A 72,089-nucleotide genomic window follows, 5' to 3' on the forward strand; every position below is an offset into this window, starting at 1 on the left:
GCTGACTCGAACTTCTAAGCAGTAGTGAGCTAGTCCGTTGCAGTAGTAGCCAGCCACAAAGGCAGTGAATGAGTGGCCAAGCCCTATCCTCGTCCCCTCCGGATTCCAGCACAGAACGTCCCTCCCTCCCTTCGTGCAGTTCATGCACTGCACCAAGGCGGAATGAAAGCTTTTGGACAAGCGAACTGTTCCAACTGGTGCAGAACAGTTCGGTCCCGGAAAGTGCCGACGGAACTGTCACCCTTCGCGGAGATATATGCTTTTTCCAGATCGAAATATCCCAGCTCTCCCCCCCCACCCTTGACCGTGAGCCTTTTTCGGAGTTAGAATCGGCACCTCAAGCCACTCGATATTGACGATCAAGACCAGTTCCACACGTCGCCTTTTACGTTTTTCAAGTTTTTTGTTTTCCAGTGGGCTTCATTCTTCGAAACCCGAGGACCTTCCACCGTGGAATAGCCTTCACAGAATGTCGCCGCTGTGAAAAGTACAAGGCACGGTAAGGTAGTGCACGGTAATAGGCCGAGCACGGTCCCAGAGGGAATGGGCCTGGCGGATGATCCAATGGTGTACATCGCCTAATGAGGTCTCGGGTATAGATTCCTGTGAATCCATTGCGTGATGAGATGAAGCTCAAAGCTCAAAAAGGAAAAGGTTGGTCAGAAGGGCAAATTGAGAGTGGTTATTTCCTTTTGCTTTTTGAATGGGCTGAGATGGGTGGTGTGCACCAGAGGCTTCGAGAGGGGAGGGGTCTCTCCCCCAGCTAACAATTTATCATTTTTGTTTCTATTTACAAGTGAGTGTATATATTTTTAATAATTCTATTATTCTGAACAATACAGCTCTTGTAAAGTAAAAAAGAGGGTGTGTGTGTGTGTTCTACTCTCTTATTTTTGCAACTCTGGAATTATGAAATGATAAAGTTTGTAAACAAGAATATATATATATGTGTATGTGTGTGTGTGTATGTGTGTGTGTGTATGTATATATCAAATAATCATATTATAGTGTTTCCTATTAAAATTTTAAAATTCTTTGAATGAGAATGTGTGTGTGTAAGCACATATACATACATGAATCAATTGTTTTGGATAAACAAATCTTACACGATATGAAGTAAATTAATAAAATTATACAAATTGTGCATTGAAAGCATACATATTCACTTGTATACCAAAATCATCGTCTATGTTTAAAAAAATACAAAAATACAAATAATCTTAAAGTTGTATTCTTTGATAACATCTTCGTGATGTAATGCTAACGATTTAAACAAAGTTCTGCAGCAGGTATTTATTTGTTCCAAAATAGTCACCATCAGCCTATTTAATACTCAAGTTGAGAAACTAGACAACTTTGACAATAAAGAATCCATTTTAAATAATATCTTGCATGATTAATAATTGTGCTTCATGAAGTTTTGAGCTTTTGGTTATTCCTGTAAGTTATAAATCTATCTATGTTTTGACTTTTGTTTTTTGATTACACATTAGATGATCCAAAACATTTTCATAAAGACAAAAACATAATTACTCAATCCCATTCACACACACACAATGTGAAAAAATTGGATTAAAAGAATCTTTAAGACAATTTATTTGTTTGAGTTTAATGTTCTAGAACAACACAAAAAGAATGTTAACAAGGAAAAGGCATAGCATACATCTATTATAAATTGATGACATAACTTCAAAAAATTAATTACACTTTTTATTCTAAAATATATCAAATGTAAAGTTTTTTTTGTAAGAAATTAATTATTAAATTCATATTATGATATTGAAATGAATTTAATTAAAATATATCCATGTTGGCGTACTGTATGTTTCAACACAAGTTGAATACAAGCTAGATTTTTGCCTTAAACGCCTTTTTCGAAATTTCACAATTTTATGATTTATGATTTTTGGGTTACGAGTATAAACTTTATTTCTATATTCTGAAATATATAAGAGTTGAATTTTTAAAATTAAATGATCATGGTATATACATAATCAATATTTGAGATTTCATTTTAAAATAATACTTGTATTTAAGTAATTTTGTGAATATTATAATATGACATTTCTAAGGATAAATATGTATATAATAAAACTGTTGGTTTATGATCAAGATGTAATGGTTAAACTTAAAGTTTCACACATACAGGAAAACAAGGCATATTTATTTACATATAAAAGTTGAGGTTTTGTTAAAGCACACATGTGTAAATATGTTGAATTGATTTATATGATCAGTAACTTGGTAAATTTTGTATCTCTAGTCATTGTAATATTATTATAAATTGGAAAACTAAAATCCAGAAATTTTTTTTAATATTTTCTAGTTTTGAACAGAGGCAATGAATAAACATCTGCTATTAAACTAAAATCAAGATGATATAAATTTGTAGTATTTGAAGGTGATATATATTGTTGATAAATTTTTTCATTTAAAGTAAAAGATTTGGATTTTTAGAAATACAATATGATAATAATATAATAAAATGACACATAAGTTAACATGAAATGAAAGTTTTAAAATAATAAAATCTCAAAAAATAAGTGCACTTTTAATATGTTGGAATTGTGTAGCAAAGATTTCTTTGGAATTCTATAAAAATCAAATGTTTTACTCACCAAGTAAAATAATATTTTAAAAATAAACTATTATGAGTCATATATATAGGAGAATGTTAAACAGACCCAAGTTATTACTAAATTGACTCATCCATCTCAACTATCATAAAAAATAAAAGAATAATCTCTAAATTTATTTTTTCACTATTGCAATCAATAAAAACCAACCACATTCATCATGATTACTATATTCTTTATCGAAGGTGGACCTATTTATAAAAACATGGATCTATTATATATATATATATATATATATATATTATGAATATAAATGTTAAATGTCCCCTCATTCCCTGCCCTTGTCTACTATTCCTAGCCCTTATTCCATGTCCCAATGTCTCCATCTCTGTTCTCTATACCAAGTCCCCCATTCTCAATCTTTGTCCCATGTCCTGACTTCCCCATCCCTATTCCATATATCAAGTCCCTTATTCCCAACCCTTGCCTTTTATTCCCATTCTTGTCTTTGTTTTTATTTCTTATTATTGTAAATGGAAATAATAATATTTAACCTAGCTATTTTTTTTATATATTTTGTTTTGTAACTAAAATGTTGTTGTTGTTGCATTAAAATCTTTTAATTGCAATTAAAAGATAACATATCTTTTTTTAAATTTTAACATTGTTGGATTATTTGATTGTGTTTGTGTTATGTGTAAGAGTAGAATCTAAAAACATTAAACTAAAATTTAAAATGTGCAAGTTTTTTGAAATAGACATCATTTGTAAAATCCATAGCCAAATCAAGATTTAATGTTGATTTCCCAAGTAAGAAATATGAATTGCTTTAGAAGTTATATGTCATTTTTTGTAAAATTGGAATGGGAACAAGGAACGAGAGCTGAGAAGAGGAGATTAGGATATAGAACAAATATGGGAAATTGGAGACTGGAGACAGAGATTGGAAATGGAGACTTCTTATCTATCTATCTATCTATCTATCTATATGACATCAAAGATAACTCTAATATATTGTAGTATACTTTTAAAACATGAAGCAACTCATATTGCAGTTCAAAGTTTAAATTGTGAACTTTTAAATGAAATCAATGATAAAATTCAGTGTGAGTAAATGTGCTCGATTACAAATATTTTAGATGGGTGCAATTTCCATGCTACAATTTATGCTTTTACAATTTTAATTTTATAATAAAAATTATACATGACATAAATGTTTGTTTATGTACTTTGTGAACCTCAAATATTGTTATAAAACCTTTACATGCCTATGAACACTACTCAAACATCCAAACAAAAATTCACATAAAAAAGAAGAGGAAAAAAATTACTCCAAATTACAAAAATGAATATGATTCTAAAAACAAAATAAAAAACCATGCCAATTTTTTAAAATTTAACTCTCATACCTGATATATCATTGAAATTGAAGATCAATACATGATTTGAGATAAGCACTCAAAAAGCTTATAGCTCTGTCAAAACTAGTCATCCATGTAGTTATTTACAAAATTTAAAATAAAATAAAATTTAAAACCACATCATTATTGATTGTGAAGTGTTGAAAGGGTTTGCAACAACACAACATGATATCATTAACAAATACATCAAAGTAAAAATAAAATTATTAAAAAACCATCAATGTGATACAAATTTTCTTTATTCTATTTCTTTTTTATTATTGTTTAAGGGGAACAAATATACTTTATTCACACAAATTTACATTTTCAAGGGTTAAGAAAGTGGTAAAACATTCGGTCCATGCCTTCTGGTCTGCAAAGTGGCAATGTTTATTTGGTATTTATGGTAGAAAGGAGTTGCCCACAACACATGGAGAAGACATTTGTTTATTTATTTAGTCCACACTTCGACCTTAATTGTGTCATATGCCCTCTTCAAATACCCAAAATTATCATATGCTCATTTTTGAGAATGCAACCACATTTCAAAAAAGTTGAGATTGGACCATCTCTATTTCATAAAATTAACATTCAATCCTTGGAAATGGAGCCTTAGAAAGCTTTTTCATGAAGCTTTCACAAGCTGCCTTTGCAATATATATATATATATATATATATATATCTTTCTTTGGTTTAACTACTTCTAAAAGATATGGTCATTGTTAAGAGGACTTTGCTTGTGGACTATCTCAATTCAAAGTAAATAAATAAATAAACTTACCTTTGAATAAGAGGTGTGGAGTAACATCCATACTAGAGGTATGATAGGGAAGATTTAATAGAATGCAAACAAATTAGTTGGGTAGACTTGAAGAGGAAACTTGAATAAACATCATGAACATGAGACAAGTCTCTTCATCAAATGAGACAAAACTTGGATAGCCAAACATTATATTGGCCATAGACTACAAAAGGTAACTAATTAGAACTTTAGAATACTACAATGTGGTCTAATAATACATGAAAGTGTAGTTTAAGTAGTTTTATCACACAATAGTAGAATTCTAGAATGGTCTGAAAGCTAGCAATTTAAGTACAAATGGTGAAGGTATTATCATAATTTGCATATTCAAATACCCATTCTACTTAATAACTGAACATGTTTGTGAAATAAGCCCAAGAAGCCAACTGAACACTCCAAATTGACATAAGATTGAATGTGGTGTGAACAGAAGTAGTGCATCACCACGTAGTCTTCCACGTGGACATGCATGTTAATAATAAATTGTAATAAAATTAGTTAATGCCATGCGGAGGAGTCCACGTGGAACCCATTGGATGACGTCCAAGTCCTGATCGAGATGCGAAGAAGGGATGGGTTGGAGGGTTGCAAAATATCGGGAGGGGCATGCCCAGCCCGTTGGACGTGAGGAACGTGTGCCCAATGAGGGGACTTGCTAAGGGAACAAATATCTGGCACCTGGGAACATATAGATCTTTGTATCTGCAGAAATGCTACATTTTGAACCGCGAGATGTCTCGAATCGCAATTGGCAAGGTGATATGCAATTGAGTTTTCTTTTTGACCCAATTTCAAACTGTATAAATACAAATATATATATATATATATATATATAAGGCTGAATATATGAGGCTGTATGTGTGTGTGTGTATATATATATATATATATATTTATTCAGCATGAGAAGAATTTGATTTAATTTTAAACAAGGAGATTTTTTGAGCAATATTTCTACAAATATTCACTTTTTCCTACAATAAAATTAAAACTCAAAAACCCATGTATTTTAAAATATTTCTTATAAACCATTTATGTTTTAAAATTTGATTTATTCTATTACAACAACCTTAATTTTATGTATGGAGTATGTGGCATACAACAATCTTTGTATTCTAAAATATTAAGTTGGTTAATTTATATATATATATATATATATATATATATATACACACTAGTAGAAACTTGTGGCATTGGCCAAAAAGAAACATTGTAAACAAACACAAGTGGTTTCTGTATCCTTTGGTTTATCCCTTGAGCTATTTTATATAAGACATCTATATATATATATATATGAAGGTGGAGGTGTGAGTCAAATGTATTCCTTCATCTATCTAAAGGACCATGGATCTATTTCCATGTGTAGTTATATATCCATACTTTTATCCATTTGGCAATTGTTTCTATAAATAACAAGTATTTAAGGATAGTAATTGTTTAAATTCCTACTTATAATATATATTATCTATAAATTTAAACATACCATCATAATTACACATTAATTTATGTAATGTGTATAATATGACATCCTTAAAATTCTATGTTATACAACAAGGTACAATATCTACAACTATAGTGTCTACATATAGTTATAATATGTGCTTTAATGTGAATGAACAATGTGTACTGCTAAAATTTTATTATCATAATTTCTCGGTGGTAAATTCATTTGTACAATTTAAAATTTAAAGTCCCTGTTTGTGTGTTATATGTGTGTGTTTGTGTATATATATATATATATATATATATATGCATATAAAGATATATGCACGTAATGGTAATTAAAAAAAAATAAAAAATATGTTTAAACCATTACTAGATGAATCATGCTAATTTTCACACAAATTAATTTAAGTATCAGTGTAATCTTTATTTCATTTATTACCATTCATAAGTGTTCAGTTGTCTCTTTCTGAAATCTGAATGGAAAAGATCACACACACACACATATGTATATATATATATATATATATATATTCATTTAAAAAAATATGGAATCTGTGAGTGTAACAATATTTACATTTTCTTAATAATATTTTCAAAATAAAAAAATCACCAAATATTTAATCACTATATTTTTACTTCACACAGGTCTACTGCCGCGGGCCATTTTTTTCCCAAATGAAGATAAATATAAAAAGGAAAAGTAAATCAAAATTCTAAAAGAAAAAACTTACATCATTTGAAACAGACAAAAAGTAGAGCAATCTTCTTAAATGCAATCTGAAGAGCATGGCAGTTAATGTCGACACGTGGCCTTATCCCTGACAATAGACCTAAATTCCAGGTTCAATTTGGTAAATAAATGAGCAAGGTATCAATGCTAGTTTCATACTTTACATTCAATACAAGTCCCACATCAAGTTTTTTTTTTTGAAAAAGTAAAAGCTTGGAAGGGTTCTTCCAAATACAAAGTGGTCATTATATAAATGCCGCGGGTCTAGCCGCCACCGCCGACGCGCGGCGGACGCTGGCTGCTGCCTGGAAGTAGCGTCTCCACGGGTTTGTGGTCGTAGCGCCGGAGCACCACAAAACCAAAACGGCACGGTAGCCGCACGCGACGCGCGATGACGAAAACGGACGAGGAATAGGACCGAGGCATTCAAAGGGCATGGCTTCATGGAGGCAAGAGGAGGCAGGAGGGCGAGGGAGTGGTGTTGCAGCACGGCGCTGTCGAGCCCTGGCGAGGTGGCACAACAGCGGTGATGGTGCATTGTCAGTTAGAAGGTGATGGATTCAAGCCCCGCGAGGAGCAGCAAGGCCCATGCTGCGAATGCTGGATGCATGGGGCTGCATTGGAGGAGGAGCAATTGGCCCACGCCCTGATCATTCACCACCCATGTGGGCCTGCTGCTGCTCCCGATCCACGGTGCCTTTCTCATGATTAAATACTGCCTCGAAATGCGAGTCGCTTGAGTGAGCCGCGCTCCGTGAATTCAACCTCGCTGCAATCATTATCGTCATCAAAGACATTTCATTCTTATTTTCGTGTTTTTCAAAATTGGGTCATCGCCGTAGATCTTGCGACGATGCAGCGACTTCGACTTCCGCCCGCAACTGTGAGTTCGTCGGCTTTGTTTCTTTCCTCCATGCTGCCCCTCCTTTTTAAGACTTGTCTGTCTTTCAGTGCTCGTCAAGGTGTTGCGAACTAGACCCCAGCTTCGGTGGAGCGCAACTTTCAATTTCACATTCCAGTCTACTTTACTTGCGAATGCATCTAACTTTTACACCACGCCGTAAAACTTTGCATATCTAAAACTAATCCTTGTCAAGTTTAATGATTTACGAAAACAGTTTTACAATATTACATAGATGTTTTTACAGACATGGGTATTTTTTGGCAAGTGCTAAAATTTTACGTGAGGACATATAATCGATTTGTTTAAATGCACAAACAACAAACGGTTGGATGAACCTTGACTTGAATTCATGTCTTGATTCATGAATGGAGAAGGGAATCAACTGTTCCTGGCCTAAAGAGACAAAAAAAGGAAGCTTAAAAAACAGCCGCTGGATTTCAATCACTGACCTCTACTTGTCCAACTGGAGTTTTTTTATTTATTATTATTATTATTATTATTATTATTTCATCGAGGCTTCCTTCACATTATGTGGAATTCACCCTTCCGAGCTATTTCAGAGCAGGTCGCGGCAAAAATTCGCAGTAGTAACTTGGGGGACCCATCCCTGCGCAGGAGGGCAAATCTTTCGCCCTCCTGGGTGTCGTTCACGGTCAGAGCACGACCACTCCGTAATCTAGTACCAGATTGGATGGATGTAATCCATCCAATCACATTCAGGACAGTGCCCGTGTCCTTCCTTGGCCGCTTGTCTTTCGATGCAGTTAAGACTCTGGCGGTGGCTGCTGGCTAAAATTAGATTTTTTGGATTGTAAAATTTTATAAAACAACTTATTTTTGCTTGTGATTTTTTTTAAAATTTATAATACTAGAGAAAAACCCTTAGTGCTGAGAAGAAAGTCACCTTTAAATTTTTCACACAAGATAAAATACAACACCGAATGATAATACATTTCTAAGTAATATTATAAAGTACTTATCTAACGACTCACATGAATAACATATTTAGAAGAAATTTTTACAAAAATGCACTCAGTAATTATTTTCTCCAATTAATTGGTTTATATTCTTTCTATAGCATTGCCTTATGCATCACAAATTTCAGCTAGAATCAAAGAATTTTGATATGGTGTGCTGGGCAAGGATCAATTTTTTGACAGTCGACAAACATAGCAATGTAGGCTTCACACATACATTTGCATGGAAATAAAGTTGTATTGAACAGAAATGAAGTTTCTCAGGGTAGATTTTTTATTTTATTTTGGCTGAAGCAAAATATCAAGTCGTACTTGATTGGGACTATTATTATTATTATTATTACCAGTTTGAATATTATCTCGCCATTTCGATTTGGGAATGAATGAAAAAAATGGATAAAATGACTAAAATCAATCAACTACCAAAATGCCAAAAACTCCACTTTATGTTCCAAAAATCAGCTAATAGAGCACAGTTCGTTGAGGGACAGAACTAGGGCAGAACAGTATAGTGGATGAACGTGAAAAGAATGTACATTCATCCAATATGGGGGGTTCCCTCTGCTGCCCGTGTGTGACACACAACAGCAGCAACACACAAGCGTCGGCAGAATGGGACTGACTGACTGACTGGCTTCGTTACAAACTACTCCCCTACCAAACAAATCAAAGCAAAGCAAAGCGCTACACACGACACAGGTCGATTTATAATAAAAATTGGGGTGGGGGATTTGTGATGATGCAACTGAGCTTGTTGTTTACTTGGCAGGGTGGTAGGACCAGGTGCAGGCTCCACCTGCCCATCTACCTACCAAGTGGACACTACTACTTCTACTACTGTGGTATCGACCGGACTAACTAGCGCTGGCGGAGGAGAAGGAGGAGGAAGCAGCGTATCGCTCGCGAGATTACTTAGATACTGCTCGTGTATTCCCCGAATGACACTTACGCCTCCCCCTTTCTCAGCGTTTGGGCTTGCAACTCTCGTCCTCAAGGGGACTTGTTCAATCGAGTATATTGGGGGCGATTTTCGGAGCCTCGGACGTGGCTTGCCTCGCACGCATACATGCCCTGGCGCAAGTTGGCCGCGTTGCGTTGTCGCCAGCGTTAGAACGTATTTGGATTCAGTCTGATCGACGAATTGGTGATTTGGGGTGGTGCGCTGTGGGGGTAGTGGATGTAGTTGGAGCCGGTTAGTTGAGGAGAAGTAGTGAGGGTGCGTGTGTGTGTGCGCGGGAGGAGGAGGTTTGTGTGCTGTGTTGGGTGTTGTGGGGGTGTGTGTTGAAGTTGAGAATGTTTCTGGAAGTGCACAAAAAGGTTGGTATGGTAGGAGGGGTGGAGAATCACAAACGTGCTGCACTCGACTTTGTTGCTGAGCTCACAGGTTCACCGCGTGCCGTGAATGACAAGCGTGCTTCGGAACACAATGAAGGCCTTCTGCACGCTGACGAGCTTCCTGTGCCCATGTTCGGTGTTGACATGAACATGCGCTGTACCGTCTGGAATAGGTGAGTAGTCTTGTTATAGTGCGTCCGTTTTTGTGGTTTGAGAGGGACCTGAGTCCTGCTTGAGCGCGTCACATCATGCCTAGATCATGACTCGTCCTGGATACAGCAAACTGAAGTGATGGTCACCGAGGATCCGAATATTGCTCAAGCTTATTTATCGACGAGTTTGCCTCATTTGTTTTAAACGTCCGCTACTCCTAGATAGTGTTGAATTTGAGGATCTCTGCGTTTCGCTTCCTGCTGAGTGGCTTCTCGTCCTTGCACATCGGCAACATTCTAAGGAGGGTCGTGTTTATTGTGATGCCACAGACGTGCAACTGACGCCACCGGCTGGAGTGAAACCGAAGTATTTGCTATGCCCAAGTTTACGGCCTCCTTGTTCAGCAACCCGTCGGCTTCTGATAAGTAAGTGCAGTGTGCCCAGACCTTTTCGCTCCTCCTGCTTCCTACTCTTTCAATCTTTTGACATCATTGACCTGTAGCACGCAATAACTGTGTTCGGGCCCTTGCATTTGAATCATTGCTAAATAGTCCAGTTTCATCATTCAAATTTCTAACCTTTCTGGAGTCTTCCGCTCGGCAGGGATTGCGAAGATATTCTGAGGGCTGCTCTTGAGGGCCAGGACACCGTTCAGGAGGTTTGGAATCTAAAGACCAAGTGGGGCAAGAATCTCAACGCAGTCCTCTTTGCAAATGCGCGCGAAGACGGTATGGGAGTTATTTGCGTAATCATGCCGCTGAGTCCACAAAGCATCGAACAACCAGCCATGAAATTGGACTGCACAGTGGACGCGATGTGTAATCTCAGCATTCTGGACTTAGAGGAGGAGCCGCAGAACAACTGCGAAAGTCCTCGGGGTAGCGAGGATCTTTTCTTGGCTGCGCTGGAGCAACCGCTCTCTCCATACTACGGTGAGGTGAGGGACACCATTTACATGTACGGTGACCCAGCGAATACCGTCTATGAGGCTGAAGGCTCTTCAATCTGCTCTCAAGATTGGTGCAAAAGCGAGCAGAGCTCCGAGACCTTACGTGGCGCAGGCAACAGCTTGGGACGCAGCAGCTTGACCCAAGCAAGAGCAATGGTTGTGGACTCTAACGTCCGGGGCCGCAAGTCACTCAGTCTCATGCTTGAGCGCTGCGGCTTCGAAGTCTCGTGCGCAGTGAACGGGGATGAGGGCTTGTACATCTTCGAGCAGAGCATGCAAGATCCCGAGGGCTTCTCGATTGTGTTCGTCAACCTTGACGGTGCTCGGGCCGACAGTTATGCTCTGATCCGGAAGCTTCGGAGCATGGAATCTAGTTGCTGCAGCGCAAACATCACGACCCGAGTTGTTCTGGTGGCAGTCACAGATCTCGACAGGTAGTCATTTGTTCTTTCACAAGTCCTGTGAATCGATCCTACATTGCTATTCTGCGCATGTTACCGTGCCACAGCTATACGGATCTGTTTGCTTTGTAATCCACTGTACTGGGGCTATTTTAAATTGATCATTCTGAGTGGTTGTCCCAGATGGCAAAGCTCGAACCAGAAGGACGACATTTCTGCGGGACTGGACGCAATCATAAACTACCCTTTGCGAGTGCAACAGTTGCGCGGCGCTCTGAAATCGTTGGGTGTTCAGATTGACCACCTCGATCTCGCCAACAAGTCCCCGCGTGCGTCATTCAATTCCTGGAACGACCCCCTCATCCTCGCTAGATAGCATGGCCGACTTATGTTCCTCTCATCCTGTAGTTGTATTCTTTGATTATTTCCTAATCAAAAACTTAAACAAAAACGAATCGTTTTTAGTTCTTAGACTAGAATAGCACACATTTAAAAATTTCCATCTGGTTTCTTCCATCTTTTAAGCGAAGTAAACCAGCTCGGAGAGTCCTCACTCTTTTGCAGTGTGACGTTTAGTGGATGCTCGTTCGCAGAACTCAGAGTCAAATTTTTAGGGGAAGGCTACCTGGGAATAGAGTCCAATGCTTCGGTTTGTTGTCACGAGCTGGCTTTATCGGCACATATTTAGCTAGAAATTCCAGTTGTATTTCATAGTCGTGATTTCAAGATTGATGATCTGCCCATCGCCGAGGGTACTCATCATTTGTGTCAGTACAAGAAAATCTACCACATCCGGATGGCTGAGAAGAGTAGCTATTCAGAGACTAGCCATCTGTGATGCTTAATGTATGTAAGACTACATATTCCACCTTAAAAAGAAGATATGAATAACACGGCCATCTTTGAGGTCCCAATTTACGCCTGTACCAAATATGGTCCTGCACCCAACGATGTGGCATGATGCTCTTATCAGCTGTTCGTAGGCGACATGTAAAACTGAAATTGAGACCTGGTCTCCAATGCAATCGCTCTAGTTGAGTAGTCGAGACTGCAAATCTTTGACTTTACAGCGATTGTATCTAAGCACCTACAGATCACCCATCTTTGAAAGAGATGGGCTGCCGCTGATAGCGAATGGTGCCCAGCTCGTCAAGAACTGCTCGAAACACGAGAAGTTATGGCCGCTTTCTTCACAACAGAGGAGCAAACACTTATTTTGTGTGTGTGAACTTTTTTCGATTCTTCCAGCGTACAGTTCTGCACTTCGAAAATGAGTCACCACTGTTGATCATCCCCTTGCATTGTAAAATGTGCCAACTGTGTAATGGTTAGCAGGACCCACTTCCAACATGGTACCTGCCTCTTGTCCTGAAGAGAATCCTTTCCTAATAACCCGTTGACAAGATAATGCTCTTTTCGTCTTTGGTAGCTTGCAGGAATCCTACAAGATGATCTGTGGACCACATATGGAACTTGCTGTGTACGGGTTCTGCTGTGTCCAACTGCCGGTCTCAGGTTGCCTCTCCGAACTAGCCATAGTCGGCCGTGTCGGAATCACATGAAACGCCGAATTGTGATGTTGGCTATGGATCAAAAAAGAGGTTCAACAAGGGCTGCTGTCTTAACATCACGGTTGGTGAGGTAGCTCAACATCGTACTGTTCTCAAAATCACTGAGATGATGCTGATTATACCAATCTGCATACACATGCTTGAAGTTTCATAAAATCTTCTTAATAACACGGCGACAGGGAGTTCATTTGTTGTTTGTTTGGTAAACTTCAAAACTTGAGTGACTTTGCGATTTAGTTTCTTTAGTAGATGTCACTCTAAATGTAGCTGCAACTTTCGTGCAGGAAAGTTTTGAGGAAATGACAATGATAATGTATAAAAAACATCAATTAGAAATAAAGAAAATGGTGCACACTTGCACACCTGCGACTGTAGCAGTCACAGGTATAAATGCCTAACCTGTCGACCTAAGCACCGAGTGATCCAATGTGATTTCCGGATCTAGGTTTATTCTACGACATTCGTCATAGGCAGATGCGAGGAGGATGAATATTCTAACATCCCTCCTTGCTACAAAGTCATCTGCTGAATTGTGACGATGGAATCTATTGCAACCCCTAATTTTATACTGGCATGTTTGATTGTTTCCAGAGGAGTGAAAGTGAAGAGAAAAGGAAGATCCACAGGGTTTTGGATAGATGGAGGTCATGGAGTTCACCATAGTTTGTTCCCATTTGTGTTTATGAGCGTTTTCCCGCAATGCTTCAATTATACCTCCTCCAACATAATTTTCTGGCTAGTCCTATTTGTTTTGTTTTCGGTGACCCTAGGTCAGTTTTCTGCACCTTGTGGAGATGATACGTTTGAGGAGGAGAAACGAGGAGATGTTGGCCTTGGCGATGGAATCGAGGAGAATTCGGATTCTTGTTCTCAAGAATCATTTTGTGTCGGGGAATTTCAGAATTTTGATGTTTCCTTTATGTCTTCCGAGGATGATGTTGCAATTCTGAGAGTGAATGTCCCTGGGGACAATTCTACTTCAGTTACTCTTGTACAAGAACATAATCACCATAAATTCAGTTGTGGCAGAACTTATCCATTTCGGAACTTGCAGCTATCAAAGGATCTTCCTTCATCGGAGCAACTGAATTGTGAGATCATTCAGTCCCCTTGTACTCTTGTATCAGTGGCCGTTGATCCTGTGCAGGGTGACTGGAGATCTATGGCAATTCCAATGTCAAGATTGAGATTCAAGAAGTCGTGAAGAGTTTTGTGCCGGAGAGAGCTATCATCCAGGAGATGGTCGAGGAGCTTCAAATTTCGGCGACTTGGTTTTGTGGTATTTTGATGGACATTCTTCATGAGGTGATTGTTCCAAATCTTCTACTTAATCCTAATGTTGGTGATGATCTTTTTTGTGTCTTGCAAGCCTTGAGATTGTTGTTGATAGATTGGGGTAAATGGCTAAAGGAGACTGAAATGTTTCCTGGAATAGGGAATAGACAGCAGGAGGTTGATACTAGTGAAACTACAGAGTGGAAATTATTGATAGAGGCTTACCTGTATGAGATGAGAAGGCAGAACTAGGTGAATTTCAGCTAGCTGAATTAACAACTAAGATTGGGCATCTTTGATCGACTTTGATGGACATGATATTTAGATTAGTTCTGATTTTTTTGAACAGTCCTCACCCTAGAGGCTTGGTAAAAATGTCTGCAACTTGGTCTAGTGAGGGCACATAAATTAATCTTACTTCCCCATTTCAATTCTTTCTCTAGTAAAATGATGATGAGTTGCAATATGCTTTGTCCTTGAATTGATACTTTCCTTGCTATTAGAGTAGATGTGCACAGGTTTTGGAATTTTGAGGCCAAAATCTTTTATGAGTTTGTGCAACCAAGTTGATTCTCTAGTTGTTGATGACAAACCCATGTATTCAGCTTGAGAGGAGGATAGAGTTATTGTAAGTTGTTTTTTTTTTAAAAGACATGTGTCAGAGTTTGCTCCTAGCATGAACACAAAGCCAGTGGTTGACCTCCCTCCTACCCAATCCCTTTCAACATATCCTAAATTTTTTGAAGTTAAATGAGTAGGATAGAGGATGCCATAATTTAGAGTGAGTGCAATATATCTTAATATTCGTTTGTAGGTAAAAGGTGTGAAGTTTGAAACTTCATCGTGAAGTGGCTAACAATGCCAATGGAGTATGATGGATCTAGTTGAGAGTGGGCAAGTTGTATGAGTTTTCCTACTATGGATCTATAGTGAATAGGATCCACTATGTCTTCATGCATGTCAAGGCTAAGTTTGAGGCATTCTACCATGGGAGTGGAGACTGATTGACGACCTTTAACACCAAAATGTGGAATTACTTGGAGAGCATAGCTTCTTTATGTCATAAGACTGAAATTATCATAGTGGAACTGTGATGATTTCAGCCTTAAGATAGAGTGTAAGATCACTTTCTTTTAACTTAGACATTTCAAACTTTGATTCAAGTTGTTGTTTGAACCAGCTTATCCATTTGATGCAGTTTCCTATGAAGAAAAGATCATCCACATATGAGATTTTTTTTCTCATGATCAATGACATAAAGATTGTAATCTCCTCCTTTTGTGAATCCTTGGCTATGTAGAAATGAGTCAATCTTGTCATATCAGACTTTAGGTGCTTGGGATAATCTATAGAAAGCCTTGTGTAGATGACATACTAAATGCTCTTGTCTAGGATTTACAAAACCTTGAGGTCTCCATGAAGAAAAACAGTCTTCATGTCTATGTGCTAGAGTTGCCATTTATGTTGTGCTGAGAGTGCTAGCAACATGCGTATGGTTCCCCACTTAACTACTGGAGCAAAAGTTTCCTCATAATCCAAGCCTTCTTTTTGTTCAAAACCTTGAACTATCAGTCTTGATTTTTTCTTCTGGGAAGTGCCATTTGCCTTGATCTTGACTTTGTATACCCATTTGATGGAGATTTCATGGTGTCCTGGAGGTAATGGAGTGAAGGACCAAGTTTTGTTGTCATTAATTGATTTGATTTCTTTTCTCATGGAGTCGTGCCAACCTGTATCCTGAGCTGCTTCCTGAAAAGATGTGGGTTTGATCGGGAGGTCCAGGAGCTTGCAAAAGTAGTCTTGAAGCCATGTGGGTCGCTTCGAGGTGCGCTTGGTCTGTAATGCAGAGTCTGCACTGTGGCTGCTGGAACCGCGGTGCTCAGAGGGCCTTGTTGATTCATCAACGTGAAAGGATAAATCGTTGATGGCGTTTGGAGTAGGCCATTTGTCCAATACATCAAATTCAGTATGATATGGTGAGAAGTTACTTGTCAATGGTCGACTAGAGGATGCTCCTGACTACTCAATTTAATGCAGAGTAGTTGGTTGTAATTCTTTTGTTGTTGCCACTCTGGATTGTAGGCTCGAGTTAATATTATCCATGTAAAACTGTGTTTTTGATCAGTTGCCGCGGTGTTTGGTGTCGGTGAGGCAATACATGGCGATTGTGCATGTGTTCGAAGTTGCACAGCGTCTTAATCGTCTGATAGTGATAGAGCAGCATAAGATATAAACTATTATAAATTAGAAAAATTAAAAAATCGGACATGATGTCTAATATTTTTTAAAATACTTAAAATATTTTTAATATAATTATTAGTAATTTATTATAATTTTTATTCCATTGATACAATAAAATTATAAATATAAATTAGAGTGAATTCAAGACTTAAAATTAGCATTCTCAGATTAAAAATCAACTTTCACTTTAATTTTTATTTTATATTATTTATAGTTTTTTAAGCCATTTTTTTATAAAAGTTTATATATTAAATTTTTCATTAGGTACAATTTTATCATAAATAGATGCAAATAATAGACTTCATCTTATTGTCTTTCATTCAAATAATTTTCAACATTTGAGATTAAGTATAAGATCTATAACAAAGAATTTCTTATTATTATGAATGCATATTAAAGATATCATTATTTTTTAGAAAAAACTCCTAATCTAATTAAAACTTATAACTATTACTAAAATCTTGGGTATTTCATACGAAAATTTATTTTAAATTATTAAAAAGTCTATTAGAGCATATTTTTTTATAATTTGTATTTAATATTATATATTTTTCTAAAAAACAAGAAGACTTATGAAATTTAATGTCTAAAAATTATTAACTAAAATCAATAGAAGAAAATACTACATATTTTCAAAAACACATTATATATTTAAAATCATATTTCTTGCATCTTTAAAATATTAGATCAATAGCTATATTTGGTACTATTATTTTTAATAAAGTTTGTTTGATTATGTTATCATACTTTCTTATATTTTACATAAAAAGAATCTTGATAGTGAATTTTCTAAAATTTATTTTTTGTAAAAATTATCTTATAAATAATATTTATATATTTTATAAGATTGAAATTGAATACATAAAATTCAAGCACATCATGACGTCCCACTAGTAGAAGTTTTTGGATATAAAAAACTTAATGTTTTTTTTAAGAGATATTTTTTAGACTCGAATTTGATTTTTTTAAAAAAACATTTGTTTAATCTTCTAACACCTTTTTTTAAGAAGATTTCATGTCATCAAAAATATAGTTTTTTTTTTTTTTTTTAATATTAACCATCATTTGAAAAATATGATACTTATTGAATAGAGGGTTGTATTATACTATTTTATGAAAATTTTGCTAAATATATATATATATATATATATATATATATCCAATTTAATTTATAATTTTTGGTAGAGGTTAAAGAAGTCTATACGATTGGTGACATGGACTCTTTGGTAACATGGAGGTTAAAGAAGTCTTAAATTCAAGGTAATTCCAAATAAATTAGAATATCTTATACATTGGCATATATATAAACTTTATAAACAAACATAGAAGTTATATGATAATCTTAAAAATAAGTTAAAAATATTTTTATTTTATTTTATTGATGATATCTATCAAAAATTTACATAAAATATTAAAAATAAATGATATAAATCTAGAAAAAATAAGCTAAAAGTTCAAATTATGGAATTTTTTTGCAATATAAAAAATTAATAGTTAGAAATTTTATCTTCAAAATTGTCATTTGTAAATTATCAAAGGAAGACTTAGATAGTCTTATTTTTCACAACATTAGAATCAAGATCAATATCCTCAATAAAGATATATTTTTCATTCAATAAATGATAAGACATAATATGTTTAATACCACAATCTTAAAAAAAAATCTTTTTGTTTAATGATACTATCAAAAGTAGGTGCTGTATTTAATAGCATTTAAAATATTTTTTTTAAACGTAGTTTGAAGCCTTGAATTAAAAAAAATAATAATTATATGGTATTTTTTTTCCTTTCATATAAAAAAATTAATGGTTTAAAAGGCCATTAACTATCTTTCTATGGAATATAGATTACATTTCATTACTAATATTTTTTGATGAATCTTAAACTTCATTAATCTATAAAGCAACTTTAGTGTTGTTTATAGAACTTATCTTCAAAAATGGTCGTTATATAATAGATTTCTATATTATTTAGATAAATATAAATAAACAGAAATAGATAGCAACATATTAGATAGATGATATCTTTTTAAAAAAAATTTAAAGAAGTTTTTCAAAGAAAAGTGAGATATTTAGTTTTTTGTCAATAATTCATGTATTTATTAAAATTCCATATATAAGTTTTTTTCTTTTTTGAAAAGTTCTAATAGAAGCAACTTACAATTTGATACTTGAATCATAAACTTTGTGGTGATAAAGAAGCTTTCTTAAAGCATTTTAAGTAGCTAGTATATATGGACATAAGAATGATATCATCATCAATCTTGTCAATACTTTTTTTTTATATAGTAGTCTTTATTCAAGACTTTCTAGTCTTTTGGAAATAGCTATTTTAATTATTTTCTATCTTTATCTCTTTTTTCTTTATTTTCTTTATTTCTTATTTAATAATATGTGAATGTAGTATATTTTAAATTTTATTTAGATTTATATCTTTGATAGTTACTTTGATTTGAAAAGAATCAAATAGTATCTTAAAATTATATTTTATCTTAAATAAAATAGAATTTATATATCTATAACTAAATATGAAAATATGTTTTACTTAATTTTTAATATATTATTGTATATGCATGTATTAAGCCAAGATTTTATTTTTAAAAGTCCAAAGAATCTATGAATTTGTTATATCAAAATTTACACATTAATAAAAAAATTCTCACATCATAGAAGAAAGCACAAGAAAAATAAGAAGTAGAAGAAAAAATTTTCTTTACTTAAAAAACACCAAAATATTTTAAACAAAAATAAAATAAAATAACATTCTAAAGTTGATAGAATCATCTATTTTTTTAAAGACTTATTAGAAATTATGAGTATTAGATCGAAACCAAATATTTTATTAAAAAAAGATGCTTCTTAAAAAATATTGAAATAGAAGAGAAAAAATAAAAATAAAAATCTTTTATATTAAGACTTTGAAAAATTGATACATTTAGATCATAATGTTATCTACTTCTTTAATGTATAGAAAACATATTAGCATAAATAATCTAATAGAATAATATTGAATGGAACCATAATTTTTATGCCTCTAACTAGAAGATCTTAAAATTAATAATATTGAGATAAGAAAAAAAATTATACATAAAAAAGAAATATTTTGAATTAAATATCAAAATAAAAATTTAAAAATTGAGTAGTTCAAGTTGGTATATAATCCAAAAATTTATAATAATAACAAAAAAAAAGAGATTGTAAAGATAAAATATATGAGCATTCTAATTGATCATTTTTTAAAAGTTATTATTTTATATAGTCTTATTATTTTATAATCTTAATATTATAATTTAGGTATAAATATATATACATACATATATATGTATATACACATACATACATATATATTAATGTGAATTTAAAGGATTTAATAATATTATAAAGAAGCTATTTGATGCTATTTTAAAAATGAACAATTGATTGTAGTAAATGAAGGATAATATTTGAAATTTATTTTTAAAAGAAGTTCATGAAATTAAATCCTATAAATAGTAGATTTTGAAATAAATAGTCAATATTCAAGTCAAATAGAACATAATCTATATATATATATATATATATATATATTATATGAATATTATAATTATAAGGTGTCTATCAAGTCTTCTTTAATTTACAACTTTTATTTGTATAAGTAATTTTTTTCTCTCCAATCTAGTATAATAATCCATCTATAACTTAAATTGATTAGTTGAGAAAAATAATATCAACTAATAAAAGATATAAAATTACTAATATAAAAAAATAAATTTCATTTAAGGTAAAATTATCCAATAAACCAAATGAACTTCTCTACAAATGAATTTTTCTATAGGTGAACTTCTTGTAGGCAACGTTTCTTTTACAATATTAATAGCATTCATTCATATTAAAAAAAATATCCTTTCGGAATTCATCCACTACTTATGTCTTATTAAAACTTTATAATTTTTTTTGGAGAAATTAATGGGACAAAAAAAAAGAGAAGTTTTTTGCCATCTATGCTATGATTAAGCTCCTTTATATTACAAAGTCTACACATTTCTAAATGTACATGGTATTGAAAGGCTTGCAACTTAAGCTATGTTGCTAAGAATCAAGGACACTTAGCAAAGAATATTAGATGTTTGGCTATAATAAACTTCTATAACTTGATTAATTTTAAATAACAAATAAGAGAAATATTGAGTTATCATTATAGAACAAAATTAGTGGAGACATGAATATCAAACAACTTAGGTTATTAAATTATTAAATATTAAGTAATAGATAGATTATTATATGTTAATATATGTTTTTTAGTCTTTGGTATTTTTTTTTTATGTTTTATAAAGAACTGATTTCATCATAGAATAATCAAGTATTAAGTTATTTTATTTAGTTATTTATTTATTTATGTTATGATATGTTTTTATTAACTAAATAATCTTAAATTATAAGATTCTAAATTTTTAAACAATAAGATCCTATCTTAAATTTTAATTATATTAAAATTTATTTTAGATAATATTAATTAGAGCCAATAAATCAATCATTCAAATATTAATTTTTTAAAAAAATACTGATAACTTTTTATTTAAAGTTGAATAATTTAATTTATCTAAATTAGATTAATAAAATTTATCATTTTAAATTATATGTACATAATCAAAATAATATGTGTAAAAAGTTGATAAAGCCACATCTCTTCTTACCATTTTATGATTGATTTTGTCCATCCCAATCTTTGTCTCCCATTCCCCTTCCTTATTCCATATCTTTCTGCAATCTGTTGAAGCATTTATTATTCCTTGTTTTATGGCTTGCCCTTTATGAAATCCCCTTCACCACTCAATCTCTAAACCTGAATTACTTATCCTAATAATAATAATAAGAACTTATTATTGTATTAAAGGAAAAAGGAAGAAAAAATTAAAAAAATCCTTACAATACCTCCACATCTACCACCTCCCTTTAAAAGGAGTTCTACAAAAAGCATGTTCCCATTGGGAGGGGGGAGGGGAAGGTGGGATGGAAGACAACGAATAAGTGAGGAGAAGAAAGTCATAGGACTAAAAATGGAAGACAAAGAGAAGGATAGACAAATTCAATCATGACATGGCAAGATGGGAAGTAGCTTTAATAGCATTAGAATGTAACTTTATCAACTCCCTATATATATATATATATATATATGTATATTATTCCTTCTTTTGTTGCTTTAATTTTTATTTATTTTTTAAAAAACAATTATGTAAAAAGAAGAATTATGTTATCTTACCACTTAGAAGAGTCTATTTATGTAGAAGCCCTCTTTAAAAGGCGTAGTTTAAAATCTTATCAAGGTTTTCTACTTGATAAAGATTTTTTTTTTTTTTTTTTTTTTCAAAGTTCTAACTTTTAGAAATAATATAATATAGAAAAATCCATGAAATAGTTGAAATCATTCTACTATTACAAGTCTAAACATCTCAATTTATATCTTAATTTTGATTACTAAAAAAAATAAAAAGATATTTTTTATTTTTAGTTTTATTTTTAGCAATTTTTGACACAACTTTGTATGATTTTTAAGAGCAACCTCTTGAAATGGACCTAATAAATCATCCATGAGACAACACTATTCATGCCATGTAGGAAAGATATGTATACTACCTTATTTTTTCTTCTTAGGGTCTTTAAAAATAAAGCCAATCAATTAATTTTTTTTTTTTAGTTTCAACTAATCAAAAGATTTAAAAGTTGTGGCCTCTCACTTCATCACCTATATTGATTGGTGTACAAAACTCTTACTTTTAGAAACCAATGTCTATACTTTAACATTCACAATAATATAATTCAACTATAATTTAATTGCATACAATACAATTGAGGTACCAAGGAAATCTCACACCATCATGAATCTACTCCCAGATTGGACACTTGAAGAATGAAAACTTGACGGTAATGTTTATCTACATGCATATTCACAAATGTCAATTACTACTTCAGCAATGGTCGATGAGGGATTCCATTCATTGAGCGTAATTGCCCTCCCACTGCATCATAGTGCAACAGCATTCTATTTCTGCCCAGTTGTGTCGCAACTCGAAATGTTACTGTGAGAGTGGCATACATGAGTTCTTTTTGGCGTGGTCCCTTTTGGAAAGGAATAGATATTAATTTGACAGTTTCAACTCATAGGATCACTCTATGCGCTACTATGGGCTTAAGTTCGAAGTCGTCTTCAGAAGATCCTTGGCTTATCACCCAAAAACCCAGCTATTACATCTACCCAAGATGCATAAGATCAAGATATGGACGCAGTGATCCATACTTCGGATTACAGCAGTGAGCTCCAATCGTTTCTAAGATGCATTTGACAATACCTCCGTTTCCACGGAGTGCGACAGTCCGACTTCAAAATTTAGAATATTAAACAGGTGCTTTCCAATCGCAAGATCAGCTCTATGAAAACTGGAAAGCTGGACATACCAGATGCCTAAACCTTTTAAAGACTGAGTGATAATGCGCAACACAATGGCCAACAAGAACTACTCATTAAACACCACTTTCAATGAGGTCCTATGGTCAATTACAACACAGAAGCGTTGCAAGATTCTAAAAAGGATGCAACATGAACACGTCCTCAGAAGTTCAAATACGAAAGCGAAGATAAATCTGTAGGCATTCTACACTTGTTGTCAACATCTTATCAAACATTTTCGTTAAACAGTTGCGAGGAGACATTCAGCCTCGACCCATGTTTCACACGTGCAATATGGCTACTGAAATCGAAATTTACCACGACTGCAATGGATACCGAAGTCAAGGTTCACAATTTTGGTGCCAAAACCTGAAAGTTGATGGAAATTGACGCATGAAATATGCAAAAAAGAGAGTAGTGGGGAATCTGCGAGAGAAGAAATAGAACTACACCCTGACAAACACTCAGATGCCGCGAGGTGGTGCAGGAAGGGACTGGAGAACGGGGTCAGTGATTAAAGCTGACAATCTCATCGCGGCATCGATAGTTGCAGGTTCCGCCATGGCACCGTTCCCCGTGTCCCCACATGCCAGCTTCTTAGAAATTGGTGGAATAACCACTACGCCCAGATCCTCGAGTGCTGTTAAGTGACGCACAGTAAAAGGACTCGTCCACATGAATGTGTTCATTGCAGGAGCAACGAACATAGGCTTCGAGAAATCCCAAGCACGCACAATGCATGTCAGGAGATTGTCACATAAGCCCCCTGCAACCTTTGCAAGAGTGTTTGCAGAGAGAGGGGCAATGAGCATGGCATCAGCCCACTTCCGTAACTCTATGTGAAGCACGTTGTCCCCAATACGGCTCCAGCTAGACCACTCGTCTTCGTCTGTATACAACTTCACGGTTGCTGGCAAGCCTTTCTTGTCAACGAAATGCAAAGAAGGTTTCGTTGCTACTGCTCTTACTTCGGCCCAATCTGATAAGCTGTCTGCAAGGATGCCAAATTTGATTGCAGCTACACTCCCACTAGCTGCCAGAATAATGCGAGGTTTCCTATTATTAATCCGTGCTTCCCAACCAGTTGCGGAAGGGGTCTCCAGCACTGCAGCTTCGGTCTCGGGAATATCAGGCAGTTTCTCCCAGTTCGTGACATCATTTGCATCTGATGGCACAGACTCCATCTATAACAATCTTGTTGTGGTATGACAACTCTGATAACACGATATCTGATAACCAAGTAGCTGCACTCGACCCCACGATTATGCAGAGGCAGGCGTGGTGGACTCGGAGGCGACCTTTGCGGCTTTGCTAGCTTTAAGCTTCTCCTTGAACTGCTTGCTTGCCTCGAAATTCGCCTTCCGTTTCATTTGCTTCTGCAGATAAATAGGCCCAACGACAGGATACAGACCATTAAATCTGAAATCCTCGGTACAAAATCCACCATTGCTCCCAAATACTCATTCACTCATCGAAACTTACAAGGCTCTGTTCAATAATCGATTCTGACTTCTTCAATATTGTCAAACTAAGATCACAAATAGCATAAGGTGTGGGATCACACCTCTTCTCGAAAGCACTTGTCCAATTGAATTTTCAGGTCGTTGCACGCTCCAAAGAACTTCAGGAAAGGGTGGTCCTCATGACATTTCTTGAAATTCACAATCAGCTGTCATATCCGACCAACATCCACTCGTCAGCAGACACACCACAGAGTGTCATCCAGCACCCACGGCTGAAAAGAGGACAAATCTTCCAATAACATCAAAATAAAGACACGAACATGTTGCAGCTACTTGCAGAGGTAACCAGAAAACGTTAAAGAACGATCAAAGAGAATCGCGACCTGGAAGAAGCAGGCAGACTAAAGAAGTAGAAAGGGAAAAAATAAGAAAGAATGGAAACTGGGGCTTTCTGTACTTAAAACATGCTCTCCAACCTCAACTCCCGGTCACATCGCATCACAATACATAACACATTCCGTCGCAGAAAAACACTACAAACGTAAACATAACAGTCTAGCACACGCGCGCGCGCGAGAGAGAAAGAGCGCGAGAGAGAGCTAGAAGTCAGATGTTAAAATGTACCTCAGCACACGCTGGGTGCTTGTGCAAAGTAAGAGGAGGATGCATTGGGTACACTCAAAAGAAAGCTATGCAACCCTCCGGACAAGCTAACTTCCCCAGCTCCTATGCGCATGCACTGGCCGTGGAAGGCGGAATCGCCAGAAGAAGCGACGAGCAAAGCAACTCTGCGGCAGGCAAACTCCTTAAAACCTACTCCACGAGAATGAAAAAACATAAACTCTTCAATACGATCGCCGGACCCTCGACCTAAGTGAAGGACGGTGGGGGGAGGGGCATTGGCGACGCCTTCCTTCGGCGCAGGCTGGATGCCCTCTTCGCTTGATGTGGGCGGCTAAGGGGGAAGCAATGGCCACGGGCACCAGAGTTCCCCGTTGAGTTCGATGACCGAAGACCGTGTGTTCCCCTTGTCCCAGAGGATCAGTAAAAGTCGTGTTCACATTCGACGTGAAGCATCTCCTCGAACACCCATTCAACCAAAGATTTTGAATATGATAGAAATATAATCATTTTTAGTCATGTATTTTTTATTTTTTAAACAATTATAGATTTTTTAATTGGGCAATGCACAATGATATGATTCTCATCTACAATCTAAAGTGATTTGAGTGTCAATTTAAACTCTTTTTACAATTAATTCTAAATATCATAATAGATATTACCTGAACACAAAGTGTCAAGGACAAGAACATGATAAAAAAAAATAAACAAGTAAGACTTCTCTCAAAGAAACATGACAAAATAGAAATAACTTGATATGTATATTAAGAAAGAAACTGGAATGGCTATTATCAAAAGCCAAGAAAACTAGAGACCCTTGAAACTAGACTGGAAGCAAGAAAGGAGTTGATAAGAGTGAAGAAGGCTTCACTCTTGTCTCTATATATACTATCTAACTAAGGGCTACGTTGTTGGGGTAGAGAGAGTTTGCCTCAAGAAAGTACTGGGCTTCTGGCTGCCATTAAATGCTCAATTAAGTCTAAGATATAAAAGTACCAATTTTATATATATAATATTTTTTCTTTTTGGACAATTACATCAAAACATAAGCGCAAGTACCAAAAAAACACCCAAATGTATGATAACGTATCTTAAAACCTTATATATCCTTATGAAAAATGTTTCTCAAACTCCAACAGGTCATATGTCACGATCACACCATCCAAACAATCCTAAATTTTTTAAAAGTACTGATATAATTTCAAAAACTTCTACAAAAAATTCAACTGCAAATTCATTACAGATCTTGAAATATCACCAAAATCCTAACAATAGCTTTAAACCTTAGCTTATATACACCCATGTGCTATTTTCTTCATGTCTCAAAAAATAAATATTAAAATACCATGAAACTTTGATCTATAGCTTCTTAACCTAATAACTCACACTTATAAAAATTTTGAGCCAAAAATTCATCCAAAAACTCAAGATATGGCTCCAACCATTACTATCAACAAAATGACTCACTTACTGCCTTTGAATTACATGTATTGTCTTCAATGCCCTATAACTCTTTTATCTAGACTTTGAATTTATCAAACAATATATGTAAAATATAGTTAAGAAAGTGTTCTCTCTAATTCTAGTCACCGATCTTTCATTGCTCTCCGTATGCATATGTTATGCTTCAAAGAGTGATAGTAGATATAAATTTGATAACTTAACTTTGAACACATGTGTCTCCTTCATAAAAACTCGAAATCACACAAACTCATTACCCAAATTATACTCAAAATATTGAACTTGCTGACCTTAGCCTCCAAAGCTCGGATGACTTTGAAAGAAAAACCCTAATCCCTAATAAGGCCTCCAGTAGCTTCCTTGAAGTCCATTGGGTATGGCCTTTGACTAATAGGAATGAAGATTTTCATTTCTTTCCTTCATCCAACCATTCCTTACTTTCATCCCTTCCAATAAGCCTCTTATTATTTATGAATTTCTTCTTTAGATTTTAATCTCTTTTCAAGGCTCTATACTAAATATTTAGGTTCTATAATATTTTTTTTGAAATGATATAACTAAAAAGATAAATTTAAAATAAAGTTTCTTAAATCCACTCTCTTTAAATTAATCTATTTAACCATTTGAACATACACCAAGACTAATGAACATATTATATGTTCTAACTAAATTTTATATATTATAAGCTTTTACAGTACGACAACGTGGCGACGTTCTACAAGACCTCCAAAATGTGTTGATTTTGTTGGACACATGCCTTGACTTACAAGGCAAGTTTTTCTATGTGTGGGCCATATGGTTAGCTTTGTCTTCAAGCTAACAACATGTGTGGCACATGGCCAACTTGTTGACCATGTTTCTAATCCAAAAGGTCAATTCAAGACACCTATAAAGTCAAAGCAGTGTCTATAAAGCTTCTTGGAAGCTTCTATAGCAACTACTATAGAATTAACTTACTTTTATCTACTTTTACTTATTTCTACTTATTTATACATATAATTATTGGCTTACATGCATATGTCCATGATATTATCCTCCCTTCTAGGGACAAGTTCTATGAGGAGCGGCCATCATATGTTAAGGAAATCTATGATGCGACGAATTGTATTCGCCACATACTCTGATCTTTATTCTCTTCAAAGATGATTGATAAGGCCTTTCAACCATTGGAAGTGTCCCATACCAGGGCAAAAGGACCACCCAATTATTTGATCGTTGTTGAGGCCTTCATAACTTCCTTCGAATAAAATATTTGAAACACCATCAAGAGTTGTTCCTACCTCTAGTAAAATCACCAAACATCGGGAGTCCCTTCCAAGGTCGTGATACCAAACGCATTGTATCTCGCCATCTATTCGAGAAAGAACATGTCATTCTTGAAGATCTTCAAGTCAATTATATCGTCTTGAAGGTTGTGACAATCATAATGTCTCGTCCGGTAAGTCAGCAAACGAAGGCTCTTAAGTCAAATCCACTGGTTGTTGGTTCTCCATCTTCTCACTGTCACAACTATAAAGAAGCTACAAACAAGGATTGAAAGTAGAATGTTATCTTACTAAGATCTTGTTTCTTTTATGAAGAAGATTTTCATCTTGATTTTGATGGATGTCATTGATGAAAAGTTTCCACCGCCTTTGTTGCATTTGCAAGATTCTTTACAGGCCCTCATGTGCGTTCACTAATATCATATCCACACTAATGGATAAGATATTCTAATTTATTTTGGCACTGCCTTGAATCTAAGACTTCTTCCACTTCAAACTCTTCATTATTATCCACTTCTATAAGAAGAGGTGGAGCTTGTCTTCTTCTTGATATGTCCATTGTCTTATATGATTAAAGAAGAGACACGTGGAATACTGGATGGATTTTCATTAACTCCGATAGGTATAAACGATATGCAATTGGATTGATTTGTATAGAAATAAAAAATGGTCTAAATCTTTGATAGTCCAACTTGTCACAAGGACGAGTGGTCTTGATATTGCGACGAAGTAACCATACCTTATCACCCATGAAGAGTGGTGGTTGTTCCTTTTGATAGACATCCGCATTGACCTTTTGTTGTTCTTATACTTCTTTTAATTGTTCCTTCATCATTATATGTAGCTCTGACAAATGAATTGCCAAATCTTTCGAAGTGAGATTATCAACTTTTGAAAAGTTAAAAGTATCAAGTCATGGATGATAACCATAATTGGTAAAAAAAAGTATTTGTTTTATAGAAGAATGTACCGTATTATTGTAAACAAACTGTGCCAATGACAAAAGAGTTGTCCAATCATCTTGTTGGTAGTTAATAATACATCTTAAATACTGCTCCAAAACTTGATTAACATGCTCTCTTTATCCATCAATTTGAGGATGGAATACCAAAGATAGTTTTATATCCACTTTTAGAATCTTGAAAAGAATCCGCCAAAATCTTGATACAAATTGAATTCCTCTATCTCATATACTATCCTTGGATAATCCATGATAGTGATAGATATTGTCAAGAAAGAACTTAGTTGTTTCTTCACTTGTTATAGATTTTGTATATGATATAAAATGTACCATCTTGGTAAAATAATCTCATATCATGAATATAGAGTCATAAAAACCTGAGATTGGAAGATCCGTAATGAAGTCCATAGAAATAGAAGACCATGGTTGTTTTGGAATGGGTAATGGCTGAAGAAGTCTGTAAGGTCGATGACAAGGAGTTTTTGATCTCGAGCAAACATCATAAGATTGTACAAAATCTTTGTTTGTTTTCCACATTTGGGGCCACCAAAAGTCCTTAGATACTAGTTCCAAAGATTTGTTGTACCCAAAATGTCATGTTGTTGGAAAGTCATGATGAGCTTGAGGAAAAAATAATTGAGCTTCACCTTCTAGAACATATAGGCGTCCCTCAAAATATAATAGATTCTTCTTGAATTCAAACTTGGAAGTATCATGAGACTTTGAAGGATTATCCTTAATATCACGAATAAGAAGATTAGAAGATATACATGACTAAACTTGCTTAATGAAAGTTGAATCAACAATTAGTGTTGATTTCATTGTTGGAAGATAAAGATGCTTTAACTTCAAGAGAATTATCCGTTGCTCATCAAAAGCAGCATCTCTTTCCTTTAATACAAGGTAAGATCTTCTAGAGAGTGCATTTGACAAATCTTGTTATTTTTCTAGTCGATAAGTAATCTTGAAATCAAATCTTGACAAAGATATACTCCAACGGACTTGGCGACAATTCAAAACAGGTGCTAACATAAAATATTCAAGGTTCTTATGATCCGTATATACAGTGACTAGGCTATGAGCACTTTCTAGATAATGGCGCCATTCTTGAAATGAATCCATGATTGCAAGAAGTTCTTTGTCATGGATCTCGTAGTTGATCTCGGTTGCTAAAATTTTTTTGGAATGAAAAGCTATTGGATGAAGTTTATCATTTGTTCCCATTTATGACAATATGACACCCAAAGCAAATTTTGATGCATCTGTTTCCATAAAAAAATAGCTTAGAAAAATCGACATTATATAAGATTGGTGAAGAAACAAAGGCTGTCTTCAAAGCTTCAAATGCTACTTTTGCTTCTTGATTCCACTGAAGTTTGTCTTTACAAGTCAAACATGTAAGTGGAGCTGCAACTTGAGAAAAGTCTTTAATGAAGATCCGATAGTAGTTGGTAAATCCCAAGAAACACTAGACATCTCTTACCATTTTTGAGATCTTTCAATCCATAATAATTTAAATTTTCTTAGGATCCATCATAAATCTATCATTTTTTATGATATATCCTAAAAAGTCGACTTCAGTAGTGTGGAATATACACTTTTCTATCTTGGCATAGAGTCCCACATCTCTTAATTTTTGTAATATACGACGAACATGAAGTTCATATTCATTTGTGTTCTTGGAGTAGATTAAAATGTTTCTAGGTAATAGACAATAAAATCATCTAAAAAATCTCAAAAGACATCATTCATTAGATATTGGAATGCTTGTGGTGCATTTGTAAGTTCAAAAGGTATGACGTTGTATTTGAAATGTCCATATCTTATTCGAAATGTAGTCTTCCATTCATCTCTTTCTTTGATGTGTATCAAATTGTATGCTTCTTATAGATCTATTTTTGTATAGATCTTAACTTGATTCAATTGATGAAAGAGTCCATATATCAAAGGTACCGAATACCTATTCTTCATGGTGATTTTGTTGAGTTCTTGACAATCGACACACATCCGCAATAATCTATCTTTTATCTTTACAAATAAAATTGGAGCTCCTGTTGGAGATTTGGAATAGCATATGAAGTTCTTGGCCAAATTCTCTTCAATATACTCCTTGAGTTCAACCAACTCATTTTGAGATAAATTGTAGATTGGTCCAAACGGCAGTTGTGCTCCCTCTTGAAGGTCAATTGAGCAGTCATAGGAGCGATGTTTTGGAAGAGTATCTGCATTCTTCTTCTCAAATACATCTTGAAAATCTTGATATTGGCTTGGAATGTCACTTGAAGTCTTTCTACAAGTAAAAACAAGTGTGGCATAAATGACACAAGGTGATCCTTCTTTTTTGGCATACAAGAAAGCTCTTACACTTACAAATATAGGCTTAATTATACTAGACTTATGACTTTTTACTTGATTAACTACATTCTTAGTTATACTTTCAAAAAAGTCAAGACTACGAGAAGTCGAATCTATTTTAGGCTTATATTTTTTTTAGCCATGATAAACATAAAATGACTAGATTAGAAAGAGATCTAATCATATTAAATATTACAAAGTTACTATGACCATTAGTTGCTATTTCCATAGGAAGGATTTCATGAATTACATCTCTTGAAGACAACGGACGACCATCTATGACTTCTACATGAACATGTTTAGTTTTTTTTATTAAAAATATGTTATGTCTTTTAGCAAATTTTTCATCTAAAAAATATATTGAGGCTCCTAAATCTAGCAAGGTAGAGGCTTTGTGATGTTTAGGTCCTAGAATAATATTTATCGTAAAATATGAAGAGGGTTCTGAGGAGAGGATAGGACCTTCACTAGGCATTGTACAAGGTTCCAGTTGCACGGTACCTATTGTAATTGGACAAATTCGTTTTTCAACATGCTATCTTCTTTAATCGCTGTACTCCTCATTTTATGGTTGCGTTGCTTCTTTGGGCAATGTTGAGTAGTATGTTTAAGTTCTCCACAATATAAGCACAATCCTTTATGACGACAACGAGTCTTTTCTTGCTCAGTAAGAGGTTTGAAATGTACCACATCAATTTGCATATCCTCTACTTCCGAATGTATGTGTTAAAGAGATATTGGTATTGCCATTGAATTATAGTAACATTGAGATCTACTTGTACAGTTCTCAGATCAAAATTTAAAAAGATGATTGTTGCACTTCATAACAAAGTCAATTGCTTGATTCAATGTTTGAGGATCAAATAAGTTGAGCATTAATTTTTTTACCTCATATTGTAGTCCGTAGAGAAATTGGCTAATAAGTGCAGTATCATCCCACTTGATATTAGTTGCAAGTTGTCAAAATTGTGAAGCATACAACGTTACTGATTGATTGCTTTGTCATAAAGTACGAATCTTATTGGTTGCGACACAAATTGCATCATGTTCTCCATACATGGATCAAAACTAAGCCAGTAATTACATGTATAAACTATTATTAAATATTTATACATGTAATTAGCTATTAATACATGTAATTACTATCCGTGGTACAAACATTATTTACTTAAGTCAAAATATGCTATATTTATTTAAAATATTAAGAATCATAGTATATATATATATATATATATATAGAGGTGATTAAGTTAGGTTTACGTTTTTAGCTTTTTTATTTCTGGATTATTTTTGGCATTATATATTTATTCGTTTATTCTTGACTCTGAGAGGTAAATGACGTGTGCCCACCGAAATATTCACATTCTCAGTACCCCTCCCCCCCCCCCCCCCGACCTCGTCCAGCCGATGGATCGTCGGGTCGACCAGCGATTACCCGGGGCGATGACCCTCCGTCCCGCTCGTCGGCCTGGGTTTCTTGACATCTGATTTCCTTCCAGTCTTCTTCACTTCGCACCTTTTGTTGTGGCTTGCAGATCGGATCCCTCCCATCCCTCCTGCTCCTGAACTCACCCGTTTGTACTCGCTCTTCTTCGTCTTTTCGGAGGTAACGTTACACTTTCCTGTTTTTTTTTTTTTTTTTTTTTTTTTTTCTTTGCGTGCCACGCCCCTGATATCGACCTGTTGTGGTTTACTTCATCTTCGGCGTGTAGGCAGTTCTACTCGAGGGTTGTTGTTGATTAGCGTCTTGGCCATGCGGCTGTGAAAGCTCAGGTGTCGCTCTCCTCATCTGAATCCAGCTTTGGTTGAGGCTGAGCTCTCTTTCTGAACGAATGTCGTAATTTAGGGTTTCGATTCTGGAGAAAATGCTAGGGCTTGTGAGGTTTTCTCAGATTCGTTTCGTCTTAAATTTGAGCAGTGGTATTTTCATCTCTCTCTCTCTCTCTCTCTCTCAAACCCAGTGCTGCTAATGTGGTCATGTCAATTGCATTCAAGCTTCGACGCTGATAGAATGGTTAGATGTGCACGCTTAGAACGGAGAAGGTTACTTATGGTAGTGTTCGTCATAATGCGTGCACAGAGAAACAATGCTGGTCAGGCAAGGATTGAGGTCGGGTCTGCGGACTTGGGCTGCATGTCGGCCCCTGTTGGCACGCAGTTATGCGGCGGAAGCGGAAGCCCCTGCTGCACAGGCGGTAGTTCCTGAAAAATTCAAGGAAGACTGGAAAAAGATTGCTCCGAATTATGACCTGCCACATTTCCCAAGTGAATACATGAATGCTCGACCTTCCGTTCCCTCAACCTTGCCCGCCAAGCTGACGGTGAACTTCGTTCTTCCCCACCAGTTTGAGATGCAGGCCAAGGAGGTAAGGTTGCTTCCAGCACGCGATATCAGAGTACTCTGAATTACTTTGAATGTTTTGCGGCACCACTCAAAGTACAGTTGTGCTTTATCTTTTTCATCGTTGGCATACTATTATACTTTTCGAAGCCATAATCTTCGGAAGATTGAGCTCTAATATCTCTTTCAGCTCTGTGCACGGCTGTCTTGAGAGAAAATGTTACTTCTCCAAGTTTCCAAGGAACTCAACTAAGTGTTAATGTTTCTCATGGCAGTTTCATTTTCTGTATTAGCCTCTCTCGAAGTGTTGTTCTCGAAGCCCCGCGTCCTGTTAGGGCCGTATTTGATGTAGCAGTAGTCAAGTGCCTGACGAGGATTAAATGATCACCGCAGGTGGACATGGTCATCGTGCCAGCAACATCAGGACAGATGGGAGTTTTGCCTGGCCACGTTCCTACCATTGCGGAGTTGAAGCCTGGACTTATGTCCGTTCACGAGGGTTCTGATGTCAAGCAGTACTTTGTAAGCAGTGGGTTTGCGTTCGTGCACGCTAACTCTGTCGCGGATATTGTTGCAATTGAGGCAGTATCCTTGGACAAGTTTGACCCTGAGGAGGTAAAGAAAGGAGTCCAGGAGTACACTCAGAAGGTCGCTAATGCCAAGGATGATTTGGAAAGGGCAGAAGCTCAAATTGGCCTTGAGGTACACAGTGCTTTGCAGGCAGCGCTGGGCGTTTCTGCGTAAAGAGTTTATCAACGCTGTTCTTGCTCATTAGTCTTATATCCCTTGAGGTGTTTCTGGTGTCTTTTAGCCTTGATTTTCGTGGTCATGGCGTTGTAGTATCTACTGGTACATGATCTACCAGAACTGCAGGGCTGACTTCAAATTTTCCAGCTTTTTGCTGTATGGATAATACCACGGTTGGCTCAAGTAGATGATCACTGAAGATGACTTCACTTCTTCCTTCATTCTTCAGCAACTTCGTGGATGTGATTCCTTGAGTTACGCAGAAGTTCCTTGTCTGTGGGTCTTTCAATTCATCAATTGAACACGAGGCTGTTTGATGGGTGATGTGGACCGATGAGATCAATTTCCTTGAGTCTCCTAGAGTTTTTCTTTTTGTCTTCTTGTGTGGGTGTGTGAATAATGATTCAACTGCCTTTCATTTGTTCTAGTTTGCTGAAACCGTCAGCAATATAGTGACCTGTGGTTGTAACTTGTGTTATTAGAAAATCATTCAAATGGTATACTTGACCCTGTGGACTGTCTCACATGATGCATGCTTAATTTGGTAATCAGAATGTTTTCAATCATATGCAACTACACTATAATTTGAACCGTAGCTATTCCTGCAGTGAATGTCCCAGAAGTGTGTATTTCATTGCTGTCGAAGGGCTTTGCTATTTTTGTCCAACGCTTTCAGGTTGATTGATGGTATCGAGTATTCCAAATCCAACTGTTTTTAATTGCTATAGTTTGTTTCGGTATTGAGTGTTATTTAGATTGAAATACCAAGTTTCAAATCAAGTTTGTTTAGTGAATCATTCAACGCTTGCATCTATATGCCAGTCAACTTAAAACTTTATTTATTTGTTTATTTATCTACTATGGGAGCGTTTGTAGGCAATGCAGGTTTAACATACTGCTTTGGGAATTAACTCTCTAAATTTGGCTAAACAATACCTATCACTGTATCCACGCATACCAGTTGTAGCAAATTTGTTATACTCTTGAGCACATTGAATACGAACTTTATTTACGTTGATTCATCGAAGAATTTTTTTGATGTGGGTTCAGGGTTGAATTAACTCACCGTTGTTTTACTTAAACAAACTTACTATTCTTCAGTCATTCTTGAAGGCAATCCAAAAACGCTTTTAGAATTCGGTCAAGTTGAGCCAAAAATTCATTCAAACCTGATTAATTAATATAGAGCATTAACCTTGTGTATCCTAAGATTTTGTTATTTTTTGACATGCATCAAATAAATCTAGATTTATTTCAAATATTCAAATCAAAGATCATTTCATCACATTTATTTGTGATTCAGTTACATTGACAAATTGTGCAGTATCTTGATTGTATGTGCAAACAAATTGCACGCATTTGATTTGAATGTTTATTTTATTTATTTAATATATATATATATATATATATATATATATTAAATAAAAAAATTCATCTCTTATTAAACATAACAAAAAAATCATGAAATGATTGGATTTACCCACAACAATGTAATAAAATTTAAGCATGACCAAAAATAATAATAGTTCTGTTTAAAAATGTAAATGCTAATAAAAATGAATTTTTATATGCAAGCATATATATATATATATATATATATTTTATTAATGTTAGTCATTATCATTTATTATTATTTTTTATGATGATAGATACCACTGAAATCAATTTCTGAATTCAATTTTTGTAACACAATGGATGTTGAATTCATCATTCATTGTGCAAGGCAAAAATTTATTTTACATACTATTTTAAAATTAAAAATAATTTAAAAAAAAACTTATTTTATATTTTGACTAATTTCAGATATCAAGTAAATCCATGCCTTAGTTAAAGATATGATTGTATGTAAACAAACCCAAATATGGATGAAAACCTTTCAACGTATTCAAAAAATGAGAAAGAAGCTAAATGAGCTTGAAAAAAACATTGGTCAAACCAAGTGTACTTTAAGACATACAAATACACAATAAATACAAAAATATTAGATATAAAATATACAACATACAATTTTGGAGGCATTCAAGCATCGCTAATGTTAGTTGTGAATTGAACTATATTTTAATGGAAACTTAGAAGAAAAAAATACAAAATTATACTCATATACAAAACTTTATATGCATACATTATATGATAGTTAGGAATTGGGACTACAACACCAACTTGGATTGCCATCATTATTGTTATTGTTAATAACCTTTGTGGGACATGGTGCATGTGATTTGGAGTTGGAAATAGAGCAACCTCGTTATAATGCTTCAAAAATTTGCAAACTTAAGATATGTGGAATGTGGTTGAGAGATTTTAGCATTGAAAGTTGAAAGGGGAGTAGAAGTCATGGAAGCATTGTCATGTTGTAACACGATTATATGGTGAAAGATAATAATATGGATCTTATTATTATAGAAGAGCCAAGTTAAAAGATAAAGTAGAAAAATATGAATAAAAGATAGGAGAGTAGTAAAACTTTTAGTAGTAATGCTGCCTTTTTTAAAAAGTAGCTTCTACCTACTTTGTAGGACCATAAATAAGGCAAAATAAGATAGATTAGAAAAATAAAAGATATAAGCATATGTAAGAGAGAGTGAGGAGTTTGTTTTAGTAGAATTCACCTCAAAAGGGACAAAAATTGATACTTGGAGAAGACCGAGTACCAACCAAGGTCGAAATCAGACTTCAAGGCACAAAACCAAGCCTCGACAACAATTCTGGGGGTTCTTTGGTTGATCAAAGAATGAGGTTGGAGAGCAGACTTGATAGGGTTTCAACAGACATTAATTTTGAGAGGTTTGGATAGATAATGACTTTATAAGAGCTTTGCAAAGTTGATGTTGTTTTCAGTGACTCTAGTTTTTAGAAAATAAAATAGGGTTGACCTCTTGAGCAATTTCAAGAGTTTGGTAATAGATCTATATATGAAATTTTTTAGGTTTGTGGATGTAATTGTGCCTAATGTGCCATGTAAATTTGGATTTGATTGAATGGTTAGATTGAAAAGCATAAAGGTTTTTGTGGATTATGGTTTCAAAATTCAAGGTTTTGAAGACAAGTGAGGTTTTTTTAGATATCTATCCACCAATTAGATTGAGACAAATTTTTTTACAAAGATATTCAGCTTGATTTCTAATAAGTGTGTAAAGTTTGGAAGGAAAGTGATAGTTTAATTAAGAGTAATTGGCTTGAGGAGATTGGCATCAAGGTCGGAGAAGGAGGCCGATCGATACCTAAGTACATTTTTGAGATTATGATCTATTTGGTAATTTTGATCTTTTTTAATTTTTTTTGTACTTAGTGTTAACTTAATTAATAAAGGATATGCAAAATTTGAATTAAAGTTAATGGTTTAATCATTAATTATTGAATTTCAAAATCTATTATAAGGTTATTAGAAATTTGTTTGAGATTTAAAAAATTGATTTGAATTTGGTTAGGATTAGGATTAAGTTAGGATTTAGGTTTTGATTAAGATTAGGATTTGATTAGGATTAGAATTTGGTTTGGATTTCTTTAGAATTTTTTAAATATTTTTTTGTATTTCTTTTATAATTTATTTCAAAAAATAAAATAAAATTATAATAATTAGACTTAATTGATGTTTGATTATATTTGTTAAGCTTCTATAGAAATTTATATAAGATTTTATTAGAGTGGTTAGGACTTATTACAAATTCCTTTTATCTTCCACAACCAAGTATCCAATGCATTCTCAAGCAAGACTTCATGTAATACGACAATATTTGTATTATAAGATGCAATGCTTATTATGAGGAATTTTGATTTATTTTGTTTTGTTGTTGCTTGTGCAGTTTGATCTATTATATACATGGATATAACCAATGATTTCTATCCTTTCTAGATTTTTGTTGATAGACTTTGTATTTGTTGGAAAAATTTGAAATTTCCTATTAGAATTTCATGATTGAAGATTTGACATTGTGGTCAGATTGAACGAAGAGAGAAAGGTAGGAGGGAGGAGGAGAGGGAGAGGAAGAAGGAGCTTAAGCAATAGATTGTAGCAAACTGCCTCCTAATTGTGAAGTTTCTTTGATAGATGTTAGAATTTTTGGAATTTAGGATTATTGGCCTACAGCTTTCTTTAATGCATGGATAATCACATGATACCTGTATTCAAGTCTATATTATTATTAATTTTTTTGATAGTACTTTTTATATTCTAGAAATTATTCTTTGTTGTTACTTTTATGTATCATCCTTGAGCTTTTTTTAATTGCACCTTCATTGTTGCATGTAGCTCTAACAAATAATTTGTCAAATCTTTTGCCGTAGGATTATTAGTTATTAAAAAATTAAAAGTATTAAGTCTTAGATGATAATCATAATTAGAAAAAAATATTTAATAAATAGAAGAGTGTATCATGTTATTATAAGCAAACTCTATCAATGGCAAAAGAGTCATCAAATTATCTTATCAATAGTTGATGGTACACCTCAAATACTACTCCAAAACTTGATTAACACTTTCTATCTATCCATCAATTTGAGGATGAAAGATCAAAGATAACTTTATATCTAACTTTAGAATGTTAAAAAATATTTTTCAAAATCTTGATATAAATTGAGTCCTCCTATCCGATATAATATCCTCGGATAATCCATGATAGCGATAGATATTTTCAAGAAAAAAATATAGTTTTAATTTTTAATTTTTATTTATTTTTTATTTTTTACCTATGATAGATTTTATATATGGTACAAAATATGCCATCTTGATAATATGATATACTATCACAAATATAAAATCATACAAATTTACAACTAAAAGATTTGTGATAAAATTTGTAAAAATAAAAGACCATGATTGTTTTAAAATGGTCAATCATTGGAAAATTCTATAGAATCAATGATGAGGAGTTTTTGACCTTGAATAAATATTATATAACTGAACAAAGTCTTTTATTGCCTTGTATATTTGCAGCCACTAAAAATTTCTAGATATAAGCTCCAAAGTCTTGTTGTATCTAAAATATGCAATTGCTAGAAAGTTATGACGTGCTTAAAGAACACATAAATGTGTTTTTTGTTTTGGAATATATAGGCGTCCTTCAAAATAGAGTAGATAATTCTTCAATTTGAACTTGAAAGCATGATGAGACTTAAAAGAAGGATTTTTGATATTTTAAATAAGAAGATCAAAAGACATACTTAATTGAATTTGTTTGATAAAGATTACATCAATAGTCAATGTTGATTTATTACTTAAAGATAAAAATGCTTTGGATTCAAGAAAATCATTCTTTGTTGATAAAAAGATGTATCTTTTTCTTTTGGTGCAAGATAAAAATGTCTAGGATATGCGTCTAAAAAATATTATTATTTTTTGAGTTGATAAATAATCTTGAAATCAAATCTTCATAAAGACATATTCTAATGGACTTGGTGATGATTCAAAACATGGGCTGACATAAAATATTCAAAATTCTTGTAGTATGTATAAATAATAATTAGATTAAAAGTACCTTCTAGATAATGGTACTATTTTTGAAACAAATCTATAATTGCAAGAAATTCTTTATTGTAAATTTTGTAGTTAATCTCGCTTATTGAAAATTTTCTTGAATGAAAAGCTATTAAATGAAGTTTATCATCTATTCCTATTTGTGACAATATGATAATAAATGTAGAATCCAATGCATCTATTTCCATAAAAAATGACTTTAAAAAATTAATGCAATACAAAATTGATACAAAAATAAAGCTTGTCTTCAAAGCTTCAAATGCTATTTTTACTTCTTGATTCTATTAAAATTTGTCTTTACAAGTCAAATGTATAAGAAGAGTTGTAACTTGAAAGAAGTCTTTGATGAAGATCGGATAGTAGTTGAAAAAAATTAAAAGCATTGAGCACCTCTTATCATTTTTGAAATCTTTTAATCTACAATAGTTTGAACTTTCTAAAGATTGATTATAAGTCCATCATTTGAAATGGTGTATCTTAAAAATTCAACTTGAAAAATGTGAAATATACACTTTTCTAACTTGGCATAGATTTCCACATCTTTTAGTTTTTGTAACATATAATGAGTATAAAGTTTATATTCTTTTATGTTTTTAGAATAGATTAAGATATTGTTTAGATAATAGACAACAAATTCATCTAAAAATTCTTAAAAAACATCATTAATTAGATTTTGAAAAGCTGCTGTTGCATTTGTAAGTCCAAAAGGCATGACATTGTATTTAAAATATCTATATCTAATTCAAAATGCAGTCTTCCATTCATCTTTTTTTTTGATGCATACTAGATTGTATAAATACTTGTTCTTGATGGTGATTTTATTAAGTCTTTAAATTTAATAAATTTATTTTGTAATAAATTATAGATTGATCTAAATAATAGTTGAGCTCTTTTTTAAAGGTCAATTGAGCAATCATAGGGATAATATTTTAGTAGGGTATTTCTATTCTTTTTTTCAAATATATCTTAAAAATCTTAATATTGGCTTAAATTACTACTTGAAGTCTTTTTACTATTAGAAACAGATGCAATATGAATGACTTAAGGTAATTCTTTTTTTTGCAGCATACAAAAAAGGTCTTGCATTTACAAATATAAGTTTAATTGTACTAGACTTATAACTTTTTACTTCATCAAGTATACCCTTAGTTATACTTTCAGAACAATTAAGACTATGAAAAATCCAAACAATTTTAGAATTATATTTTTTTAGCCATGATAAACCTAAAATAATTGAATTAGAAGGAGATATAATGATTTTAAATATTATAAAGCTACTATGACCATTAATTGCTACTTCTATAGGAAGGGTTTCATAAATAATATCTCTTGAAGACAATAGATAATCATCTATGACTTCTATATGAACACGTTTAGTTTTCTTCACTAAAAATATATTTTTCCTTTTAGCAAATTCTTTATCTAAAAAATACGTTGAGGCTCTTGAATTTAATAAGGAAAAGGCTTTATGATGTTTAGGTTCTAAAATGATATTTATTATAAAACAAAGAGAGGATTTTGAGGAGAGAATAGGACCTTTATTAGGTGTTGTATAAGATTTCAATCGCACAATTTCTATTGTAGGTGGACAAATTCATTTTTCAACATATTATCTTCTTTGACAACTTTACTCCTTATTTTGTGGTTGCATTACTTCTTTGGTCAATGATCAATAATGTGTTTAGGTTCTCTACAATACAAGTATAATCCTTTTTGATAACAACAAGTCTTTTCTTAGTCAATAAGAGGTTTAAAATATATTACATTAATTTGTATATTCTCTATTTTTGAATGTATGTGTTGAAGAGATGTTGGTGTTGCCATTGAATAATAATAATGTTGAGGTGTACTTGTATGACTCTTAGATTGAAATTCAAAAAGGTAATTGTAATACTTCACAACAAAGTCAATTGCTTGACTTAATGCTAGAGGATCACATAAGTTGAACATTAATTTTTTTTACCTCATATTATAATTTTTAGAAAAATTGGCTAACAAATGCTGCACCATTCTACTTAATATCAATTGCAAGTTATTAAAATTGTAAAGCATATAATATTATTAATCAATTTTCTTGTCGCAAAATACTAATTTTATTAGTTGTGATACAAATTGCATCATGTTTTTCATACATGGATCAAAACTCTACCAAAAAAGCCTCCAAATTATTCAATATTGGATCTTGTTGTTGAAGAAAGGATAAAAATCATGATAATATTGAACTTAAAAGAAGTATATCAATAAATCTAACTTGTAATCTTTGAGTTGAATAGCTTTGGGATTGAAATTCAATCACATACTATATTTGGTTGATAAATCTTCAAAACTTAGATCTTATGCCATCAAACTTCTTAGGCAATGCAATTTTTGGTTTTCTAATACTAAAAAGTTATTCTACTATAGAAAAAGGAATATTATTTGATGTAGATGTTGAAGCAGATCCAATCATCTCTATATCTTTGCTCCCTATGATTCTTTTTGCTCCTTGTTGTAGTAAATTGAATTGATGCATTGCAAGTATTAATTTCATCAATTGTTTTTGTATTTGTACTATTGCACTTTTTATTTGAAGAAGCTCTACCATGATAGCACTTAAAAAAAAAGATGCCTAATATTACTTAAAAAAAATAGAAGAGAGAAGATGAAAATAAAAAAAATACTAAAAATAATATCAATTTAAAAGAAGATAATCCATAACTTTTAATACACTTAGATCTTATAAAAAAAAAGGGATAATCCACTCTTAATAAAAAAAGACAAAGCTTTGATATTATTAGTATATTTTTATCAATTTGTGAAGGATAAGAACTTAATGAAAGAAAATAACTAGATGAGAATTTTTTCAAAGAAGTATGATAAAATAGAAGTAAAAAAATATGTATATTAAAAAAAATTTCAATGGCTATTGCCAAAAGTTAAGATAATTAAAGACTCTTAAATCTAAACTTGAGCAAGAAAAGAATTGATAAGAGTGAAGAAGGCTTCATTCTTGCCTTTATATATACTATCTACTAGGAGCTACGTGGTGACATTCTATAGGACCTCCAACATGTATTGACTTTGTAAGCCATATGTCTTAACTTGCAAGGTAAGTTTTTTATGTAAGTGCTACATAGTTACTTTGTTCCACTAGCTACCTATATGTGTGACATGTAGCTAATTTGTGGACAAAGTTTCTAACCTAAAAGTCAACTATAAACATGTGGAAAGTCATAACCATATCTATTAAGCTTTTAGGATATGATTTTATATGCTGCATATTGGATTTTATTTGCTTTATTTTAATTGTATATAATAGTACAAGTTCAAAGATTTTCCACTACGAAAGGTAATCACAATAAGTTTTTCGAATATCATGGATCATGGAAGAATGAGATAAAGAAAAAATATATTATTGCATTCTAGGACCTTAGATTTATATTGAGATTTGAGTACTTTGTTAATGTAGAGCTAAATTCTATGGAAATAAGAACTGATGTTACAATTTGCATAGAAGACACTAAATTCTTTCCACAATGTGCTATAATTCAGAAAGTTTAAGTAAAGCTCAGGTTTTAAACTTTGCTTACTATTGATTTTAAAAAATTTGGTAAATTTGTGATTATTATTTGCCATTTTGATGTTTCATTTGACTTTAATTAAATGATAAGTAGTGAAGGAATTTGATATTGATGAAACCAATGTTTGCATCTTAAATTGATCTAAATAAGATCTTGCTATCTAGAAAGATTGCAAAAGGAATTTTGAGTTTTTAGAAAATGTAATTATATTTTTCACTTAATTTTTGGTGTATGTAATATGCTTACAGCCTTTTAATCTTTATTATGTGATTTCATCAAATTAAAATTGATAATGTGTAATTTTGAGTATATCAAAATTTGTGGATTTTGTGGCATTTTTTGGACCTATCACATATTAAGGCATAGTTATTTAGTTGCAAGATTGTGACAAATGAATGCTTTCTTGTTTTTTTTGAATATTACTTTATTTTCTTGGCATACATATAGAAGAAGATATGATGTATAAAGTATGCATCTACATTGATTGTAAGGAAGAGAGATTTTAAACTTCAAATTTGGTGAAACTTTGTTTATCAATTTATTAGCTCTATCCTCAAAAAAGTCACCTATTCATTAGTTGTTATTATTGAAGAAGTAATTGCTTTGTTGTTGATTTGAGCTTTTTTGTACATTGATACTTATTCTTTATTCAATCACAATCAAAAGTCATTCTTTATTGCAAATCCCATTTGACCTCAAAATTGGAAGAAAAGGGTATATGTATATATATATATATATATATATATATATATATAATTCATTCACATAATCTTTTAACTATTATAGTAATAATTATACTTTCTATGTAAACACTTGGTGTTATTGAGTTCTAATTTATGTAAGCTTTAGAATATATGAGGTCATATGTATATGATTATATGATTTGGCTATAAAAGATAACTTCGGCACTTTTTGGCTACATCCATCTTTATCAATTGTAAGACCTGAAAAACTCTTAAAACAAGCAAAGCTAGAATGTTGTTTTGTAACATATAACATTTTTTTTGTTTTAGAAGTTGATAATTGTTTCATTCTTCATGATAGTGAAGAAGAGGTTTTTATGGTCAAAAATAAAGATTTTTGTAAATTTAGCAAAGACTTTATTGGATGTTTGGTAGTGAAAGAAAAAAATATATGTTGATAACTTTTATATTAGGTAACAAAGAAGGCAGCATACAATCATGTGGAAGCTTGAACTCATTAGATGCAAGTGTAGGTGTCAAGGACATGAATCTTGAAGAACCAAAAATTCAATATACTCTTATGTAACTCAAAAAGAATAGATTTTCATTCAAAATTAATATAGTATTAAAATTAAAATAGCCATTGCCAAAATCAAGAAGACTAAAAAATCTTAAAATAAAACTAAAGACTAAAAAAGCATTGACAAGAGTGAAGAAGGCTTAACTCTTGCCTCCATATATACTATCCAACTATGAACTACATAGCGATGTCCTATAAGACCTTTAACACATGTCCAATTTGTCTGATATGTAACTTAACTTATAAGGTAAGTTTTCTATATGAGTACCATGTTATTAGCTTGTATCACAATTTATCTATAGATGTGACATATGCCTAATTTTTTGGCCAAGTTTTTAACTTATTAATTAATTATAAATATGTATAAAATAAAATACATATCTTTAAAGTTTTTAAAAAGCTTTGCCACAAGATAATATAAAATCTTTCTATATTTATCTTCTACTTAATACTTCTTATTTAGGTAAATATCTATGTCCATGATATTACCCTCTTTTTTAGAAACAAGTTCTATGCAGAGTGGCCATTATATGTTGAAAAAGTCTAAAATGCCACAAATTTTATTTGCCACATATTCTAATCTTTATTTTCTTTGAAGGTGGTTGATAGATCTTCTTAGCCATCAATAATGTCCTATTTTAGGACTAAAAGACTACCCTATTATGTAATTGTTGTTGAAGCCTTATTACTTCTTTTAAATAAAATATTTATAAGACCATCAAGAGTTGTTACTACTTCTAATATATTCACCAAACATCAAGAATATCTTCTAAGATTATGATACCAAATGTATTATATTTTTCCATCTATTCAAAGAAGAATTTCTTGTTCTTAAAGATCCTTATCTTGATTACATTATCATGAAGGCTGAATTATACTTATAATAAAGATTTTTTATTCTTGATTTTGATTTTGATAGATGTAATCGATGAAAAAAATAATTTTTTTATTATATTTATAAGATTTTTAATTGGTTTTTATGTATATTTATTAATATTATATTTATACTAATAAATAAGATATTTTGGTACAGTCTTGAATCTAAGATTCTTTCCACCTTTAATTCTTAAATATTATCTACTTTTATAATAAGAAGTGGTATTTGTCTTCTTTTTAAGATATTCATTATCTTACTTGATTTAATAATATATACGTGGAATATGAAATAGATCTTTATAGACTTTGATAGATATAATTGATAAGCAACTAAATTAATTTCTTTACATATAGAAAATGGTCTAAGCCTATGATAATCCAATTTATCACAAGAATGGCTAGTCTTAATATTGCAATGAAATAACCATACTTTATTGCTAAGATGGAATTGAAGTTGCTCCTCACAATAGACATCTATGTTGGTTTTTTGTCATTCTTGAACTTCTTTTACTTGTACCTTCATTATTAAATAAAGCTCTAACAAATAATTTGCCAAATCTTTTGTCACAAGATTATCAACTTTTAAAAAGTTAAAAATATCAAATTGTAGATAATAACCATAATTGATAAAAAAAATGTTTGTTGAATAGAAGAATATAACATATTATTATAAAAAAATTCTACTAATGATAAAAAAACTATTCAATTGCCTTATTTGTAGTTGATGGTACATTTCAAATATCACTCCAAAACTTGATTTACTTCCTCTGTTTGTCCATCAATATGAAAATAGAATTCCAAAGGTAATTTTGTATCCACCTTCAAAATCTTAAAAATAATTCTTTAAAATCTTGATATAAATTGTATCTACCTATTTGATATAATATTCTTTGGCAATCCATAATAGCAATAAATATTATAAAAAAAAAGCTTAACTATTCTTTACTTGTAATATATTTTTTACATGGTACAAGATATGCCATCTTTGTAAATTGATCCACTATCATAAATATAGAGTAAAAAAAACTTGAGATTAGAAGATTTGTGATAAAATCCATAGAAACAAAAGTTCATAATTGTTTTAAAATAGATAATGGTTGAAGAAGTCTATAAGGTTGATGAAAAGGAATTTTTGATTTTTTACAAAAGTCACATAATTGTACAAAGTCTTTAATTACCTTTACATTGAAGGCTATAAAAAATCTTTAGATATTAGGTCTAATATTTTATTGTATCCAAAGTGTTTGGCTATTAAAAAGTTGTGATAAGTTTCAAAATGCATTGTTGTGGAAAGAAAATTTGCCTTGAAAAAAAATTGGGCTTTTTATTGCTATTAATTACATTACTATCTTATAATTCTAGAATATTCACAACTCTCCATATAATATGAATCCTTTGTAGATTTACTTGCCTTCATATCAAGAAATTCCTTTTCCTTAAACATTTACAAAACAAAAATACAAGAGAGCCAAGACTCATTTGAAGAGTCCTTATATCCTTCTCCTAAGACAATTGCTCCCTTTCCTAACCCTACTTTCAAATCCTAAATCCTAAACCCTACTTCCAAATCTTAAATCCTAAATCCTACATTTAAATCATAAATCTTAAATTTTCTTATTTTATTTGAGTATGTATATTTCTTTAAAAAAATAAAAGTTAGGATTGAAGATTTTAGAAGATTGATGCCATTTCACTTTAAGCCACTACCAACTTATAGCTTCTTCCTTTTTAGGAGAAGTTATATACCAATCTATTATGAAGAAAAATATATAGAAGACATGGGCATCACACATCATACTACTATTAAGAGAGATTCCTTGCTCCTACCTACAGATGACAAGTGCCCTTGTCACCCAACATAATTTCCTAATACAAGCATTGTGGGGCCAATGATCTCGATATCTTCAATAAATTAATTGAAGATTTTTAAAAAATATTCTTTTTCATTTCTCTTCCATGTGCCACCATGAGAACTCAATTTGGGATCTCATACGTGCCATCCAAGCACCTTAACATCCATCCACTTCTACAAGCCCAAGTCACCACTTGATGTCGAAAGCCTCAATTCTTCTCCCTATAAGCTTACTGCCTAACCTCTTCTCCTTCTTTAAATCTCTATTTCTTACAAATCATAACTTTTTTTTCTATGAAAATTTATACACCTATTTATAAACCTACTAAAAATATATTTACAAAATTTTATATTAAATAGATACTTTAAAAATTAATTATCCTAAATTCTATTTTCTCTTTGTATAAACTTACTTTTTATTTTATAACAACTACAGTACTTATTGCTAATAGAATTCACACACACACACACACACACACATACACATATATATATATATATATATATATATATAATTTTATTAATATTTATTTTAATTTAATACTTAATTAATCAATTAATTCTTATTTCTAATCTCTTTTTTTTTAATTTAAATAAGTAAACACAAGCTAAGAATTAATAGATTTCATAGTTCTTATCTAATTTTTATATATTATATACAAACATAAGATAATAGCATAATCAAGCTTTGCTTTTTGGAATGTATAATCATCCCTCAAAATAGAATAGATTATTTTTTAACTACAACTTAGAAGTATCATGTGACTTAGAAGAATTATTCTTAATATTATAAATAAGAAGATCAGAAGATATACTTGAATGAACTTGCTTGAAAAAGGTTGAATTAATAATTAATGTTAATTTTATTGCTTAAAGATGAAAATGCCCTTGCTTCAAGATAATTATTCTTAATCCATCAAAAGATGTATCTCCTTCTTTTAGTATAAGATAATAATATCCAAAAAAGGTATCTAAGAAATCTTATTGTTTTTAGTGATAATGACACTATTCTTGAAATAAATCCATGATTGCAAGAAGTTCTTTATTATGAATCTCATAGTTAATTTCATCTACTAAAAAATTTCTAAAATAGAAAGCTACTAGGTAGAGCTTATCATCCATTCTTATTTGTGATAAAATTATACCTATAGCAAAGTCTAATGTATTTATTATTATAAAAAATTCCTTAAAAAAATTGACGCAATATGAGATTTGTTCTAAAATAAATGATATCTATAAGGCTTCAAAAGATTTTTCCATATCTTTTTTTCACTCAAGTTTGTCTTTATATATTAGACATGTAAGAAGAGCCACAAATTAAAAAAATTCTTGATGAAGTTATGGTAATAATTAATAAATCCAAAAACATATTATAAATTACTTTCTATTTTTGAAATCTTTCAATGTATGATAGTTTATATCTTTTTAGGATCTATCATAAATCCATCATTTGAAATGATATATCCTAAGAAAACAACTTGAATAGTGTCAAATATATATATATACATATTTATATCTTGGCATATAATCATACATCTCTTAATTTTTGTAATATAGGATAAATATGAAGTTCATGCTTTTTTATATTCTTAGAATAGATTAAAATGTCATCTAGATAATAGATAACAAATTCATCAAAAAATTCATGAAAGACATCATATATTAGATATTAAAAGTTTCTAGGGTATTCTTGAGTCCAAAAGATATGACCTATATCTAATTAGAAATGTAATTTTTCATTCATCTCTTTTTATAATTCATACCAATTTGTATATTTTTCATAGATCTATTTTTGTATATATCTTTATTTGATTGAGATAGTCAACACGTCTTGAAATCAAAAATAGATAATATCTATTTTTAATGGTAATCTTATTGAGTTATCAAAGTCCACACATTCACAAAGATCTACTTTTTTTCTTTACAGATAAGATACAAACCCTTACTAGCAATTTAAAGTGGCAAATAAAGTTTTTAGCAAAGTTCTTGTCAATATATTCTCTGAATGCAGCCAACTTGTTTAGTAATAAGTTATAGATTAGTCTGAATGGTAGTTGAGATCCTTCTTGAAGATTGATGGAACAATCATTTGGACACTATTCTTAAAGAATATCTATACTTTTCTCCTCAAAAATATCTTAATAATGTTGATATTGGCTTGAAATAACACTTAATATCATTTTTTCACAAAAAATAGGAATAGTATATTTAGCAAAAGTTGATCTTTTTTTTGTGGCATGCATAAAAATTATTATACCTATCAATATGTATTTAAATATATTAGATTTATAGATTTTTATTTAATTAGCAAAATCATGGATTAAACTAAAAAAAATCAAGGATATAAAAAATCCAATGTATTTGAAGGCTATATGTTTTTAGCCATGATAATTCTAAAATAATTGGATTAAAAGAAAATTTAATCATATTAAATATTATTAAGCTATTATGACTATTAATTGCTAGAAGGTGTTGCCATGACTTAATTTATACCTCTTTAATCAAATCTTTATTCTTGACAACTTTCAAAAAGTTGATTGTTGCATGCAATGGCTTAAATAATTAATTACTCTAAAGAGTCTATTCTTGGTATCATCAATAATAAATCTTTGATATTATCTTTTAATCCATATCAAAATTGATTGATAAGAGCTTTGTCATTTGAATCTATATTATAAATAATGTTTTAGAATTTAGTAGCATAAATGGTAGCTGAATGTGATTTTTTTCATAAAGATATGAATTTTGTCTTTACTAATTTTTTTTATTTATTTTTTAAATATAGCCATGAAGGCTTTTAAAAATAAATTTAAATTATAGAATAATTATGAATCATTTTTTATCAAATGTTTAAATTAAAAAAAAACACTTACAAAGAAAAGTGCATTTATAAATTTAACTTAAATAAATCCATCAAGATATTAAGAAAGATGCAACTTTAGAAAGAACTTTATTTATTGAAAAAATCTTCAAAACTTTGATTTTGTTCCATCAATTGTTTTTGGAATACTTATCTTTATCTCTCTCATACTTGTAGTAGCATGACTTCTCAAATTTAATTATAAATTTGATCTATTTGTTTCTTTCAATTACATAATTTCTTGGCATAGACTTTGAACTTCATTGTTGACCTCTTCTATACATGTAGGAATACTACTTCTATGATTGACATTAAAAATATATGAGATTTCTATCTTAAGAATATTCACAAGCTTGTGAAGATTTATAATGGTTGAAAATCTATTTTTACTTCCGTTGAGAATAGCATTTATAATTTTTTCTTCCATAAATGATTCAAAAAAATCTATAAGTTAAATTAGAGGAGGGTAATTTACAAACTCTTATATGAAATAAAATTTCTACAAAGAAAGATGGTCTATTAAAGAAAAAATCAATATTAGAGAACTAAAATATTAGATTAAAGGTGGGTAGTCTAAAACCTTCAAAACATTATAATAGAAGTGGAATAGTCCATTCACTTTTAAAAATAAGATAAGAACAATGAGTTAGTACTCTTATTAAATTATCAAGAACATGAATCTTAAAGAACCAAAAATTTAATATATTCTTATGTAACTCAAAGAAAATAGATATTCATTCAAAATTAATATAGTATTGAAATTGGAATAGCTATTGCCAAAGACAAGAAGACTAAAGAGTCTTGAAAGAAGACTAAGGATTAGAAAGACATTGATAAAAGTAGAGAAGACTTCACTCTTGCATCTATATATACTACCCAACTAGGAGTTACATGACAATATCCTATAGGACCTCCAACATATGTTTAATTTGCAAGATATGTATTTTAACTTGCAAGAGAAGTTTTTTTTATAAGTCCACCATATTATTAATTTGTATCATAAGCTATCTACATATGTGACATATGGCTAATTTGTTGGCCATGTTTCTAACCTATTAATCAATTATATATATATATATATAAAGTCAAATATATATATATCTATGAAGCTTTTAAGAAGCTTTACCACAAGATAATAACAAACCTACTTATATTTATCTTTTATCTAATACTTCTTATCTATGTAAATATATTTATCTATGATAATAGGAGATTTTTTTAAAATTCAATTCACTTCAAAACTAAATATTTATAGTGAGCATAGCATCTATGTAAGATCTAAGAATATTACTCAAAAAAATAGAACCAAGACTCATAATTAGAAGATGATAAATAGCTATATATTTTTTAAATAATTATAAAGGATTGTAGTTGAAAGTAATCAGGTAGTAGAAATAGAAGACATAGTATCTAATAGCAATATGGAGAATGAAATATGAATTATCAAGTTTATCACATCAAAATTCACATGTTTTTTTTAATAAATAGAATGAATTTCTAATATTATTCTTATTGATTGAGATTGGCAATTAGTGCCTCTCATAATTCTTTTTCTATTTTTTCTAATCTATATTTTACTTGTGCTTCTATAAAGAATAAAAATATTCCATTCTTTTAAATATCCTTATATTTATGTAGGCCATATTTTCATATTATTTCTATCCGAATTCTATTCAAACAACATATTATTTCTATCCGAATTCTAGTCCAAAAAACAAGCTTTTGAATCCAAGCTTCAAACTTCAAATGAATTGTTTTGCCTCGAATGGTCTATCTTGTCTTAAATGGATTGCTTTAAAGTAGTATTAAATTCTAGTGTGAATCTGGTATCTATTATTATTCTTTTAATAATATAGAAAGTTATAAAAAAATATTTAGGAATCAAAAAGTGAGATTCAAAAGCTGACTTGAAGAATTACATTTTTTGTAAAGAAGTTAATACATTCCAATTTAGAATTAAAAAAAATGCTATTAGAAGTTAATGCTTCAAAATTGAGGTTTTTAAGTGAGTTTTTTTAATAGAGGTTTTGGTTTGAGCCATATCTTGAGTTTTTTGACAAATTTTTGATTCAAAATTTCTATTAAATATAGATGATTATGTTAAAAAGTTGTATATAAAAAATGCATGGTATTTGAATATTGAATTTTTGAGATATGATAGAATTAGTGCATATGTGCCTAAAAATTGACATATTTATCACTTGTTAGAAATTAGGCAATATCCAAGGATTTTTAATGAATTTATAGTTGATTTTCTATATAAAGATAGTTAAAAATATAAGTTATTTTGAAGAGAATTTTAGAAATTATTGAGAGAGATATATATGGAAGGAATTTCTATAGGAGTAGAAGTTTTCTAGGATATTTAGTCACATCTTGGAAATTCTTGTGTATCCTGGACTTATATATTTGATGTAATTATTTTTTAAAAAATAAGCTATAAATAAAATTTGTGTTTTATTAACTTATAATTTATTCAAGTGATTAATAGCAACCAGAGGTCCAATAATTTTTTGAATAAAATCCTCTCCACTACAACAACATTTACGTAATTCAATTGCCTTTGCTTTAAAAAAATCTAAGATAATACTAGTAATATTTTAAAAAATACTAAATATTATATTTAAGCCTCTAATTTCAATAAGATAGGAGGAGGTTTATTATTTTTAAGAGAAGGATTTTCCACACCATAGAAATATTATTCTATACTAAAAATTCCTTCTTACTTTGATGCTTTGAATTAGAAAAATATTCAAGACTTGGTTGCCATCTATTTCTATTGTATGGTTGATACCAACTAAGATAGTGATGTAATATCAAGTACAAATTAGAATCACTAAGTTCTAATACTTTGACTATATATTTGACTAATAAGATAATAAATATGTATGCTAGATTAATGAGGTTAATACAATCTTTATATGTAGGTTGATAGCATTGCAATTATGTTACTTTAGCATGTGCATGTTGAATAGTTCTACCTACAAGATAGTTGCCAAAAGAAGCTTTTATCTTAGTTTTACCTCGCTTTGTTCTTTTCCATAACAAAATAATCTAAAATATTATGAATAATAAGATACTATTTATAATTATTCATCTACTATCAATATTAATCATAGATGAGTACCAATGGATTAATTTCTTATTGATTTTTTCACATAAGAAGGCATCAAAATCCATTGAGATGAAAGAGAGGCCAAATGGGGCTTCCAATAACTTACTTACTTCTTTTTCTTTTATTCAAGTAACATCCAATTTATTTATCTAACATAGTCAATTTAGTATATAATTACTTTTTTAATTCTTCCATGACTTGGCTTAATTTAACGTCAAGCCTAAACCTATATAAAATATTTATGATATTTGGATAATATTATATATACTTAATTCTTCTTTTAATAAGGTCAAAGATGTGTCATTTGCATATTAGGCCATGATTTGTTGTCTATGAACTATAGATAATTGTATTCCTCTAGTATCTCTAATTTTAGTCTTTTTTATGATCATTATATTAAAGACTTTAGCTATAATGAGAAAGATATGTAGTACTAAAGGGCAACCTTGTTGTACTCTTCTTTCAATCATAAATGGCTCTAAGAATGTCCTATTAATCTTCATACATATCTTAGTATCATTGAAGAGTAGTAACATCATGAGGCTAAATTCATTAGAGAATTCTATTGCATCCAAGGCTTGAAATAAAAATTTCCACTTGACCATATTATAGACTTTTGAAAAATTGAGTTTTAAAAAGAATAGATTGACTAGATTTTTTTAGCCTATGCCATTTGTTTCATGTATCAATAATAAATTATCAAGTATAAATTTCTTAGATAAAAAGATAAATTGATCCATATTAATAATATTTATAAAGATTGATTAAAATTATAATTATAATATTTTTTTATATATTTAAAAAGTTGATTGGTTTCCAATTGGTGAAGTTGCTCCTTGTTCATCCTTTATGTAGTAAGACTATCATTCTTTATATGACTTTGGATGGAAGGGAAGATTGGCTTATAGTCGAATATAATATAGTTAAGTATTTTGGTCTTGTTAAATCTCAAAATAGCTTATAAAATTCAAGAATGACTCTATCTATGCCATATGATTTTCTAATATACATATTATTTAATATCTTTGTATGTTCAATAAGTATAAAAGATTGCTAAAGTTTTTTTTATTGTTTTTGTATCTAGCTTGTCCTATATATTTTCTATTGCATATTAGCTAGCTTTTCTTGTTTCTATTATAATTGGTTGAACTCAATATAATTTCTTATAATTTTTTTGAAAAATAATAGCTAGGATACTCAGACTATGGTGGAGTTGGCCATGGTCATTGACCAATTCAATGATATATAATAATGCAAGTCACTTTCTTTTTTCATGGAAAAATTCTTGTGTATAATGGTCTTCCATGCACTACCACTTTTATTGAAAGCAAAGGTTTGGCCTTCTACTTTTTGTATTTTAAATTATTTAATTTGATTGAGTTAATTGACTAATTAAACTTGTTAGTCTAGGTTCCTTGAATTATATTGTAGTGTTGTGATCACATTAGTTAACTATATATATGTATTTATATATATATATATATATATATATATATTCTTTTTTCTACCTCCATTTTATTATCTTTCTAGTATAGTAGGTGCAATAGAAATTTATACAATAGCACAAATTTTTGATGAAAGATAGATCTAGATGTAATTACCAAATTTTTCAAATTTATATTTGAATTTCTGCATTCTTCAAGTAATACATCTTTATGATATATATTTATTTTTCACAAAGTACTAATTAGAAATAAATCTATCTCCATATTGCAAGGTAATCCAAGAACAAATTTTTGCCAAAAATTTCATACTTCATACAACTTATAGTAGCTCTTGGAGTCATAAATTTATAAGTCTTATTTGAGTAAGCAATAATACAAGAGTCATCACTATGTTTGTTTTCCTAGCTAAAACATAGTGCATGTAATGCAATAAAATTATCTTTAATTTGGAGTATGTTCTTTAATGTGTTGAATATATATATATATTTTCAAAATTATTGAATCATGTATATTCAATTTATTACATACTTGCCTAATGTAATTTTAATTGTCCACAATTATTCAATAGCAATCTATAAGAAGTGTATTTAATAATTCAATCCATAACACATATCATTCTTTTAAGGTATGCACTATATATATGTTTAATATCACAATATTATTTTTTAATATTCTTTTAATTAAAATATATTGTATCTAATCAAATCTAGAGAAGCCTAAAGATTCTATTAGCTATGCCATACAAGGGATAATCCATATGTATATCTCTTTACTATTGGTGCCCATATCTTAAGTTGCATGGTTATAATCCATTATTATTTCTTAACTAAAAAAAATATGCTTTCAATTATATCATTTTTTTAATTGCCAATAGTTTATCTTCTCTTAATTTATGCTCCTATATGTACAATATGTCCACTTTATGAATATGTTGATAGAAATAGTTTCTTATAATTTTTATTTTTATTTGATCATTAAGACCATGCATGTTTTGTATTAGTATGTGTAGAATGGATAGAATCTTTTTGTCTTACAATACATTATATGAGGGGTTAAGAATAGCTAGTATATTAATGAATGGATAGTTTAGAGGATATAATGGATGATTAAGAAGGAAAAGTAACTAATATTAGTATATAGTAATTGGTATCTGGTGGTAAGTAAAAATTTGTTGAAGAAGAAGAAGAAAGGGCAAGATTATAAGAGTCAAGAGTTGAGGTAAGCTTGGTACTACTTCATGTATGTGATTTCTTTTAGGATAGAACTATAATTAAGAGATTGGGATTCCTTTTAGTTTTGAACCTTGTAAAGAGAAAAGAATGTAATAAAATAGATGGAAATCATACATTTTTGAGTGAAGAATTGAATATTTGAATTGTGAAGTTATAATTGCCGAATTAGAAAGTCGAGAATTAGAGATATTGTGAAGTATAATTGAAGACAAGAAGAGTGTAAAAATTGAAATTATGAAGTATAAAAAACTAAGATCAATAATCAATTGATTGAATTGTTCATTGAAGAATTATTTCCAGTGATTGGATTATTGAATGATTGCATGCTGGTTCTTGAAAAAGTAGAGTATTGCATGTTATTAATTTTGAAATTGGAGAAAAGAAGAGAAAGTAAAATTGAAGAATTATAGAAGATGGAAGTATCAACGTTGATACATAATTGAGCAGAAGAAGGGATAGAAAGCTAAAGAAATTATAGCATTCTCTGGTATTTTATGCATTTATTACATTTAGCCGATAAAAAATAATTAATTGTGTAACCCTAGTAAGTATATTTCATGCAAATAGTCTTTTTTTGTATTTAAATCCCTCTATATAGATTTATTTCGATTAGATTAATGAGAAATAAGTAAAACGAGACTATAATATATTAATTTTTATAAGTTAGAAGAAAGAGGAAGAGAAGGAGGGAGATAGGTGAGGAGTGTCTGATCTTAACAATTTCTTTGTAGTTGTTCTAAGAAATGTCTAATGCCATGTTATTATATAAGCTGAAAGAAGTAATCTCTCTTCAATGATTCTAATTGTTGATTTTTCTATGCCATAGTTTTATAAATTTAGTATCTTGTTTGTGATTTCTTAATCTTTCATCCATTTGTTGAACGATCGAATAAGATAGGCCAAAAATTCTATGTTTGTTTACTTAATTATCCTTATCAAGAGACTAGACAATTAGAAAGTTCTCTCCAATCTCATTTGAATGTTCTTTTGATGTACCAACTAAAAAATCCTTTCCAAACTTGAATATTTTTCTTTGTTGATATCCAAAGAGGTCAACCGTAAAGAATGACCTCTATTTAGATCAATATTCAATTTAATAGATTTGAATCCAAACATCTCTTTAGACAAAATTCATAACATGCCTTAGGATAAGTTGATTTTCAATGTCCTTTTGATAGTTACATCTTGTCATTAGTGGCCTTTTATTCAATTTATTTGATTTGGAGCTATAAATGAGTTGTTATTGAATTCTTTCAAATCCTCTATTAGTATTTATCTAATTTGATGGGCCTTCTACAAAAGAGCCATCCTTTGTCCTTCTTTACATGCCCATTATTCACTATTTGCTTAAATCTTGGCTATAACATCATTAATAATTTTATAATCTTAAGATGCTAATGTAGGCTCTGAAAATCCTTGTCTACTTATTTTACTAATGCTTTTTAAATTAATCACTATATTAAGAGATTTGTTGAGTGGGTACTCAATCTTATCATTTCATGTATCATTATATTTATTAATATAAAAAAATTACTAATATTGGAGGATGATTTCTAACTGTGTTGTTTCATTCTACTTAGCTACGTTGCTTATTTAAGCCGCTACTGATTTGTTTTGTTTGGATATATCTTATCTCTTTTTTTTTGATTTTTCTTGATATAATATTGAATCTATAGTAAGTACCATGAATTGGCAATAAATCCAAATGTTGGAGTTTGGAATTAGGATATTGTGGCTTCTTTCAAAAGAAAAGGAGGAAGAATTGCAATGACAGATGATATGGATTGATTTATCTATATTAATAGAGTTATCTTTTTAGGCACACTATCTTAGTTCCAAAGTGATTTGTTTGGTAATGATCCATTCTTAAGATTTGGTTTTTTCAGCCTATAGATTGATAAGCATTCTTGAATCAAAAGTAAAGTAGATAAATAGTAATGACATTAGATGGAGAGATGGTTATATTCTACTTATATGTAGATTTTTTTTCTTATTACTAAAATTATTACATAAATAGTAAAAATATATAAATTATTATTTGTTAATACTATAAAAAAAATTTGATCCACCTCAAGTTGATTGCTTTTATTTCTCTTTGATATTGTATCAAGGCTTTATACTAATTCTTTAATACTGCTTATCATCTCATCAAGAACTAATTTTTGAGTCACCTAAGCTGGCATTTTCATGCCAATCAAATGACTTAGATTAAACTTTATCTTCCATGGTTGGAGGATACACATCCTCTATTGAAAGATGTATAAAGTTTTCATCAATATCTTTTGCAAAGCCACCTTATTCTTACTAACTAACTAAAAAAATCCAATACAACTACGAGCTAAATTGTTAGGGAGTTTTTCACATGGTATAGTATGAATTGGATTGATAGCTACAAACTTGCCTAAATTAGCTATAGTAGCAATCAATTTTGGATCCACCATGTCATCCTTCTATGTTTATTCTACCATTTGGCCTACTTTAGACACTATAGAAGTAACTAATGCATGTACCAAACTTGTCTTTGGTATATCTGCATATGAGGCCATGGTTAGATATAGTTTTACAGTTGCATTGTGTATTATTCAAAGAATTAATTACCATGTTCTTGATTAAATAATAATTTTTATTTGAATTTATAATGTATCAAATTAATTCACTTATATATTTAATACATAAAATATAATAAGTCTGCCTAAAATCATAGATTTTATAAATTAGTAGTAGAATTTTTAAGAAAAATAGAAAATAGATTGTTAATACTAGATATGCAATCTAGGATAGAGTTTATTAAGATAAATTTTTAAGATGAATAGATTTTTTTTTAAGTTAGCTAATATTAGATAATGGTCTAATAGAAATAGCTTTGGTCATCATAGATTCTTAATTAAGATAGGAAGCTAAAAAAAATAATTGATCCAAATCAATTTAAAATATATATATATATATATATATATTAGTATTTCTTAATATATATCTACATATAGTAAATTAGAAGAAAAAAATCAAAGGAGAAGAAAAAGAAAAACTATAGAAGAAAAGAAGAGAAAAAGAAGGGAAGAAGAAGAAAGAAGGAGAGGAAGAAAGAGGAAAGCATAAAAGAAAACAAGGTAAAGAAAAAAATAAATATAATCTTTCCGGCCAGATGGATGCGGGCCGGATTTATCGGAGACGTCCGATGGAATCCGGGGTAGTTCTGGACCCTGGTCGCATTCTTTCCTCTTATTTTTCATTTATTTAATTTTTGTGTTGTGATCTGGTGAGAGAGCTCCAAGAAATTTGGTGCGTCTCCCTCACCTTTGTATGTGGTTATGATTTTTTCCTCTTTGTCCCGTGGAGGTGTTGCGGTGCAGCATCCTCTCTTTTTGTTCTGTGATCAGCGTGGAGCTGGGAATCGGTAGTTCTGTTTTTTTTTTTTCTTTATCTAGTGTTTTCTCCTGGAGATCCAACTGTAGGGTTGTTCAACTCCGATAGAGGCATGCTGCGGCTGACGTTCATGTGGTGATAATTTTGGCTGCTTATTGGCTTGCAGCTGTTCCAAGGCTTAGTTCCTTGCTGCATGATTTTTGGATACTATGTTGATCTTGCCTTAAAGTGTGCTGCGGTCAAGGCTGTCAAGCTAGCTTCTATGATTTTCGTGTCGTGCAGGGGGTTAGGCTAAGGGCATTGCGGTAAGATGTTTAGAGTAGTGACCAAGATTTTTGGAGCGGTTTGGCAAGAAAATTAATCAGCAGTCATAGGGACGACTGCATTGCTTATGGAAGTGGTAGATCCTTTCAAGCAGCTAGAGTTATCGTCGACAAGATTTTTGGCAGATTGAGGAGGAAAACAGATGAGGCTGTGAGGACTATTCCCTGGGTGGCCTAAGTGTTGCTGACCGATCGAAACACAGCGATGCAGTACATCTTTGACTTGTGGTTTCATGCTTGAAATAGATCCAAATAGTTAATGTTAGCCTTAGCGAAGTAGTGTTGGATATTGAGCTGTGTTCTTGCCACTTGCGGATGAAAAATCTTGAACGCTTGACACAGTGCTCTGAATTTTCAGTCTGTATTGGAGAAGGCATGAGATTTGATGGTGCAAAAAGTGCATAGCAGTTCACAGAGTGACCTCAATCTGCTAGGTTGGTATTCACTTCAGGAGCTTCAGCATTAAAACACAATTAGATTGTCTTGGTACCAGCGCCTAACGTAGCGGTAAGCTCTCCATGCATACGATATCAATAAATTGACAATTCCAGGCCTTATAAGGGTCAATCCCACGGAGCAATCGGCCACGAAAGGACTTGCTAATTTACCATTTTAAGGATTCTCCTGAAGTCAAGGTGCAGCGTTTTCAGTGGACTTGTTTCAATTGGGGTGTGATCCCTTCGTGCTGTTGGAGGTGGAAGATTGACTCACCCTTGTCTGGACACAGATTTGAAGCGTAGGACGAATTCTTGTTTTGCAAAGGAAGAGTTGTTGCTGAGGAAGAGTGGAGGATCTACTTAAGTTAGGTGGATGAAACAAAATATGAGATGGATCATGGTAGATGTGGATGAACTAAGGTTAGGATTGAATTAGGTTAGTTTGGATGAACAATTGAAATTGAATGATTTTTTAAAATTAGATGAAAATAGCTTTGGATGAATGCTTATAATTGGATGAAAAATTATTCAAAGATGAATTTTTATGGATGAATTTTAATTAATATAAAATAATTATAATAATAAAATAAAAAGTAATTAAATAGATAGTTTATTTCTCAATGCATGAGTTTGGAGTGATTATTATTGCAAGTGTGAGTTGTGAAGTTTTTGAATGTTTGAATGTTTTAAGAAGATTAAAAGGTAATTTAATTAAAATTTAAATAAGAATTACAAATTATTGAACTTGCATAATTAATTCACTTGTTGTGAATTAGAATAAACTTTCAATTAGTAGAGATTTATTGTAACCACTCCACTGAAGTGGTTCCTCTGTATCAATGACAGTGGAAAAGAATAACATTGGAAAAGAAGATTAGGCAAGTTTAGAAGTTTGTCCCCCTTCTTTTGGTATTGAACAGTCACGGATGCAGTCACTTCCGATGGACACAATGTGTTAGTGCATCTACCCTCGTGGCCCCCTTCGGCTACCCAACAGAGCCTTCCGGAGCATCATTGGGTTCCAATGAGCAGTCCCTAAATCCATGCACTTTTTCGGATTTCGATCAGACTGGTGAGTACTCAGGCCAGTTCTTCAATGCCAATTGCTACTTGTAGCAACTGCTGCCAGGTCGGGCGGGGGGGGGGGGGGGGGGGGGGGGAGGGGGAGCATCCAGTCTCTGGGACCATCTCCCCCCACAAAGGCTCCCAACCCGGCCTACCAAAACATAAAAAAGTAGCTTCAGCTCTTGTCCAACTCCTCGAGCAAATCGCAAGCACAAATGCAGCAACACAATCAGCAGGTATAGGGATGCGCCGCTTGTGTGCTTGTGATTGCATAGGTAAGTGCTATTCGAAAATTAAATGTGCTATCAGTGATTTTACACATGTGTGCATCAGTGTTTCTTTTCTTTTACAGGGTAGTATGGTCCCTTGGAGGATGGTCACCTGCGTCATACGTATGGGCAGGGCATGTTGTAAACCTCTGAGGTGGTACTCTGAATTCGAATACTTACAATTTGAATAGTAGTCCTGTACCGTCGTGGTTTGCAGCTGCCAGGACTTCCGCAAGAAAGATAAAAAACAGCAGCAACAGAAGCAAAGGCTGCTCAGAGGTCTTCCAGCTAATCTACAAGGCCAACATGTGGTTCCTCCCCTTCAACCGGCGGTGCCAATCTTTTCTTCTCAAAAATTGAAGTGAAAATCCCACATCATCCCTCCACAGGCACGCAATGATCTACCAAAGCATGCAATGCAGCAAGTTAGCGGTCCTCTCCAGGCGTCCCAAGTTGTGGGTTCAGCAGGCCTGCAGTCATTCCCAGCTTCTCCAAGTGGATTAGGGCAGCAGACTGACCCTGGTGTACAGATTGCTAAAGATGGTACTGGAAGCAAGACTCCTCAGGCAAAATAGATGCAGAAGCAAGCACAACAGCCATCCCAGCAAATTTTGCTGCATCAGTTTGAGGAATGCAAAGGGTGATAGCAGAGTAGCTATGTTGATGCAGGGTGTTGCTTCACAGACAGGACCAGGGACAGCAAGTACTTCATCTGGGAATTCTAACGGTCAGTTGCAAGGAGAGACAGGTGGGCCGCCGCAAGCAGGGCAAACAGGTTTAGGTCAATCTCAAGTTCAATCTGCAAAGATAGTTAGGAGACCTCAGGTCGGAAGCCTTCCAAGTGGTTGGCAGGGTGATCAAGGTGGTCAAGCCAATGGATTGCAATCACCTAGTATATCATCAGTGGCGGGTCAGCAGAAGGAATCTCAGCAAGTCAAACAGGCTGCGCAGGTATACTCGAGGTTGCCATGATTCGTATTTGAGCAGAGTGTTATTGTGTTACCCGGTTTAGCGATGCCGAGTTAGTGCTTGGAATTGAGTTGCGTTGGAATTTGAGAACGCTCAGAAATGTTGATGTCGGGGGGAATAAGCAAGCCAGAACAGGGAATTCCACCTCAAGCAGGTGGGCAACCCCGCTGTCAGCAAGCTGGCCAAAGCGCTACTTAGGGCCAACCATCGTTAACGGCAGCGCCCCTGGGCGGTGTACGCAGCAGTATCGAACAGTTTCGGGGTCGTCAGGTTGCGCAGGCGGCAGGACCCACTCGAAGGTAAGTGATGTTGAAGTTTGAGATTGGTGGATTGTATTGAAAGAGAGCCGGATGGCAGTCCGCTCAATACAATGTTTTTTCGATTAACGCTCACAGGGACACGGGTTGAACTGAAACGTGAGAGAATATGGGCACGTGATCACCTTGGACGGATTCACGAAGCAGTTACAGCGTATGATGAAGCTGGTCTTGACGCTCTTTTGTTTGTCTCTCCACTATGGTGGGGTCTTTTGAGATGGTGTCGAAGCAACCAGGTAGCTTCTTTTCCAGCTTTATTACCTATAGCAGGAGAAAACTTTTTCACATGATTTCCCAAGTGTTTTGTTTGATTAGTTCTTCTCTTCTTTTGACCTCGGTAGTTGCCTACTGGTTACATTTGACGTCGTCAATTGATTGGATTTTCATAGGTGGATGTAGAACTTATGCAATTTGTACGCTTTTTGTTGAGATCATTAAATGTAGCTGGTGCTCTCCACAACATTTACAATAGACTACATTAAATACAATAGCTACAGTATTTAGAATCTAGTGGAAAAATACTAACTATCTTCTCTCCTTTTCTCTTCTTGTATATGAAACACGTTATCAGCATGACTCTCTTCTACACACTATCACAATTTCTTTTGCTCTAGTCTTGACTCTTCAAACTTGTTACTACTCTTGTTCAGTGTTTGCCTCATGATCTTGTTGTTCTTGTTGCTGGTTCTTCACACATTAGGTGCTTGCTTAAAGCACTTGTTCCACTCTCTGCCTTGCTTGCTCAGAATACTTGTTTAGAATACTTGATCCGGCTCCACCCTAGCTTGTTTCTTGCTAAGCTTCGAATTGCTCTCGAATGGTCACCAAATTGCGGTCGAGCTGCCGCCAAACCCATCGTTGTTGCTGCCACCTTGTCATCGCTGTTACTATTGCCCGTTGCTACCTACTACTGCCATCTTATTGCTGTTCTGTTGCCTTAATCCATAATCTCCTTAAATAATAATAATAATAATAATAATAATATTTTTATTTTTCAAGTTTAAGTTTATCATTTCATTTGACTTTATATTTTAAGGTACATTTTACTCAACTTTTCTACTTGATCTTGTATTTTCTTTACAAATTTATTTATAATGAATGCTTCAATAACTTCAACTGCTTCTATTATGGTTCTAACTATTATTAGTGCATCTCAATATTTTCAAGCTCTTTTATTTCCATCATTGATTGTGGATGGAAATAATTATCTATTATGGACAAAAATGGCAAAAACAAATTTATTTACAGAACAATTCTCGGATGCCATTATGTTTGAAGAATCTCCTACAATGAGTATATCTATACTTCCTGCTATTCGTTGGAAAGCACTTCTTCTCCTTCGTCATCATCTTGTATCTGCATTACAACATCAATATTTGAAAATGGAAGATCCTGCAGAACTTTGGAACCATCTTAAATCTAGGTTTGATCATCAAAAGACCATTTTTCTTCAACGTGCACATTATAATTGGACACATTTAAGTGCTTTAGATTTTTCAAATTTAAATGCTTTCAATAGTGAAATGTATAGTATTGTCTCACAATTATGATTATGTGGATAAAGCATTTTTGAAGAAGAAATGATTGAGAAAACTTTCTCTACATTTCCTCCTGTATCTGTTGTACTTGTACAACAATATAGGAACATGAAATTTCAGAGTCATTCTGATCTCATGTCCAATCTACTTCTTGTAGAGAAGCAAAATGAACTACTTTTGCGCAATACGGAAGCTCGTCCTATTGGAACTACAATTCCAAAATCTCATGTATTTAATATTTCAAAGTCTAAAAAGAAATTATATAAACATGGGAAACATGCTCATAAGTATCAAGGTAGTCATAGTCATGACCATATCTACCTATATGGAAAGAATAAATACCCAGTATTGGATATTTAGCACATGTATGCTGTACTTCAGAATATTTTATTAAAATATTCTATTAAAATAAGAAACTGCAAGCTAAGGCTCGTGAAGTTCATACCATAGATGCATCGATGGATTCAATTAGTGTTGATGACTTAGAGGTTTATATAAATGAAAAAACCTCTAATGATGAATCAAATGATGTGCTCATTGATTTTGCAAGAATATATACTATCTTGCAAAATAGACGATTTTTTATTGAAAAATCTTCAACTTGGCAAACTAAAAATATGAACACCATGGCTGGAGCAAATGCGTTTTGTTTCCAAGAGGGTATAGCGATGGTAAAATTACTTAGGGATGTCATCATAAAATATAAACATGCGATGTTTGTACCTTCAGTACCTCGGAGTCTGATCAACTACCGAGATGTGCATATTAATGGTTATCACCTCTCAATCGCCATTTTAAATAGAAAAGAGATTTTGGTTCTTACGAAGAATCATAAAGTTGTTGAAAAAGCTTTTGTTATAGAAAATGGTTTATACCGAATTGTGATTCGGCCTCCCATTATATTTAATTTTACATCATCTATCACAGAGAGTCGTGTTTCTCTCTGACATAGACGATTGGGACATCCAAGATCCACATTCTTTAGAAAGATCATTCCATGTATAACTGGGCACAATTTAAAGTCTGTAGATGTAGACTCTATAGAATTAAAAATGTGCATGCGTGCAAGGTAAAATGATTACTCGGCCTTCAATTTGGAAACTTCTATAAGAATTACCACCAATGCTTGAAAGATTGTATGGTGATATTTGTGGTCCTACTAATCCAATATCAGGACCATTTTGTTATTTTTTGATCTTTGTTGATGCATCATGTAAACAATCACATGTTTCATTATTATCAACTCAAAACATGGTGTTTGTCAATCTTATATCTATGCTTATTCATTTTTGGAAATATTTTCTTGATTAACCTATAAAAACATTGGGTATGGATAATGTAAAAGAATTTGCATCAAAGTCTTTTGAAGACTATTGTACTACAATAGGAATTGAGTTGATAAATTGTGTTCTATGTGAACATGCTCAAAATGGACTTATTGAGTCATTTATAAAGCATATACAACTCATTACCTGGCCACTCCTCTTTCACACAAATTTACTTGCATCTATGTGGAGTCATGCAGTTTTACATGCTGCAACATTAATATGCCTCCGCCTTTCTTCTCTTCAAATTGTTTCACCACATGAGCTCATTTTGGGTCGTGTTCCAAATGTATCTCACTTTTGAGTATTTGGTTTTCATGCTTGGATTCCAATACTAGAACCTCAATGGTATACCATTGGAGCTTATCGACAAGAAGGCATATATATTGGTTTTGATTCACCAAGCATTATTCGTATTGTTGATCCATCAACTTGGACATTATTATGTGCACATTTATAAAATTGTCATTTTGATGAAAATGTATTCCCATCTCTTCAAGGAAGAATATCCAATCAACAAAGAAATAAAGTACTCATATTTGAAGTACTAGAAATGTTTACAATGAATGCGGATCCTAAGACATCTTTGACGGAAACTGAAGTTGCTAAGATTTTGCATCTAAAATGGATCGTGGATGAAATACCTGATGGCTTTAATGATGGACCTAGAATTACAAGAGTTCCTATTAATGAGGCTCAGAATGTACCTGCTCAGATTGTAGTACCATTGACTACAATACCTCAAGTTATAACAACAACAACTAAAAGAACTTGTGGACTAGATAACCAACTACGTAAGAAGAAAGCTATAAAATTGACTAATCTTGGTATTATTTCTCAAAAAATTACCACTCATCCTACGGGACTATCAATTTATGATAATATATCCATGCATAATATACTTTCAATTCCTATGAAAAAAAATCTTGGAATTGGAAGAAATAAGAATAAGTTGAGTAAAGAATTATCTATTTTATATTGTGCTACAGATGATATTTGGAACAAACCATCTATTACGGTAGATGAATCATTTGCATATATGATTATAGAAGCTCTTTCTTGCAAGGAAGATGATCCTGAACCTCAAACCATCGAAGAGACAATATGTCGCTCTAATTGGTCAAAATGGAAACTGCTATTGAGGAGGAGTATGCCTCTTTGCGTAAGAAGAAAGTCTTTGGTCCAATTGTAGACACTCTTAAAACTCGCCCTGTGGGATATAAGATGGTATTAATATGCAAGTGAGATGCTCAAGTTCAAATAACCTACTATAAAGCTCGTCTTGTTGCTCAAGGATTTATTCAACGATTTGGCATTGATTATGAATCTAAATATTCTCCAGCCATGGATTCAATTACATTTCAATATATTATTGGAATGTCAGTTCATGCTACCTTGAAAATACATCTGATGGATGTAATAACTACATATCTATATGGTTCTTTTGATGCAAATATTTATATGAAAGTTCCACTTGGCTTAGAAACAGGAACTCCAAATCGACCCGCTCCAAGACAATATCATGGTATTAAATTATATAAGGCCTTATATGGTTTAAAATAATCTGGATGTATGTGGTATTAATGTCTTCGAGATTATTTAATTACAAATAATTTTATAAGTGATCCACTAATCCCTTGTTTCTTTATGAAATGAGATAACACTGGTTTTATAATCATCGCTATATATGTTGATGATCTTAATCTAGTCGGCACTAAATCTGCATGTGTTGCATCTACTAACCTACTTATATGTGAATTTGAGATGAAAATGTTAGAAAAAAAAAACTTTTTGTATTAGTCTTCAGATTATGCATTTCACAGATTATGTTCTTACAAGATATAGTGCACGTCTAACACTTTGACATTGGAATGGCATCAAACATTTATTACGTTATTTAAAAGGTACTGAAGACTTGAGATTATACTACAAACAATCCGCAGATCTAAAATTGGTTGGATATTGTGATGCAGGATATAAATCTCATACTGCAACAATTAAATCTCAAACTGGATATGTATTTTTAAGACATAGAGCTACAATATCATGGAAATCAGTGAAACAAACAATAACTGCAACTTCATTCAACCATGCAGAAATTATTACCTTACATGAAGCATCTCAAGAATATATTTAGTTGTGATCCATTGATAAATTCATTCAAACAACCTATGGATTTTCATATGATGATTCTCCAACTATCTTGTATGAAGATAATAGTACTTGTATTGCATAGATGTAAGTTGGTTTCATTAAAGGTGATAAGATAAAGTATATTGATCTAAAGTATTTTAGTTATACCTATGACTTGATTAATGATCAAGCACTTATAATTAAAAAAATTAAATCTACAAATAACCTTGCTGATCTCTTCACCAAAGCTCTCCCATTGTGCAACCATCGTCGACTTACTTATGGCATTGATATGCAGTGACTTGCTTTTCTTGAATAATAAAGTTAATGAACTCTTTAAATAATTAAAAAAAATGATGTTGTACTCTTTTTCCTTCATCTATGGTTTTGTCCTTAAATACAATAAGATTTTCCTAGATAAGGTTTTAATGAGGCAACAATTGTTGATCTTACAAGATAACAGAAAATATAGATCATAATTCTATACAAATTTTATATTATGTAAATATTATAATAAGCAAGGAGGAGTGTTGAGATCATTAAATGTAGCCGACGTTCTCCATAACATTTACTGTAGACTACAATAAATACCATAGCTATAGTATTTAGAGTCTAGTGGAGAAGTATTGTTTATCCTCTCCCCTTTTCTCTTCTTGTATACGAAATACTTTTGTCTACAGCTCTCCGATGCGACACCTCAACAGTGACGCGAATATGTCGAGGCCAAGTCACCATGAGAAGACGAGTGTATAGCAGACGAGATATCATCTTTCTCAAATGACATTGCAAAAGGACCAAAATGTATCTAAGGTGAACCGAGGTGTGGGTGGTATGCAAGGCATAACTAGAAAATAATAGATCAAAGTATAAACGAAAGGGACGTTTAAGGATCACAGATAGGTGTTTCCAATGGACGAAGAAAGCTAGTGAATTGTTTGGTGGATGATCCTTTAAGCATTAGTAGCACATCGAGCAGTCATGTGAGGCCTTGTGCAGACCCGTCGATGTCGTATTACGTGCTATCTTGCTTGAGACTGCATCGAGCATTTGGCTGTGGAAGATAAAATAATGTTTTACAAGTATCCAAGTAGGCTAGTAGGTTTCAACCATCTAAATACAAACTATTTTGTATTTCAATGTAAAAGCTTAATTTCAATACAAAGAGCTTAGAAATACTATTTTTAATAACTTCAAGATATTATAAGCATAAAGTCTTTTGTTATTTGTTAGTTTTTATTTTTTATTTTTTTATTTTTATTTTATTTTATTTTATTTTATTATTTTATTTTATTTTTATTTTATTTTTATTTTATTTTTATTTTATTTTTATTTTGTTTTTAACCCTAATTCTAGACAGCAAGCTTCAGCAAGTTGTAATTCTCAATCTGACCATCCGATTGTTGTAAATTTCTACCACTAGTATCTTTGTAAGCCTTCTAAATACTCAAGAAGTTTCAATTCAATCTAACTTACAAGTTGCAAAAAAATACTGTTGTCGTATTACGTGCTTTCTTGCTCGAGAACGTGCAGGGCGTTTGAGTGTAGAAGGTAGTGTAGAGATTCACTAATATTCAAGCAGTCTATTGGTTTTTGACTATTGGAATATAAATAATTGCAAGAATACACTGTAAATCTATACGGATGCCCTTTGACTGCTTGCCAAAGTCCTTTTCGTCCCAGCCGGTAGGTCTCTAAACGTTACAGAGAACCCCAAACAATCCAAACTGCTAATCTTTGATACCACTTTATACTCACGATCTTCTATCCACTGACTGTCTCGTTAGATTAACTTAATAAATTTCATTCACTCCGCATACTCAATCCTATAGACACCCTTTTAATTCTTCATCACAGACGTAACTCGATTTCACAAAACAGTCAAGAGTAATCACATCCACTTCATTAAAATCCCGATTCACTAGTACAACACTGACTTCAGCAACGATTGCCTCAGTCTTCCCAAAACCCTATCAAGAAAAAAAACCTCAATTCTCTGTCTTTTTTCCCCGCTCCCAAAGCATGAAGCTAGCTCTTCGACCCTTCAAAACCTTGTTCTCTCTCCTTTCATTTCTTAACCTACTCTCTTCTTTAACCCTAATTCTCCCCTCTTTCAAACCCTAGCCTCTGAATTTCTTCAATCTTCCGTCTTGGATCCGAAATTGGCTCCTGTCGTCAGAGCTTTCTCCTCCATTTTTACCTTTAAAAGATCCTTTTACCGAAAGGACGTTATCGGAACGGCACAAAAGACGGAACAGCTTGAAACGGAATCGGAGCCCCCGTAATCGGAACCACATTGAGTCGCCCGACCAATTTAGGTCTCATATTGACTAAGAGGCCTGTAATAAGACCTGGATGTTCCCGTAATTGGATCAAATTGGTCCTTCGCATCAGATTGGCTGAGGCCCGTAGTAAGACCTAGATTGGATGTATTGAAATTGGATCCAATTGGCTCTTCGAACCAGGCTCATCCGTCGTTGAATTGGTCTTTTTCCTTCCTGCTGACTTCCGTTATTGGAATCGAACGGAGCATTTCAGTATGCCCCGGCTGACTGTAACGGGGTGACTGAACCTGGCCTCTCAGTATTTGCACTAGAATTGGCCGTTGCTCCCGATATTCGAGGCAACTGAATATTAATAAAAGTTCCCTTTCTTTATATTTTCACAGTATATTCGTGTTACAACACGACACCGTTAATCCACATTGATGTATCTTGACCCCTATCTCCTAACTTTTGATACCTCAATCTCCTAACTTTTGATACATCTTTATACTAATGGTCAAATATTCTCTATCTATTTCGTCAAATTAACACAAACTTTTGCATGCACTTGACATACTCAACCCTCTAGATACCTCTAAATTTCAACCAAAGAAGTTTCTCCAATTTCACAAAATAATCAAGAGTACCAGCTATTACTTTATTGTAAAAAATCCAATTCACTAATACAAACACTGACTTTCAGCAATAAATGCCAAAGTTCTCCCAAATCCTCTTAAACCCAATTCTATACCTTTCGAAGGAGCTTGAAGCTAGCTCTCCGATCCCCAAAAATTGATCTCCGAATGCCCCTTTCCTTATCCTCTCCTCTCTTTTAACTCTGTGTAGTTCTCTTTTCTCCCGCCCTAGACTCTGAATTGGAACAGCTCACAGTGCTTCCCCAGAATTCTTATCTCTAAGAGGATCTTTCTACGGAAAGGACGTTTCTCCCGAAACGGCATAGAGAACAAAACAACTTAAAATGGAATTGAAGCCTCCATATTTGGGACCTCATTGGATTGCCCAACCAAGTCAGGTCTCATACTGGATAAGAGGCCCATACCAAGACCTGGATTGGATGTCTCCATAATTGGGTCAAATTGACCCTTCACATCAAACTCATCCAAATATTGAATTGGTCCTTTTTCTTTTTTTTCGACTCTTGGTAAGAATGGCTCGGACTCATTCTACCCAATTTATCAGAGAATCTTGAGGACCTTCATTTATCTCTTCAATTTTTCTTTGGCTTTGGACCTATTGATCTCGTTTATTGAAATTGGATGGAGCATTATATTATTGATAAGTATACCTCGTCTGCTTGTAATTCTTATACACTGATGCATAATTATCATTGGCTTTGGAATTGAAACATTCACTGGCATAATGACCAATCTGGTCTGCAACGGAAATGATGAAGTGGTCTTCCTGCACCACCATCATGCATATTAGGTGTCTCCATCAGTATATACCTACTAGGCTTGTTCCATGTAGGGTTGAAAAATGATCTCGGTTATCTCGTTGGTACGGAAGGTACTTGATTCGATGACGCCGGTGGAATGACATTAACTGACCCTGAATATTGGCACTAGAATTGGCCACTGTTTCTAACATCCAAGATGACTAAATATTAATAATATCTTTTTCATTTATATTTTCACTATATAGTCATGTTACAACATGACATCCACCACCTCTAAACTTGTGCATCTTCTGGTATGCATCAAATAACCCAATTGTTGTTTGATTCATAATACGTTCTTCAAGTCTTCGTCCAAATTCTCTTCATCATTTTTGCTATTCATGTCAAATTCATCTTCTTATTGAAGAATATCTATATTTTTACCAAGGTCTTTTATATTTATTTCTGTATATCTTTGTTTAAATATTTTTACTCACTTCCCTGCACTTGGTATTATTAATCTTATTCCATCTAACTCCCCCAATGAGTAAGTTGCATTATAATGAACAGTTGTTACCACATACAATTCAAACTATCGTTTAAAAAACTTCCTTAAAGCACTA

General features: G+C 32.3%; 5 protein-coding genes across 5 annotated transcripts; 3 read left to right on the forward strand and 2 right to left on the reverse strand.

The window, feature by feature from the left end:
• Positions 1-9,785: 9,785 nt before the first annotated feature.
• LOC112281466 (uncharacterized) lies at positions 9,786-12,601 on the forward strand. The gene is made up of 4 exons (XM_024518019.3): positions 9,786-10,340; positions 10,650-10,745; positions 10,924-11,703; positions 11,854-12,601. The coding sequence occupies exons 1-4, from the start codon at positions 10,126-10,128 to the stop codon at positions 12,044-12,046; spliced, it is 1,284 nt and encodes a 427-aa protein (XP_024373787.1). The 5' UTR covers positions 9,786-10,125; the 3' UTR covers positions 12,047-12,601.
• Positions 12,602-13,758: 1,157 nt separating this feature from the next.
• On the forward strand, positions 13,759-16,640 carry LOC112281467 (uncharacterized). Its single transcript, XM_024518020.3, has 2 exons — positions 13,759-14,546; positions 16,299-16,640. The coding sequence occupies exon 1, from the start codon at positions 13,780-13,782 to the stop codon at positions 14,443-14,445; it is 666 nt and encodes a 221-aa protein (XP_024373788.1). The 5' UTR covers positions 13,759-13,779; the 3' UTR covers positions 14,446-14,546; positions 16,299-16,640.
• Positions 16,641-23,391: 6,751 nt separating this feature from the next.
• On the reverse strand, positions 23,392-24,364 carry LOC112280834 (putative phosphopantothenoylcysteine decarboxylase). Its single transcript, XM_024516705.3, has one exon. The coding sequence runs from the start codon at positions 24,362-24,364 to the stop codon at positions 23,645-23,647; it is 720 nt and encodes a 239-aa protein (XP_024372473.1). The 3' UTR covers positions 23,392-23,644.
• On the reverse strand, positions 23,392-25,582 carry LOC112280835 (uncharacterized). The gene is made up of 3 exons (XM_024516706.3): positions 25,268-25,582; positions 24,745-24,849; positions 23,392-24,556 (listed from the first exon to the last, which is right to left on the reverse strand). The coding sequence occupies exons 1-3, from the start codon at positions 25,310-25,312 to the stop codon at positions 24,443-24,445; spliced, it is 264 nt and encodes an 87-aa protein (XP_024372474.1). The 5' UTR covers positions 25,313-25,582; the 3' UTR covers positions 23,392-24,442.
• Positions 25,583-32,824: 7,242 nt separating this feature from the next.
• Positions 32,825-34,716, forward strand: LOC112281915 (ATP synthase subunit delta', mitochondrial). The gene is made up of 3 exons (XM_024518947.3): positions 32,825-32,912; positions 33,387-33,672; positions 34,041-34,716. The coding sequence occupies exons 2-3, from the start codon at positions 33,394-33,396 to the stop codon at positions 34,389-34,391; spliced, it is 630 nt and encodes a 209-aa protein (XP_024374715.1). The 5' UTR covers positions 32,825-32,912; positions 33,387-33,393; the 3' UTR covers positions 34,392-34,716.
• The last annotated feature ends 37,373 nt before the right edge of the window (positions 34,717-72,089 follow it).

The sequence above is a fragment of the Physcomitrium patens genome, chromosome 4 (assembly GCF_059467195.1).
Source record: "Physcomitrium patens ecotype Gransden chromosome 4, ASM5946719v1, whole genome shotgun sequence".
Lineage (NCBI taxonomy): Eukaryota > Viridiplantae > Streptophyta > Bryopsida > Funariales > Funariaceae > Physcomitrium > Physcomitrium patens.

Coding starts and splice junctions, on each gene's coding strand:
- LOC112280835 (XM_024516706.3), bottom strand. CDS start 25,312: ATGCATCCTCCTCTTACTTTGCACAAGCACCCAGCGTGTGCTGAG. Junction 24,850..25,267: donor AGCACCCAGCGTGTGCTGAG/GTACATTTTAAC, acceptor CGGATATGACAG/CTGATTGTGAATTTCAAGAA. Junction 24,557..24,744: donor ACAAGTGCTTTCGAGAAGAG/GTGTGATCCCAC, acceptor ATTTATCTGCAG/AAGCAAATGAAACGGAAGGC.
- LOC112280834 (XM_024516705.3), bottom strand. CDS start 24,364: ATGGAGTCTGTGCCATCAGATGCAAATGATGTCACGAACTGGGAGAAA.
- LOC112281466 (XM_024518019.3), top strand. CDS start 10,126: ATGTTTCTGGAAGTGCACAAAAAGGTTGGTATGGTAGGAGGGGTGGAG. Junction 10,746..10,923: donor AACCCGTCGGCTTCTGATAA/GTAAGTGCAGTG, acceptor TCCGCTCGGCAG/GGATTGCGAAGATATTCTGA. Junction 11,704..11,853: donor GCAGTCACAGATCTCGACAG/GTAGTCATTTGT, acceptor TGGTTGTCCCAG/ATGGCAAAGCTCGAACCAGA.
- LOC112281915 (XM_024518947.3), top strand. CDS start 33,394: ATGCTGGTCAGGCAAGGATTGAGGTCGGGTCTGCGGACTTGGGCTGCA. Junction 33,673..34,040: donor TTGAGATGCAGGCCAAGGAG/GTAAGGTTGCTT, acceptor TGATCACCGCAG/GTGGACATGGTCATCGTGCC.
- LOC112281467 (XM_024518020.3), top strand. CDS start 13,780: ATGGAATCTATTGCAACCCCTAATTTTATACTGGCATGTTTGATTGTT.